General features: G+C 37.3%; 4 protein-coding genes across 8 annotated transcripts; all 4 read left to right on the top strand.

Annotated features, from left to right (window-relative positions):
• Positions 1-1,361: 1,361 nt before the first annotated feature.
• si:dkey-150i13.2 (mitochondrial carnitine/acylcarnitine carrier protein) lies at positions 1,362-10,646 on the top strand. 3 transcript variants are annotated; one of them, XM_017698287.2, is made up of 10 exons: positions 1,362-1,469; positions 1,565-1,691; positions 5,166-5,258; positions 5,590-5,717; positions 6,616-6,706; positions 7,325-7,442; positions 8,076-8,148; positions 8,266-8,375; positions 9,448-9,569; positions 9,896-10,646. In XM_017698287.2, exons 2-10 carry the CDS (start codon positions 1,578-1,580, stop codon positions 9,956-9,958), a joined length of 912 nt encoding a protein of 303 aa, XP_017553776.1. In that variant the 5' UTR covers positions 1,362-1,469; positions 1,565-1,577; the 3' UTR covers positions 9,959-10,646. The 3 variants fall into 3 exon arrangements, 2 of the variants coding, with proteins under 2 accessions (XP_017553776.1, XP_017553775.1); XR_005130745.1 differs by adding an exon at positions 8,462-8,493 and having other exon boundaries at positions 1,372-1,691; XM_017698286.2 differs by having other exon boundaries at positions 1,377-1,691.
• Positions 10,647-11,025: 379 nt separating this feature from the next.
• On the top strand, positions 11,026-19,684 carry taz (tafazzin). Of its 2 annotated transcripts, XM_017698284.2 has the most exons (11): positions 11,026-11,144; positions 12,690-12,826; positions 12,905-13,033; positions 13,834-13,879; positions 14,169-14,254; positions 14,826-14,906; positions 14,985-15,026; positions 15,307-15,369; positions 15,920-15,972; positions 16,073-16,150; positions 17,119-19,684. In XM_017698284.2, the coding sequence occupies exons 2-11, from the start codon at positions 12,718-12,720 to the stop codon at positions 17,218-17,220; spliced, it is 789 nt and encodes a 262-aa protein (XP_017553773.1). In that variant the 5' UTR covers positions 11,026-11,144; positions 12,690-12,717; the 3' UTR covers positions 17,221-19,684. The 2 variants fall into 2 exon arrangements, with proteins under 2 accessions (XP_017553773.1, XP_017553774.1); XM_017698285.2 differs by lacking the exon at positions 11,026-11,144 and having other exon boundaries at positions 12,699-12,826; positions 13,797-13,879.
• A 1,472-nt stretch (positions 19,685-21,156) lies between these two features.
• On the top strand, positions 21,157-32,764 carry atp6ap1a (ATPase H+ transporting accessory protein 1a). Its single transcript, XM_017698283.2, has 10 exons — positions 21,157-21,333; positions 23,178-23,304; positions 23,982-24,056; positions 25,471-25,661; positions 26,376-26,416; positions 26,603-26,688; positions 27,288-27,550; positions 28,169-28,219; positions 28,307-28,544; positions 30,731-32,764. Exons 1-10 carry the CDS (start codon positions 21,167-21,169, stop codon positions 30,938-30,940), a joined length of 1,449 nt encoding a protein of 482 aa, XP_017553772.2. The 5' UTR covers positions 21,157-21,166; the 3' UTR covers positions 30,941-32,764.
• Positions 32,765-43,787: 11,023 nt separating this feature from the next.
• On the top strand, positions 43,788-48,750 carry LOC108427746 (dual specificity protein phosphatase 7-like). Of its 2 annotated transcripts, none has more exons than XM_017698193.2 (3): positions 43,788-44,364; positions 45,823-46,251; positions 48,127-48,750. In XM_017698193.2, exons 1-3 carry the CDS (start codon positions 44,022-44,024, stop codon positions 48,426-48,428), a joined length of 1,074 nt encoding a protein of 357 aa, XP_017553682.1. In that variant the 5' UTR covers positions 43,788-44,021; the 3' UTR covers positions 48,429-48,750. The 2 variants fall into 2 exon arrangements, with proteins under 2 accessions (XP_017553682.1, XP_037397051.1); XM_037541154.1 differs by having other exon boundaries at positions 45,823-46,174; positions 48,127-48,183.
• The last annotated feature ends 13,350 nt before the right edge of the window (positions 48,751-62,100 follow it).

The raw sequence follows: 62,100 nt of genomic DNA, 5'->3' as shown, positions 1-62,100 counted from the left end.
CACTCCGCTGCTGCGGCTGCCTGGAGACCTGAGCATGAACCTTTCACCTGCTGGACTCACCACTAAAGCTCCAAGCAAGATAAAAATAAAGGTTATTTATGTGTTTGTATTAGGTTATTTGTTAGCATTCGTATCATAATGGTACTAATGATGGTTAAGAGTATTATTATTGTTGTTCATGTTGTTATAGCAATAATAATGGTGATATTTATTATTATTGTTGTTGTTGTTGTTGTTGTTGTTGTTTTTGTTGTTGTTGTTATAGGCCTCCTCATTTTTTGCACTATTTTATGCATTTTACATTCTGGCATGTTCTTTACCTTATATTATTATTTTTACTATAACATTTGTTTATCATTTAGTTTGTGTTTTTCAGTTTTGTTATAGTTATTTTTAGTATTAAGTGGATATTAAGAATGTCTTTGTATAGTTATTGATGTTATAAAATATCTATCTATCTATCTATCTATCTATCTATCTATCTATCTATCTATCTATCTATCTATCTATTTATCTATCTATCTTGTTAGTTAGCTATCTTTTTCATTCTGAAATTAAGACTTTCTACATCCTATGCAAGGATTCCTTGAAATAGTTGTGTTAGTGTTACAAATTATTTCTAGTTTATATTCTTAGTCTTCTTAGTATTATTATTGTTGTTGATGTTGTTGTAGTTGCTTGGTTTCGATGTATTATAATAATATAATAATATTATTATTAATAATAATAATAATGATAATGTTAGTTGTAGTCATAATTCAGGCCTCTTCTTTTTTCTTACTAACTATCTGTTCTTTTAATTTTTATTTTGAAATAGTCTTCTGCACTTGATCCAGTTGCTATCAAAACACTGTTCTAAACTATGTTTAATGATTATTTTGTAACCAGTGTGATCAGATGTATCTTTTGTCTATTTACTTGTCTGAATAAAGAAAAAAAACTTTGACTATACTTCCATGTTTCCTGCTTGCTGTCTTCATAAGCTTCTGCCAACATTTGTCTTTTTCCCCGACCAGCCTTCATGCACGTGTCGCGCTTACAACCTGTCAGTCAACAGAATACAGCACCGCGGACAGCGCGCGCACGTGTCACGATTAATTAGCGCTCTTAAGCTGCGCAGTTCATTTAAACATGCGGCGCTGTGACTTAACAACTTACATCAAAGCTGAATGGCGTTGCCGGTGGCAACGCGTCCGTTGAACCCCTAATTACACACACCAGCTTAGAGAAATCGCTCCTGTCTAAACGTCTCGCTCACGCAAGCCTCGTGTTTGATTATCACACCTGCGGCGGTTATGGATCATTGCTGTTTGAGGTGCAGTTCATATGCTGACCGATAGAGGGCACTGACGGCAAGACGTCTCAAGGCATTAAGTTCTTGGCACTGGATCTTCAGAGCTTAGCAGGATGAGGTTAGAAGTCCTGGAGCAGATTTGCACAGAGAGGAAAAGAAGACAGGCGCATTAAGGGCGAGTATCAGCAGGAGGCGTGACTTTCAGTGCCTTTTGTGGAGAACTTCCTTCTAAGGAAAGGAGTAGTAAACAAGCGCTTCTCCGTCCTGTAGAGAAGAGCACGCCATGGGAGACGCAGCAGCGCTGAACAGACGGGTCTCTCCACTCAAGAACTTCGTGGCAGGTGGAGTTGGTGGAGCTTGTCTTCTGTTCGCCGGACACCCGCTCGACACAATAAAGGTGAAAGTTACTTGTGAGAATGGCTTGTAAGTTACGTGTAACCGTTACAAGTGAATTTATGGCTCTCCAGAACTGGAGAGAGCCAGTTCTGATGGTTCCAGTCCAGTTGGCTTATAAAGCTGGTGATTAGTGGTGATTATGGATTGGTTTTACCTGGAAGTTCCAGGAACAGTCCAGTTGAATCAGTTTAAAACCACCACGAGCCGTTAGTGAGCCATTTCAGTACTTCCTTCAGAAACGGGTGAAGGGGAAGTTCACCGAATTTTCAAAATTTCTGCATAATTAGATTAATTAAATGAGGTGGCGATGTTAACCTGGTGTTGCAGTGTCTACAGCACAATCATTGCCTATTCATCATGAATCGTTTATTTATTTCACAACAGTTGCTCTGAAAACTCATTTTTGAGTTTGCTCAAGGTTTGCTCATAAACCTATGCTGCAGGCACCAATAACCATTTAGGGTCGTAACTTCCTGTGGTGTAGCTTTTAGAGGCATTAAAAGAGAACTCCACCAAGTTTTCAGAATTTCTACATAGGGAAATATTTAAGATGTGAATAGAGTCACTCAGTGTGAAATTGTTCTAGAGAAACTTACTGAGTCAAAATTGTTCACAGTGGTGGTGACAGGAACCAAACATCTGAAATGTGTAATGCCCCTAATAGCTTCCTCACTGAATGTAGTTACACAAAATGATCAGGAATACACTGTCTGATGCCTGGGACACTGTTTTAGGATAGTTTTGTGGTAAAGTCTTTGACCTAAAATGTCTTGTGTATCCATTTATTTTCATCCACTCATGGCAGATAGGCACATGCAGGGTGCTGTGAGGTCTCAAAGAAACCTTCTATTTCAGATTTTCCACAGTGTCACTAGCATCAACATTCCATATAAAAACGTATATGTGTAGGTTCACTGGTGGTGACCCCCATCACCACCACTGTAAAGAAATCTGAACCATTTCACATCAAACCTCTGAATGACTTTGTTTGCACCTTGCTGCAGTTGCCCTTAGATGCTATTATTGATGGAACATTGTTAATGGGTTCTAGGTGCCTTAATCTACTGGAGCCAGTTTGAAATTTCCATAGGGAGGCCCACCAACAGAAATGACTGGAAGACCACTGACTTAAAATACAGTACTGTACGAAAGGCTTAGACAGACACACACACACATTTTCTAAGCCGCTTCTCCCTCAGGGTCGCAGGGGGGTGTGGGTGGGGTGTGGGGGGGTGCTGGAGCCTATCCCAGTGGTCATCGGGCGGAGGCAGGATACACCCTGGACAGGTCACCAGTCCATTGCAGGGCAGTGTTAGGCACCCAAGACACATTTTCAAAATCTATTTATTTGTGTAGTATGTGTTTATTTGCTGAGAAAAGTTGTAATATTTGAATAAACAAAATGTATAGAATATTCATTAATAATGATTATATATATATATATATATATAATCATTATTAATGAATATTCTATACATTTTGTTTATTCAAATATATATATATATATATATATATATATATATATATAGTTTTGTTTATTCAAATATATATATAGTTTAACGATTTTCAAATGGTTAGAGGAAGCCCAGTATTATATACTATATATAGTTTAAATAGACTAAATCTCACCGAACAGACCACAGTGATTCTATGTTGGTCAGTGTTTTACATACTGCACTGCACTCCAGTTAATCAGAGCCTCTTTCTGCTCTTTTTGTGAGAAAACATGCGGCTGGCCAGTGTTTCTGAAGTAGTAATGATGTTTACTGTGTGCTCAACACGTTGTGATGTGACAAAGGTTATCGTGCTGGTGATGAATTTCATCACTTTGACCTTTAAGCAGCTTTTATTAATGTGTTACTTGTATTCAAGTTTGACTCAACACAAGCCAGTTGATCGTTTTCCCTCTTTCTTTCTTTCTTTCTTTCTTTCTTTCTTTCTTTCTTTCTTTCTTTCTTTCTTTCTTCTGCTAAATTTTTTCATTCATTCTGCTTCTCCTCATTCAATCATTCTTTCTTTCTTTTTGATTGTTGCCTCCCTTTTTTGTCTCTTTTTTGGTCTTAATGATTGGCCTGTCTTTTTTCATTCTTAATTGTTTTCACTTTTTTCTTTTAAAATTTCCACGAAAACAAAAGTCCCCGGAAGACAAAAGTCTTGAAATATATTAATAAGCTTGGTTTCACAAGTTGTTTTCATCTCCTGTAAATATCAGCACAGTCTGTTAATGGAGGTTATGATGCATCCATAGAATCACTGGTTTCTGTAGTCTGTGGTTTAAAAATTTGTGTGGTAAAACATTGAGTCTACTAATACAAGTGTTCCACCCTTTCACTTGACCATAAGCTCTAGGGTGAAATCTTAATCCTCCATCAGGGTGTCCCAGGTAACCCTGAGATTAATTGAAAGAATAAACGCCTGCAAAACACTGGCGTTTCATTAAATTTATTAAATTAAGCTTTCACAGTTATTTATGTATCAGCAGTAAGAGGCTCGTGAGCGAGGTACTCTTGGACTGGCTGCAGTGTTAGTTTTCTTGCAGTGCTATAGAGAAAACAATTTCTATCAATCACCATATTCTGTATTTCTCTTGATATTTGTGTGATTTTGTGTTTATAATTGACTATAAGACAGTCATGATCATTTTCCAAACCCGTTTTGTCCGGAACTAAATAGGCTGTTTTTGTTACTTAAGGCTGATACAAGTAAATGACCTCAGTTGTGATTGGCTGCCCTGTGTTGTGCCTCTTTCAAAAAGCATTCCAGGCTGAAACACTCTGAATGATTTCAGCGTGTTGGGCAGGGCTAAACTGCTGTAGGATGGTTAGGCAGAAACATATCCAAGCTTTTGTTTTTGTGACATCACAAAACAGTGAATTCAAATGGGTCCGGTTTTGTAACCTAGAGTCAATACATGGACTAAATAGACTTTGAGATTTTAGCAGTATTTAATTCTACATCAAGCTAAACAAATGAAAGGAAATACAGTTTTCTATGATATGGGCCCTTTAAGCTAATCAACCTCAAAATAAACTCAAGAGAGTCCAGGTAAAATTAGATAAATGTGTTGGTGCTTTAGAGGCAAGTTTTTTATTAACTTGCCTCTTTTCTATTACCATCCCATGCCAGACCGCATTTAGTGTACTGTAGCCTGTGCTTTCTGTTCCAATAACCACTGAAATGCACACAAACAAACTTTATTAGTATTTTTGTGCCTGTTGTAACTTTCTGGCTTTCTGGGACAACACTGTTGCTTTCTTGAACTGAGCACATGCAATCCTCTCCCTGGAGGCTCTCTGCTTATCAGTCTAGCCATATTTACTCTGTGTTTGCGAGATCATGCTTTATCTGTGTTCACATTGACACTTTGTGTAGTCAGTTTGCAGTGTGCTCCAGCAGTTTACAGTTGCCCCTCACTTTTCTCACACAAACATACATTAGAAGCTGCATCTCTATATGTGTTTTAATTCCCTCACAGGTTCGCCTTCAGACGCAGCCCAAAGCCTCCTGCAGCCAGTATGTGTTATACACCGGAACATACGACTGCTTCCGCAAGACAGTGTCCAGAGAGGTCAGACTTCACTGCACTGTGCTCTATGCTCTTTACAGTTAATCAGGGAATTTGTTGACAATGCTGGCTGTGATAGTTGGCTTGGCATTTTTCTTCCTTTCCTTCTGACTTTCTTCATTTATGTCTCTCCGATTTTCTTCGTTTGTTTGTTATTTATTTTTTATTTATTTATGATTCCCTTCCTTTTTCTTTCTTTCTTTCTTTCTTTCTTTCTTTCTTTCTTTCTTTCTTTCTTTCTTTCTTTCTTTCTTTCTTTCCACAACACCTTCTATTACTTCTCATACCCCTTTTTGATCTATTTCTCCTGTATTTCTGCACTCGTTTGTCTCAGGGAGTGCTGGGTCTATATAAAGGAATGGGAGCTCCGATGGCTACAGTTGCTCCGATGATGGCGATCAGCTTCTTCGGTTTTGGGCTTGGGAAGCAGCTGCTGCAGAGTGATCCAGCAGCTCCACACACGTCAGTATTAAAGGGAAGCAGGGGCTTCAGAAGACTGACCCCTCCAAGACCCACTGTGTTAAACTCCTTCAACTCTACAGGACCTGCAAGAGGTCTGGATTTTGAGGCACACCTACCTTGTATCTACCATTATTGGTCATTTTTCCCCTCACCACCATGCATATAATATTTGGTCAGCAGTGGCTCTGTGGTGGTCCCTTTCCATTAGTAAACAGGGTAGAAGGGGCTGATCCTTTATACAGCAACAGATGGACTACAGTCTATAACTAGACAGCTACAAAGTTTACAAATAGGGCAGGCTTTTCAGATAAAATGACCAGTGAGTGTGGATACAGTGTAGGTGTTTCTAATAAACTGGTTATGATAAAAATACTAAGATTAGTAGCTGAATGATATAATAGTTAACCACTTAAAACCCAGGCTTATTACATACTAAGGCTTATTATTCAGTAACTATAGGGACTTCACTGCAAACTGGCTGAGCTTTTATAGAAGTGTGTCAAAAGTTTTGGACCTGCTGTCGGGCCTTGGCCATTTATGGGGTTAACATCTGTAGTTTAAGGTGCTAAAATGTCCTACTAGAGGACTGTCTGTGCCCTTTTTTAAGCAAATGTATTACTTGTAATACTTTGGAATTCATATTCCCTCTGGGAGCTAATGGGTTTACAGTGTCACAGCAATGCAGAACAGTGTTTTCCTTTACTTAGTCAACGCTAACAGCAGGTGGACAGATGCTGTGTCAATGCATATAAACAAATAGCAGGAATATGGACAATTCTAAAAATAACTGTCCATATGGCCCTCCTTTCATATCATTGTGCTCCGCTTTACACGCCCCTTTCTCCACTGCATTCTGCACAGCTCTCACGCTTCCCCTCTGTCTCTCTCTCTCTATCAGGCACTCTCAGATCTACCTGGCTGGGATGTTAGCGGGGGTCTTCACGACTGTGATTGTAGCTCCAGCAGAGAGAATCAAGTGTCTTCTTCAGGCAAGGAAACACTAGAGAGGGACAAATCAATTCTGCTGGCCACTTCTAAATGCTGATGTTCTCTATCAGGTTTAGATTTAGATTTTGAGGCATTCAGGGTGTCCAAGAGGTTAGTTAATTAGGAGGTCCTGGACACCCCAGGACCCATAGAATATAAAATGTGCCACAACTGTTACACAGGCTGCAATTTATGTTTATTTTCCTTCAGTATGGTTAATTTAACTAGTAAGCAGTAATTGTGCATTATAATGCGAGTCATCTGTAGATGTGTTTACTTATTTTCACTTAGAAACATATGTAAGTTGACGAGAGGTGCACAAACTTTTCCAGATGACTGTACCAGATGTGACTAGTGATTTAAACAGTAGTGGAATACAGATGCTTACAACAATACACCACACTGTTTATGCATTTTTACATTTGAAAATAGCCAGATTGTCTGTTTTACAGATAGAGTTGATTGTAAGTTTTCAAAATTGATGCTCCTTCAGATCAGTGCATGTTTACACCCCTAACATTACTGATAGTGTTAATGATAGTGATTTTTTTCAGCATACATCCTCGTGTGTTTCTCTTTTTGCGTGTACTCACTTCTCTCTCTCTGTGTTACTGATGTAGGTGCAGTCCACCACCGGCCAATTAAAGTATGCCGGGCCTGTAAACTGCGCAGTGAGGCTGTACAGGGAACAGGGGATTCGTAGTGTTTATAAAGGGACTGTCCTCACTCTTATCAGAGGTGTGTGTGTTCAGACATCATAGAAAAGGCAGACTGGGGGCAGTCGTGGGCTGGAGGTTAGGGATCTGGCCCTGTGACCGGAAGCTTGCCGGTTCGATCTCCAGGGCCGACAGTCCATGACTGAGGTGTCCTTGAGCAAGACACCTAACCCCCAACTGCTCCCCGGGTGCCATGGATAGGGCTGCCCACTGCTCCGGGCAAGTGTGCTCACTGCCCCCCAGTGTGTGTGTTCACTAGTGTGCATGTGGTGTTTCACTTCACAGATGGGTTAAATGCGGAGGTGGAATTTCCCCAGTTGTGGGATCAAAAAAGTATCACTTAACTTAACTTAAAAACAGGGCTAACATGCAGGACCAAGGTTTGGATTAAAAGATTTTTTTTTACATTCAGATGTTCACATATATACATAATATGTACATAATATATAAAAATGAGTGTCTTGTGATCTATTCCGTACTCTGTGTCCTTTGATAGTGAGCATGCACAGAACAGTTTAAAGTTCTACATCAGCCTGATTTCTCAATCTTTATTGCATCACTGTAATACATTGTACCAGAACACTATCGACTGATTTGTGTTGCAGTCTGAATGTGGTGATAAAGCACATTTGGCTTTATTCTCTTATCTCTGTAGATGTGCCTTCCAGCGGTCTGTACTTTTTAACCTATGAGTACCTGAAAAGTGTCCTGACTCCTGAGGGTCAAAGGTGAGAGTCAGCTCGTCTTTAACTCATTGTGAAATAAACGCACACTTTATCACCGCTGAGTATTCTTTTCTTTTGGCTCTCCCCCATACCCTCACCCACACCTGCCCACACATACAGCGTTCACGAACTCAGTACGCCAAGAATTCTCTTGGCTGGTGGCACTGCTGGTATTTTGAACTGGGTGATTGCTCTTCCTCCTGATGTTCTCAAGTCCAACTTTCAAACAGGTAAATTCAAAACATTATTACTTTACTACAGCAGAGGATTCCAGTTCCAATCCAGTCCTTATTTTGCTCTATTCCACCTTTACCAGCATGGACATGCATGCCCAGACCTGCTCTACAGGCAAGTTTAAAAGGGGAATTTTGCTGATTTGTATTTATTTTTTTATTTCTGCCTGGTTAAACTGCTGAGATGTAAACAAAGTCATAATAATTTCTGTTCAGTGGTGGTGATAGGAACCAGGCGCACAACAACTCAAATATAGCCATTTTATTTACTACCCAAAACAACCAGTGAACCTTGTCTTTTGAGTTTGTATATGTAATGGTGATAATAATAAAACACTGGCAGATCAGGAAAAATAAGTTCTATTGGGTACTATTTTGCTTTATAATGCCCTGCATGTACCTCACCAGTATGAAAAAATGACATATTAGGACAAAACGTTATCTCAAAATATCAGGCAATAGAGCTTGTTAGCCAGCAGTGAGAACAAGTCTGATGTGATAAGTCACTCCGATTGACTTTGTTTACATCTTAACATTTTAATAATGCAAATATTTTTTAAAAATGGGTGGAGTTCCCCTTTAATGAGTTAAAGGGGATGAAGTTTCTGAATGTAGCTTTGTATCTCTACATACACTTGTCTAAGGTTTTCTGAGATTATTAATGGACAATATAAATTAAACTGATTGCTAATATTCAATAATTCATCTGGCTCGGGTCTGTTTTGAGGTGGCTCGGGTGTGTTTTGAGGTGGAAAAGAACACTGGCTAGGAAACTCCAAAGGAGTACTTTAATGCTGCGGAGAAAAATAACTGATGCATTTTATGTAGCCATTTTCAGTGATGTTTGATTTTCATTCTCATCAATGCCTTTGTAACTCACTTTACACGTGGCTGTTAATGATACTAGTACATCATGTACTGTTCCATAATGCAATAGTGATTGTCCAACACTGCCCACTAGTGGTAAAACTATACTATTACATACACAAGCACCAGCAACAAATTGAAGTCCCTTGATGAAATGAAATCAACCTCAGTAACAACAGGAACATCTGTATTTCTCCTGCAGCTGCTGATGGACACTACAAAGGCTTAGTGGATGTTTTAAGAACACTGATACGGGAAGAAGGAGCCAAGGCTCTTTACAAAGGCTTAAGTGCAGTCATGCTACGGGCCTTTCCTGCTAATGCGGTAGGACATTCATCTCACCACACAGACAATTCATCTATGCCAACAGTTCCTAATATGTTCATGTAATATTAATTAAGTCAATTAGTATTAATAGAATTATTCTGTAGTAATTGATTATTTTGTAGCTTTAGGCTTCAAAGTCATTTGTTATAATTAGTTCTTCACGTTCCACTTTTTAACTAAATAGGTATGCTAACTGCCACAGTTAACCAAGCTCATTTTTTTCTCCTGTAAAATGGTGAAGTGATCTCAGAAAAATAATACTTTGTTGAGTTTTTTTTTTTTTTGCTTGTGGGCTCGTCCTCATGTTTTCCTTCTGTTTTCAGGCTTGTTTTCTAGGTTTTGAATTAGCTCTAAAGTCCTTGAACTGGCTGGCTCCAAACTGGTGACCACCATGCTTGTGGTGACTCCGCTGCTGATCACGTTTGGCACAGGAGGGAGTTTTATATGATCCAAAGATGGCTTTTTAAGTGACCTCTCCACTCAGATCCAGCATCGGTGGCTCTCCACAACCCTTTTAAACCCTCATTTTGTTACAAAAAGCCTAATTTCTATAGAGTGTGTGGCTAATTTCACCCAAAAAATGAATAACCATCAAGCAACTTTAGCAATATTGCTAGCAGCTGGAACTGCTAGCTTAATATTCATTATTTTGAGTGTAAAGTTTTTTTATGATAAGAGCAACGTATCATGTCTTCGAGTTATTTGACATGCTTACCCTTTTTATGGAATCATACACACATTGTAACTAATTGTGCAGTTGGCCACATCTGTAATAACATTTAAAAATGTATGTAATTCATTTATAATTATTTTGAGTGAAATAATCTTCTATGACATGAGAAATAGACTATATCTTCTGGTTATTTGATAAATAATTTCTTTAGAATATTTATTTTAATTGAAGACAAATTACTCACCAGGATAAATACCATAACACAAACATGTGCTCTGACCTCAGTGCCACTAAAAATCTACAAAAAAATGATGTTTGCAGTTTGTGTTCATAAGTTGACCTTCATACACTTGTGGAAAATAATTGTAAATAAATATGTTGTGTTATTGTTATCTTTCTAATGTGTGTGTGAGAGTACATTATTAGTAACTATGTTCAATTTAAAGTATAGGAATTATAAATTATTTTATAATGTTTATCTTTTTTAATAAATACATTGATGATTTTTTTTAAATCTTAAATTTATGTTGATGTGAAGTTTTCTTGCTTCTCTTTCATTAGTACAGCTAGAATACGCGTTAAAAGTAAGATAACATCCTAAGAGGGGGAATGTTGGTGAATGTCCTTTGGCTAAAAAAATGACCTAGAATAAATACCATAACGGAAATCAATACTCTGACAGCGGTGTCACTACAAATCTTGGTTTTTGTGGAGTTAACAGTTTAGTTGTTCACAATTTGACCTTCATACGGGCTTAGACAGCCTTGCCTTGTGTCCATTTTCTAGCCAAAGAAAAAATCACGAACGAACTACATTTCCCATAATGCACCGGTTCAGTGTATTTCTTCCTGTGTCAGCCCGTTTCTTTGCCTGACCCATCAGCTGACGGGGCAGAGAAGGTGAGAGCGTTTTTATCTGAATTTAAAGTCACATTTCAAGGACTTCTGTATGTACAGCTACCCTTAAGTACGGTACCAAGGTGAAACTATGTGAAAATAGTTTGGGTAACCCATATTTAGCCTACAAACCATGTGCCATGTGCTGTGTTTGGCTGGCATGTCCACTGTTTCAAGACCCAGAAACTTTTCCCGAGGTTTCCTGGCTCGTCTTTACTCACCAGCTATAGTTACATTAAACATTAAGCAGCGTTAATTTGAGTCTTCCTTCATACTGAACCTCACCTGGGCCTGTTTATGAGTCTAAAACTAAAACTGCCTGGTTTGCTCAGTTTCATTCATTGCTGTAACTCCGGTTTGAACGTGTGGCTGCTTTCAAAATTGTTATTTGCTAGGAACGCTTCACAAATGTGAAAAAAATATGAAATCTAGGCTGTGATGGTGAAAAAAGAACCCAGTTTCGTGCGGATTTTGCTTGTGTTTGAGAGAATGCAGAAACAACTTCGCGCATTTCACAGTTCTTGTCCTCGCAAAAGTTTCTAATACTTAAAGTCACATCAAGGGCCATTTAGGCACGTAAATGGCCCTCATCTTACATTTTATTTGTCCTCTGAGGTCTACCTATGTTGTTTGTGTCGTTTTGAGTACTAAAATCTCTGCTATTTAATTTACATGACTATTTCCTAACCTCACTTTTCCACTTTTCCCCTAAGAATTAAACTGGCTGATCAGCCATAATGTTAAAAACTTCTTATATTTACACTTATTGTCCATTTTATCAGCTGCGCTTACCATAAAGGTGCTCTTTGTAGTTCTACAGTTACAGACTGTAGTCCATCTTTTCTCTGCATACTTTGTTAGGCCCCTGTCACCTTGTTCTTCAGTGCTCCCCACAGAGCAGGTACTATTTGGGTGGTGAATCATTCACAGCACTGCAGTAGCACTGACATGGTGGTGGCGGCGTGTTGGTGTGTGTTGTGTTGGTACATGTTGATCAGACACAGCAGTGCTGCTGCAGGTTTTAAACACCTCATTGTCTCTGCTGGACCACTGATTTGATTCGATTCGATTGAATTCAGCTTTGCCATTATACGTATAAGGGGGAACAGTATAGCGAAATATGTTTGGACTACTTCTTTGATTCATAAACATTAAGACAGGGACATGGGTGCACATGTACTGTTGAATGACACAATATGTATATATATATATATATATATATATATATATATATATATATATACACAAAATAAGTATAAAAAAGGCATATGAAGGAGTAGAGGATGACACGCGCAAACTGTGCAGCAACAGATGAGCTATTATCTCTGACTTTTCATCAGGCTAACAAGGTAGGAGTGTCTAATAGAGTGGATCATGAGAGGACACAGTGTTTAAAAACTGAAAAGCATGTGAAAACCAGTAGAGGCCTGGAAATTCCTGAATGGGGCTGGCATTTCTAGTGTTAGTCAGACACAGTTGAACTGTAATGAATTTCATTATGTTTATTTTAAATGTCATTTTAACTAATTTTCTGTCATTTACATGTAGTCTGAATGAGTGCTGTGGTGCACTTGTAATGCCCCTGGAGGTGAAATGGCCATTTCCACAGTGCCCCCGCCTGGGCTGGAGGATATCCAGCTCGCTGGTGATGGGCATGGTGGGCTCGTACAGCTACCTATGGACCAGTAAGTTAAACTTCTTCCTCTTTAATGGGGTCTCTTTAATATTATGAGAACTTCTTCACATGACCTTCCACTCTGTAGAGTACGTGAACTCGTTAACAGTTCACAACCACAACGTTTTGTTGGACTTGGTTGATGAACGGCCTCAGGACACGCCCCTTATCACTGTATCCAATCACCAGTCCTGCATGGATGACCCGCACATCTGGGGTAGGTAGAGTCTTATTGAGAGTCTCAGTTAAAGTATATTTCGTGGCTGTCATATCAAAACCTTAACACTTTTTTGTAATACTTTTATGACTACACCAGCTGCTCTTTACATTGTCTAAACATTTCATTAAAAAATGGACCAATAGATATGGTCCTCAATCATTTGGATTAACCATATCTAATCAGATTAATGGGGCAGCACGGTGGCGTGGTGGGTAGCGCTGTCGCCTCTCTGTGTGGAGTTTGCATGTTCTCCCCGTGTCTGCGTGGGTTTCCTCTCACAGTCCAAAGACATGCAGTCAGGCCAATTGGACATGCTAAATCGCCCCTAGGTGTGAGTGTGAGTGACTGTGTCTGTCTGTCTGTCTGACTGGCGACCTGTCCAGAGTGTATCCTGCCTTCCACCCGAAGAATGCTGGGATAGGCTCCAGCACCCCCTGCGACCCTGACAGAGAAGCAGCTCAGAAAATGGATGGATGGATGGATAATCAGATTAACTTATATTAAAGACAGGAATGTTGCTTTCTTCCTCGTAGAGGAGAGCTGTGAGGTTTTGATAGGACAGTGGCTATAGGCCTCATGATTTTATGCTGGTGCCTCTTAATAATCACATTTACTCAGATTCTCTGATTGTTACTTCATTGTTTTTAAGAGATACTTTTTATATATTGAGTGCAAATGCACCTAAAGGTATTTTTTTTACCCAAATGTAACAGATCAGACTTTAATCCACATAATAGGCCAAATGAACTGTGTTTTACAGCTGTATATACAGAACAGTCAAATATTACTTTCTTCAGGGGTGTTGAAACTTCGGCAGCTATGGAACTGGAAAAGAATGAGGTGGTGAGTATAGAGTTAAACTCGCAGTAAACTGCAGATTTGATGCTCCATTTATTAAATGTTTATATTAAGAATTTTTTTTATAGCTACTGTACTTAAAAAATATATTTACAATAAATAATTTAATAGGTTCTTATTGTGTGTATTAATGTTTATTGCACATCATTTTGGACCATGTTCACAATGAAAGGACCAGCTGGTATTTTTGAACATATATTGACAATATATTTGTATCTTATTTTGCTAGAAGGCTTATCAGTTAAGCCTTATTATTATTATTTTTTCTCTGCAGGACTCCTGCAGCCTCAGACATTTGCTTCACAAGGGAAATCCACTCACGGTTTTTCAGTAGAGGAAAATGTGTGCCTGTAGTTCGGGGTACGCTCTCTTGTTCTGCCTACAGCTTTAGCTTCGCAGGTCTAGGGCATATTTAAATTGTATTCAAATAGCATGAAGAAGTTAAAAGTTCATTATATAAAAGTCAGTGACTGACATATATCACATTGTCTGTTTCACATTCATAAAACACTATACAAGTAGGACAAACAAACTGTCAAACTATATTATCATTTTCAAGTGCCTTTAATTAAGTATTTCATCCAAAATTTATAATATTTAATGTTGCATATACTGAGAGCAAAATCTGTCCAAGCACACTAAACAAAACAGGTGACCATTAAATATGTCTATGACTGTGGAACTGAAAATGTCACTTGAAAAGTGAGTTGATCCTTAAAAACTTTATGACCAGCATAATTCCAGCTTGTGCAGCTAGAAAGTGCTTAAGCAGCTAATGAATCAGTCTGAACCGTTTAATTCTAGAAACTGAAAGTATAGATTGAGTGTAATACTATTTTACATGATCATAGACCATCACATGAAATACATAAATTTGTTGTTGTTGTTGTTCTTCTTCTTCTTCTTATTGTTATTGTTATTATTGTTTTAGGTGATGGAGTGTATCAGAGAGGAATGGACTTCCTCGTGGAGAGACTCAATCAGGGGGACTGGGTACACATATTTCCAGAAGGTGAGCAGAGGGGAAAAAGCACGTTTGCTGTTCACATCAAATGTTGTTTCACAGTCTGATACATTTCCTCTTTTTCAGGAAAAGTGAACATGACAGAAGAGTTCATCAGGTTAAAATGGGGTAAGGCCTTACAGTGTGTGTGTGTGTGTGTGTGTGTGTATATATATATATATATATATATATATATATATATATATATATATATATATATATATATATACACACACACACACACACATATATATATATATATATATATATATATATATATATATATATATATATATATATATACACACACACACACATATATATATATATATATATATATATATATATATACACACACACAGATTTCATACGACTAGAATATGATTTTCATGTTTTTGCTGTCTGGCAGGAGTTGGCCGGTTGATTGCAGAATGCTCCCTTCACCCAATAATTTTACCTCTGTGGCATGTGGGTAAGTACTGATAAGCTAGCTCTGGATAATAATAATAATAATAATAATAATAATAATAATAATGATGATGTAAATGAGCAATGCATCTGTTTGGTATGAAAAAGAAAAATCAAGACCGTGTTATAAGACAAACAAAAGAGATTTTATCAATTCCAAGCGATAAGCTTCTACAGTCAGTACTGTTGATTGACACCTTTAAATCAGTAGACATCAATTTATAGGCATCCTTTTGTAGTTGGTGACAAACCCATTTAAGAAATGCCAGGTCTACCTAGTTTGGAAAAAATAAATGCTATTTAAAATTTTGTAGCTATTGAATCCTGTGGTGAACAGATATCTTTTGCCTTATGCACATTTTCCCTTGAATTCCCTTGAGTTCTCTGAATTTTGATGTTGATGAGTCTAACAGTTGCCAGTCTTATGAAGCATGGTGCATTTTTACGCTGTTTTACCCATTGTTACTATATCATATTTCACTACAGGACATGTGCTTTTCTGTCATATACATATTTGTATTAGTGATACTCATAATGATGAATTTTTTCCTCAGGTTTGAATGATGTACTTCCAAATAAACCACCCTACATCCCTCGGGCAGGAAAGGTAATCACAGACCTCTGTAGGTCTGATATAAAGTTCACCAAAAATAACAACACCCAAAGAAAGATGTAGTGTTTTGAATGTGACTTGTCTTTTTTTGCAGAGAATAACTGTCTTGGTTGGAAAGCCCTTCACAGTTAAGCACTTGGTTGAAGCCCTGAGAGCAGAAAACAGAAGTCCGGTAAGGCTTGTGTGTCCATGATGCATGTATTTGATGTTTCGATTTTCTGCCGTTTGCTGACAAGATGCATCAAGCCCAATGCACCAAATAAAGGATATTCAATGTAATGAGTAACAGGAGGAACAACCAAACAAATTAAAAATACATTAATGAGAGAATGACATATGGGCTAACATCAAATCAGCTTGTTACTATTCCGTTTTATCTTAAGTCAAGTGGTCTTTCTAGTCATTCTTTAATATAACTTGTATACATTGGAATGAAACGTCAGGTCTTACAGCGCATTACACAGGACTACATGGAGTAAAGATACACAACCATGTGAAGAGAGTGCAGAATATACAGTAAATGCACCTGAAAATAAATTTACAGAACATAAATACAGATGTTAAATATAGGCAGGACAGCTAAACTCATATATATATATATATATATATATATATATATATATATATATATATATATATATATATATATATATATATATATATAAAAGCTTGGCTTGGCGCATTGACAAATGTGAGTGCAAACACTGCAGCATTAAGATAACTGAAGAATCTAAAGTGCAACTATATTGTGATGGTAAAAGGGTGTGTGATTAGTCTTTGGCTGATGATGGAAAGCCTCTAGATGAGTACAGTTGGATGTTGGAAGTAGACTTTTTATATATATATATATATATATTTGATTTTAACCTCTATAATATTTCTTTAGTACTGTCTTATAATTATCTATATATGTGTGTGGTGTTGCATAGGAAACAAGTAATTATCCACATTTATTGTAAGACTTTTTCATAAAGTATGCATTGTTCTCAGAAAAATATATTGTGATGTAATAAATTGTGATAACAGTAGCTTACTATTGTATAGGCCATCCTTATTCTGAATGCAAGTCTTGTTTACAGAAGGTGATATTTCAGCACTGCTGTTCTTAAAGTTGAACTATGCTTCTGTTCTTAACGCCAGATGGAAATGAGGAAAGCAGTGACAGATTTCATTCAGGGTGAGTTTCGCAGTTTGAAATCCCAGGCAGAAGCTCTTCATCAGAGGATGCAGGCAGGGCGGTGATCTACACATCAGGAGCCTTTTGCCTCAGGGGAAATGCTGGATGTGATCTGAAAGACAAAATACATAAACCTGCTTCAGCAGGCAGCCAGTGGGCCAGAGTGTGTTACGGCGCTTCCAGTCAAAGAAGTGTGGAGTGGATTCATTGACATTAATGGATCACTCCTGGTCCCTTCTGATCGATGCTTCATCCGTCCAGGATCTGTGTTAGTGACAAACAAGTTGGAAATTCCTCTGTTTTTGTCATGATGGGAATCATTTTCTAGATTTTGTGGTGGCCTGAGAGAAATTTCTAGTGCATAAACCGTTCCTTAGATTAATTTTAGATCTTTTAAATGCTAATCTCCCAATATTGAAATGTAATTATTGCACGAAGATGCATCTGCAGCTTGTCTGCAATCTGAACTGTTAATTTTTGAATTGCTGTGTTGCAACAATTTTTTCTGATATGAATATCTTAAAGGGTCCATATAATGGAAAACTGTTTTTTTCCTTTTTAAAATAAATATATAAAGTTTCAAAACATACCATTCACTCCTCAGTCCGTACAGTCCATTTTGAACGGTCTCTTTTGAAATTGCTGTTTTTGTGATGTCACAGAATCCAAGACACCTATAGCTTCCTGTTCAGCCTATGACATTTTTTCCCACCCTTTCGTGTTGCCATTGTAAGGAGTACTTCAACCCTGACTGCTTTTTAAATGAGGCACATAACTTATAACTTACATATGTCGGTACCAAAAACAGCCTGTTTAATTCTAAAAGATAAAGATGCTGTAAAATTGAATTATGACTGTTTTTGGTACAAAAAACCTATACAGACCTTTTACATGGACCAGATGGGTAAATATTAAATGCAAGAAAATATAGGATATGGGCCCTTTAAGAGTGGCAGCATTTTTTTAAAGAATATAAATCATGACTATGTAAATGATTTTGAGAGAGATATAAAATGTATTTAGAAGTAGCTTTGCACACTTATTTCACTTTAAATAAAAATGCTATACTTGATTTTAGCATTGACATGATTTTAGAGAAAGCGAAACGGTTTACTCAAATTATATTTTCATAAATTTTTCATATCTGTTCAGAATTTCATTGAACGTGAGATCTATTCCAGTTGGACTTTATAGCTTTTGGTATTTGGAAGGGTTTTAAAAATGGATTTAGCTGTAGTGTTTATTGGCAGCTGAATGTGAATGATTTTTTTCTCCCTTCTGCTGTCTTCTGTGATCATATCTTAATTATGTGGTTATGTGTTATTACTTCCTCTGTCTCGGATGCCTTGTCTGCTTTTCTGTATTTTCATACCTTTTCGTTGACCATCTAGTACAGTCATGTTTCTGTATCAACCTGTGAAAAACTGCCTTACTGAACCTCACTGAACCACACTGAACCACCACACGTCTCCCTGTATGCCAGTAAAAACAAAGAAGGGCAAAACTGTTTCATGCTGTAATGTTTTTTTAGGACGCTGCAAGTGTTCTTGTCTTGTGGAATGCCAATTATAGCAAATCCAGCATTGTTCAAAATGTAAATGCATTCAATGTTCTATGCAACAGCTTTCTGTCCACACCTTTTATGGAATTAAAAAAAGATGATATGATCAAAAGATCCACATGTTAAGAGACCAGAGTTATTAGAATTCAAGAATTTGTGGCCAAATGTAGGTTTGGATTAATCATGTGGCCTCTATCATGGTAACATCCCAAATGGCATAAATGCAGCCTACATGGGACACTTTAGAGGAAGGACACTTCAAACTAGCATCACTCCAAATCAGTGTTGGAAGAACAAAACACCTCAGCAGACCTTTAGACACAAGATAAGAGAACGCTGCAAGGACCAACCAGTGGACACTTTGCTTAATTTGGCAAAAAGGGCTCAAATTGAATAAAAGCTCCTTTTCCTGATCTGGTATGATGTGCTACTTGCTAGCCATGCAAGCCAATATTTCATTCAACTATTTGAACACAGCCAAACTCTAGCAAAAAAATGTGTTTTTTTTTTTTTTGTTTTTTTTCCGACACCACTCAAACACTATATCATTTAATTGTGCTAGACTACTAGACGACTGGAGTTACATTAGCCAATCTTCTTATGAGAATGTACTTGCCCTGAGTGTAAGAATGACTTCAAAGGGAAATCTGTTGAGTTTTTATTGTTCACCATACCTAATCAGTCAGAATTGTTCACAGTGTGCTGACAGGAACCAAACATCTGAAGTGCCTTTATTGCCTTGAAAACTACAGAAGCAGGTTTGTGATATGATTTTAAATGAATTCATGGTGGAGTGTTTTTTTTTCTTTTCAGATTTTACCATCATTAACATTATGTATAAAGACTCAGTACGTGTAGGTTCACTGTTCATTCTGGATAGCAAATAAAATGGATACATTTGCAAGGAAGAGGGTGGGGCAGCTGCTATGGTGTGTGTTTAATAAAGTGAACATGTTGATTATGGGTAACTGCTCTACAGCATTTATTCATTTGGGTTTTCCTCTCAGAACTCTTATTATGAAGTTGGGGCTGTGTTCTGTTAGGTTAGGAAGTACTGGTAGAGTACTAGGCTACATCCAGAAAACTTTTGCAACTGCTCCCGTCCTCCCCCTCCCTTCCTACTGTTCCTCTCCTGCCCTGGAAGATCGAGGAGACAAGAGGAGCTGGAGGAAAGGAGAGAAGGAGTAGAAACTGGGGAAATGGGACGGCTGACTCCTTTTGACGTAATTAAAGTTGATGTCGATTACTGAGGAAACGAGCCACAATCACGATGCTAACTTGAAAGTACGGCCTAAGCAGCTAAACAGAGCCTGTGTATGAACTACAGCAGTGTCTACAGTGATGTCACTAAAATCTGTAAGGAGGAAGCAAGACGTAGCGAGAATTAGAGCAAACTGTCAGACAAAACTCTCTTTATGCATGGCATGGCTGTGGCCAACTACAGCTCTTCAATAAAGCATAAATAAATAAATAATGACTGGTACATCAGCCGTACTTTCTTTAATGGTGGTAAACACTGAACTTAAACTTGATTTGAATGTAGTGAAGACTACACTCCCCCCTTGTTCAAATTTTCCCGTTTCTCCTTGAATTCTGCAATTCTGCAGCAGTTACATTCTGGTGCTACACCATTTAGGGTGGAACAGGAAAATTCCAACAAGAAGCTGGCAAATAAGAAGCTATCTTTAGCTTCGCGCAAGAACAGGGTGCTAATCCATTATGAATATTTGCACAGATTAAGGAAAGCTACCTGCGATACTTAGAATTAACAGTCATCGTGAAACAATTAGTTTAACTACTACATCAAGTTAGAATCCCCTGTTTAGGCCATTAAGCCTAATACAAAACCAGACACCAGCCAAAACCAGGCACATAAATATTATATTATCACAATGTGTGTGGATCGCTGCCTTATATAATCCTATAGCACTTTCTGAGTGCAATATTCCTGAAGTAGTACTATTTTGACACTAACTTTTTTTAAAACAAAAACAAAACTGCTGCTCTGTAGTGGCTCTGAATGCAGTGCAGCATCGATGTTGACCGCCCCAAAATGCATGTGTATGTACGTCTGTGACCCGACCGAAGTACCCTAGTTACTAGTGCACAGATAACAAGCACAACGATGGGAACGCAGCCGAGAGAAGGGCAGGAAGGGCAGGACCTCGGTAGTGAGTAGGGCGTAGGGTGTAGGGTGTAGTGAGTAGTGAGTAGGGTGTAGTGAGTAGGGTGTAGTAGTGAGTAGGGCGTAGGGTGTAGTGAGTAGGGTGTAGTGAGTAGGGTGTAGTGAGTAGAGTGTAGTGAGTAGGGTGTAGGGTGTAGTGAGTAGGGTGTAGGGTGTAGTGAGTAGGGTGTAGTGAGTAGAGTGTAGGGTGTAGTGAGTAGTGAGTAGAGTGTAGTGAGTAGGGTGTAGGGTGTAGTGAGTAGGGTGTAGGGACCACCCGTTCTGAATGAAACGCGTCACGTCACGGACAGCTCCCGAGCTGAAGATGCTGAAGATGGCCGCGGTGAGGATGGCTGTTGGCCGCTTGGCTGCTACTTTGATCCTTTTACTCAGTATCTTCGCTTCTGGGCGATGCAACGAGCACGTTCCCCTGCTGATGTGGTCCAGTTCTGGGTAATTATTTCCTGGCATAAATGTTGCTCATGTTTATTGTGCTACATTTTAGGGTCCCCGTATTCGTTCGGGTCAAGCTATCCGGTTACGTTAAACTAGCTAACCTAGCTAAGCTAAACTCTGCTAGCGACCGCTAACTTCTCTTAATTTTCCGCGTCGTTGTAGATAAAACCCTTTAAATCATTCCCATAATTATTTACAGACTCTATTTATGTTGAAGTAGTGACACAAATACTGCCCCTCGTGAGTTGTATTCCAACATACCAGAGGAGGACGAGACAGAAGTTCCACCTTAAATAGTGCAGTTACTATTACACCATTTAAGGTGGAACGGAAAATTCAGACATGAAGCTGGCGAATATGAAAGTGACTTCAGCTTTGTCGAAACGTTTCGAAACTGGCAAGGCTGCTAACCTAGTGATAACAGCAGCTTTTTAATAGTCTTATTATTATTTCGCATATTTAGCTAGCTGGTGAGCTAGCTGGGTTAGGTTGTCTGTTTCAGCATGCGGGTTAGCGTTACATGTTTTCACACGGCTGTAGGTCCCTTTTCCCTCACTGAGTGAAAAGAAACGCAGGAACTCCAGTCAAAAGCTCGTAAGCTGCCTTCATTTAAGACAAAAACAGTGGAGACTAAAGAGATTAAAAGGGTCATTCCGCCGATTTTTCTAAACGGCTGCATAATTCTGTGCTTTAGATGTAAACGATGTCATTCAGGGTGGTTTGGTGTGAAACGGGTCATTATAGAGAAACTCAGACTCAGATTTCTTTATAGTGGTGGTGAACCTTCACATGCCTTCTGAGTTTTATATGCGATGTTGACAATGTCCAAATAGTGTTTAATCCGAAGAAAAACAGGACTATTTAGCCTTAGAACACGCTTCACGTATCCCTCCACCATGAATAGATTAACATAAATTAACATGTCTTACACCAAAATCGATTACAAAAACTACAGTAAATAAAACCCTAACTGAATTTTCAGGACAACTTTATTCAATAACTTGATGTGAGGGAGCTTTTAGAGGCAGACGGCTCAGACGTCTGACTCCTATCACCACCACTGTGAACAATTCTGACTCTGTAAGTTTCTCTAGAGTAAAGTATTTCACACCAAACCACTCTGAGCGACTTTGTTTTATCTTAACTGTTTAGTTAAGATAACATGCAAACTCCACACAGAGAGGACTCGGGTGACCGGGTCCTCTCTGTGTGGCATCTGCATGTTCTCCCCGTGTCTGCGTGGGTTTCCTCCGGGTTCTCCGGTTTCCTCCCACAGTCCACAGACATGCAGTCCGGCCAATTGGACGTGCTAAATTGCCCCTAGGTGTGAGTGATTGTGTGTGTCTGTCTGTCTGTCTGCCCTGCGATGGACTGGCGACCTGTCCAGGGTGTATCCTGCCTTCTGCCCGGCTCCAGCACCCCCCTCCCCCACACCCCCCGCGACCCTGAGGGAGAAGCAGCTTAGAAAATGGATGGATGTTTACATATGCAGAAATTTAGAAAAATCGAAGTAACCGCCTTTAAGACATTAAGCTTACAATTGTAGTAGTAGTTTCATCATACAATTCACATTTAGGTTCACAGCTGGCTAAATCTCTTACTGTTCAGAGTGTGAACTGTGTATTTTGAATGGTGGTAAAGTAACAAGTTGAAATGTGTTTCTATGCTATTCATTTTCCTTTTGTGGTGTTGTTACTCATGTTTGTATTAGAAAAGCCTGTTTGCTATGTGAGCCATTAGAGAGCATTTGTCCTTGACTTTATGCCATTTAAATGTTTTCCCACTCTTATTGCTGAATAGTTTAGATATGTGAAGAATATGGTGAACGTTTTCCTCTCTAGGTTTCAAGTGGCCCCTCAGAATGCCCCAGCTGCAGGTCACATTATGTCCAGCAAACAGCTTCACTCCTACCTGACTACAGCGCTCAGCTCTGCGCCTCATAACGTACTGCTCTTCCTTCAGGACAAGGTCAGCTTTACTACCATCTCACACCTACACACGTGGTTGAATTAAGATGTCAAGTTGGGCCGTGCTGTTAGCATCTTGCTTGTTAAATTTACCTTCAGTTAAAGCTGTGCAGGAATTTAAGACAGTACATTCATTGTCTTGAGGATTGTATCACTTGGGTGCAACTGGAGAGGTGCTAAATTTCACACTCCTAATCCATCTCATTTGTGATTGTTCATAGTAAGGATGTAAGGGCATCAAAGTTGTATATCATGGTGTCCCTGACCAAAATGATTTTTAATCTAGTCACTGAATTCTTAAAATATAAAAAAAAAAAATTCTGTACTAATAGATAATTTTGCCACTGGTTCCATAGTGGGGTTTTATTGTACACATTGTTTAACACAAAAAAAATGAACTACACTTGAAATAAGTATGAAATGATCACCAGCACTTCTGCTGTTTATGATCATGCAATTTTAGACTGTTAAAAGTTAGATTTCTTAAGTGAAGGACTCAAAGCTCTAAATGCTTGATGGACCTTAAATCACCATGTATAAATGAGATGTTCAGCTGTGATAAACAGGGTTAACTGAATGATCTCTCTCTCTCTCTCTCTCTCTCTCTCTCTCTCTCTCTCTCTCTCTCTCTCTCTCTCTCTCTCTCTCTCTCTCTCTCTCTCTCTCTCTCTCTCTCAGCTAAGTGTTGATGATTTCACCATGTATGCTGGTGTTTTTGGGAACAAACAGGACAGTGCCTTCCCTAACCTGGAGGTAAGGGGTGGAATCTCCAACACAGGCCACATTGCTTACTTGACTTTGTCTTTTTTTTATTTTTTTTTATCCATACATCTGCTTGCATTTGATCTGATTTGTAGCCTATGACATAAGTGCTGCCACAAGTTTTGTGTATTTGTACACATACAGTTTATGACATCAAAGTCTTGGCTCCTTTCTTTAATTACCTAGTTAAATAACACAAAAATGCCCAACCTATACAGTTGTATACAAAAGTTTGAATACTCCTGGGTCAGTTTACATGTACTATTGATTTAAAAAAAAGTTTTTAAGGAAAATAAGTTAACACATCCTCTACAAGTAAAATTGTAGCTGCAGCATGTTCTTTTGATTTTGGTACACAGTTTATTTGCTGAGTTTAACATATTGGAAAGAAATAAAATATAAAATGTTATAATATAATATTAATATAATAATATTTGCATTGACTGTGCAGAAATAGAAGACTGATACTTACACTTCAGTCAACAGAATCAAAAAAATATCACTGGGGCACCCAAACTTTTTCATATGCCTGTATGTTGTGTTCCAAGCTGGAATGTGTTAGTAAAATTCAAACTGATTAGTTTGCTGTGATTAAGACATTTTTCCTGAATGTATGTTCACTGTTGAAAGGTAAATATGAGTTTCTTAAGATGGTACTAAGGAGGACTAAGATCCATTTTTTTCTATTTTTCCTTTTTTTTTTTTTTTTTTTTTTTTTTTTTTTTTTTTTTTTTTAACATGTTGTTTTGCCTTTTCAACCTCCTATATTCTGCTCTCACTAGTAGGATGGATAGGTAGCAAGAAGCTAGCTGGCTAACTTTACAGTAATAAGACAGACATCGAGTTGAAGCCTGTAAATAAATCGCTACTTAAAAATAGAGACATACAAAGTAAGTAATGTTATGTACATGCCTGTTATGAGCTAAAATGTCTGTATTTACTCTCAGTGTAAACATGATTAAAACATTTAAAGTAAAGTACGTTATTAGCATGGATAATTGGTGTAATGTTAGACTGTGAACAGGGTCATCTTACAAGTGTCCCTGCTGTTAATGTGGACTGCGGGCTGGGGGCTGGGCAGTAGTTGTTTTATCATAGTGCTGACTCAACATTGTGATGTCTGTCAGCAATCAACGATGACCGCATCATCTGTCAGTCCGTCCCAACAAACTTATGGGTACATGCCTAAATTTTAGCATTACAACCTTACATTTACATCCCAAAATTTTATTGTTATTGTTGATATTATTGTTATTATTATTATTATTATTATTATTATTATTATTATTATTATTATTATTATTATTGACCCATTGAAATCAAAGAAGGCCCAGTATCCAGACTAGTTTTTGAGTGCACTATAGTTGCTCTAGGTCTTTACAAACTATGTCTGTTCTGTCACCAGGCAGCTCTGCAGTTGTCCTCCTCTCTGCTGTTGCCATCTGTGTCCTCCTCGGCCAGTGCTGCACTTCCTGCGCTCATCCAGGAGCAGCTGGACACAGCTCCCCTCTACATGGACCCAGAGACGCTTGCCCAGCTGCGGCTAAACGCCTCTCTACCGGCCTTGCTCGTTTTCCGCCTCCCCTACAGCTCTGGGTCAGTGTCCAGCACTCGCTTAGTAGCCGTCTCACTGATGAGTGGCATTTTTTTACACCAGTTTTTGTGTATGTATCATTAATGGAGCATAATCAAGTAAGAGGCCGTGATGTGTATCAGGTTAGAGAACTGACTAAAATCTTTTTACAGTAGTTTACAATATAACATGTTTCCTATCATAACTAAATGTTGAAGCCTCCATCCAAACCAGAAAACTAAGAAGAATTAGATTCATTTTCCAGTTTATTAGGAACCCTTACGTTAGATTTACCGGCCACTTTAAATCTCTGCCTTAATTGGTCCACTTTATAGGTGTACAATAACAAACTGTGATCTGCACAGTTTATTAGCCCTTTTGTAGCTCATTCATCATGGTTAGTTTCTTACGAAGGACTGCTGTTGACCAGCTATTATTTGGGTGGTAGACCATTTTCAGCACAGCAGAGACAATATCTACAAAAAACATCCAGCCAGGAGCAGCTCTGTGACCACAGATTAAGTGCTGGAGGATAATCCAAACCTCTTAACTGTACACCAGCAAGGTGGAGTTATAAGAGACAAAAACAAATGATCTGTGTAAAACCTCTGTATATCTAAAGAAAAGCTGCCTTTGGTGTAACAAAATGATTAGGCGGTAAAACAGTTTGTTGTAAGAACTGTTTCTGATGAAGTCAGTTGTTTTGGTGCTAAACTGACTCACTCTCTCTCTGATAGGGCTGATATGATGTCTGCAAAAGAGGTGCTCAGTGGTAACGGTGAGTGTGATACACAGTGTTGTGTTCTACTTGTGTAAAGATTTTTCCAAAGAAAAACTAAATGCTATGCCATATTTGAGAGGCTTGTAATACTCGGATGACATGTCCATATTTGGTTCATTTGACAAATCGCAATATACAGTTTTTCCACAAAGAAAAACACTTTTTTTAAAAAATGTGTTCCAGATGAGGTGATTGGTCAGGTGTTGAATATCATGAAAGGCCAGTCTGTCCCTTATACAGCCGTGTACACAGCTCTTCGGCCATCGCGGGTAAGCGGAAGCATATGTTCATGCCCAAGTAAACCTGCTATGAACAATGTTTTAAATGACTGGGTTGGCAACATGATACATAGTTGTATCATTAGTGTTATTTATTATTCCTTTACTGTAGTGTCCTTGCAATTGTGCCTCGTGTGCTGCTGCAACAAAACATCTGAGATCAATAAAGGGATGTAGCAAAACAAAGGAGTGTACGAAATGATATTGTGTTGTGAGTTTAGGGCTATTAATGTATGTGACATTTTCAGCCACTTAGTTTTGCTGTATTGATAAACATATTGGATTGGAGACAGTATTTTGTACTGAAAATATATGAATTATGATTTTTGTAAATTGTTACAATCTAGCAAATATAATTTAACCTACTCTAATTTTATGTAAAATGACCTCAAGGGTTCTTTTTTCAATTCATCGTTCGCCTTCTTAGCTTCTTTGAAGGGAAAGGGAAAAGGTAAAGGCAGAGAATTGCTAGAAAATATCATCGCCGTTTTAACAAAACCTTGGATTTCGACAAAAAAGATACAAAAGGTTTGGATCTGATGGTGACAATATGTTAAAGTAACCCATACGTCCCTCCTGCTTTTTGGCAGGTGATTGAGGAGCCATCTCTGGCAGTGCATTCTGTGGGGGCGCGCTCCCTGCTGCAGTCCCGGCGGGGGGACTCTCCTGCTCCGTATCCTCCTGTGGAGTTTAAGGAGCGCGGCTCCACTTGCATCCTGATGTGGGCCGATAAACTGACGGTGAGCCAGTTGCGCTCAGGCAAGTGGGAGAGGCATGACCTTGCTCCCAAAACCTTCGGGGAAGGGGTCTTTTCTAAACTGGAAGGCTCCTACTGTAACGAGACGCATTCCAGGTACGTTGAAATGAGCAAGTACAAGTCAGCAAACGTTAGTGACATATGGAAGAAACTCTGAGTCTCACTCTCATGGTAATGATGGCCTTTAGTTTTGTGTTTTTAGCCTTTAGCATATCAGCCTGCTAGCTGGGCCTGTGTGTCCACTAGCCCCACCTTCAGTTCAATGTTGTAAAATAAATAAAAATTTTATTCAATGTTTTATTTAATTTATCTTAAATTTTGGAAACAAGGAGTTTTTAAATTATAAATAAAAAACTATCTACAAAATACACAAACTTTGACAGCTTATCTGTCTCTAGATTTAATCATCATTTGTTGAAATATATGGCATTCTGCGTATTTATTTTTATGTTCTTTGTGTCTCATTTTATACATTTCTATGCTATAAATAATTTTAAATGTTTTGTATTGTTTTAAACATGGGTTTAAACATCTGAAAAATAATTATAAGCTTCTAATAGAAGTGTATGGAAGCGCAGAAAAGGGAAAATATGAAGTAGTAAATGTTTTGGTCAGCTTTCAAGATGATTTTGCTTTATAAAGATCTTTTCCTACGCCAAAAAAAAAATCTTCAATCTCAGTCCAAATATGTGTTTTGTTCTTTTATTTTTCCAGGCTGGTCTTGAATTATGAGAATGTCTTGAGCTACCGGTCTTTCAAACTCATGTAAGTAATTATTTAAAATCCTCACAATAAATCCCAGTCTACTGTATGCACTCCCAGCAGCATGCTGTAGCTATGCTGTCTCTGCAGCTTTGTCATGAGTCAGCGGCACTACAAGGTGTCGGCCCGCCGCTGGTTCACAATGGACAGGGTGCTGCTGGAGTATGACGGCAAAAAGGCTTCCTTTAATGCTAGCCTCAGCATCTACGCTCCTGTTGAGTACTCGTACCGGTGCGACTCTGTCTCCAGCTTCCGCTACCCCCAGCTCACACCTCACTCAGCCAAGGACAATGCAAATGAGTGGCGGATCTCCTTTGATGACTTCCAGGTACATTTTTCAACTAGACACACTAGTCAATCAAGTATCATAGGTAATAAAATATTCCTGAATTTTTAGTTAGTAGGTCTGTAGTGAACAATCAGCAAAGTCAGTGATACAAAGTCATGGGCACTACAGGAACTACTGGGTCTATATTGTTTTTTTGTTGCACAATGATTTAGGAAATTACTTGTTGCACACATGAGCTGTGTGCCAAAAGCTAGACATTGGTCTGCGGGTTGCATTTCTCAATAAAACTACCTTACCCTTCTATTCAAATAAATTGCACAGAATAATTAAAATAAATATGTCTCTACAGGGAACACAACTAAATATGGTATTTTTCTATAGATTTTTTTGTCAGTGCTCTCAATGTTAGTATATTTACACAAACAAGGACTTGCAGCACATAAATAAATGGCTTTGTATGCGTTAATATCCTTAGGAAATGCAATATTTTCATAGCTATGCAGATCACATGCAGTCACACATCTTTATTCCTTCTGAAAATCAAGACTTACAGAATTAGACTGTATTGCCAAAAGCATTCGCTCGTCTAGCTTCACACGCATATGAGCTTGAGTGACATCCCATTCTTAATCCATAGGGTTTAATATGATGTCGTCCCACCCTTTACAGCTATAACAGCTTTAACTCTTCTGAGACGGCTTTCCACAAGGGTTAGGAGTGTTCCAATTCATCCTAAAGGTGTTCTGTTGGTTTGAGGTCAGGGCAGTCATTTTGGAACAGGAAGGGGCCATCCCCAAACTTTTCCACAAAGTTGGGAGCATGAAATTGTCCAAAATCTCTTGGTCTGCTGAAGCATTAAGAGTTCCTTTCACTGAAACTAAGGGGATGAGCCCAACACCTGAAAAACAACCCCACACCATAATCCCCCCTCCACCAAACATTACACTTGGCACAATGCAGTCAGACAAGTACCATTCTCTGGGACACTGCCAAACCCAGACTAGTCCATCAGCTGGCCAGACGGAGACACGTGATTAGTCACTCCAGAGAACACATCTCCACTACTCTAGAGTTCAGTGGCGGCGCTTTACACCACTGCATTCGACGCTTTGCATTGTACTTGGTGAAGTAAGCCTTGGAAATTTCATGACTTGTTGCACAGGTGGCATCCTATCACGGTACCATGCTGGAATTCACTGAGCTCCTGAGAGTGACCCATTCTTCATAAATGTTTGTAGAACCAGTCTGAATGCCTAGATGTTTGGTTTTATACATCTGTGGCCATGGAGATGCTTAGATCACCTAAATTCAATTATTTGGATGGGTGAGTGAATACTTTTGGCAATATAGTGTACCAACTACTCAATCTAGAAAAAACTAAAACACTCATACTTAGTAATGAATTTCAGAGAAAGCCGTTTTCTGAGAAGCTAGGCTCTTTTGCTTCATATGCCAAACATGAAGTACAGTACCTGGGAATAACTATTATTTGAGAAATACTGCTGAAGTTCAGCCTTTTCTTTTCAAAATGACGCAGAGACGTATACAAATGACACTGATTACTATAAAGTTAAGATATCAATCCATCCTCTAAAACTTGTACAAAATGCAGCAACATGAATCCTAACAGCAGAAAAGGAAAGCTCGTGTCAGCTAAAATCTCTTTTACTAAAGTTTGTAAAGCTCTAAATGGCCTTAAAGCACTCGCTTACCTCACAGAATGTCTATTTATGTTCCAGTATGTGATCTTGGATGTGCAGGTACTGGCAGTCAAGCTCTGCACACATCTTAAAATGTATCTCTCTACCTATTAATTAAATGCATAGCTTTCTTTTTATATTTGTTTTTAATTTGATTTATGTCAAATGGATACTCTTTTCATTTATTTTATTTTTTTCTTAAATAGCAGTTGCCACACAGTGCCTGTAATACAACAAAATATCTCAACTTTTATTTATTCTATTACTGTTAATGTTTATAACCAGTCTTTAAAAAACTTTGTGCTGCCACGAGAATCTAAAGTGCTCTATAAATAAATCTATAAAAATAATCATAATAATAATAATATTTAGTATTATTATTATTTAGTATTAGTATTATTTGTGACATGTATAACATGCAGTATATTAATGCCAGATGTGAACATAGTCATAGAGTACATTGTGAGGACTTGCAGCTTGTCTGTTTATTACTCTTCTTCATATTCCCTTTTTTGTTATCCATAGATCCAAGGCTTTAATGTGACAGGGAAGGACTTTTCATACGCGAGTGACTGTGCAGGGTTCTTCACTCCGGGCATCTGGATGGGGTTGCTCACATCCCTGCTGATGGTACTGGTGCTGACCTATGGTCTGCACATGATCATGCAGCTGCATACCATGGACCGCTTTGATGACCCTAAAGGCCCTGCCATCTCCGTCCCCCAGACGGAATGATGAGGAAAATAATCTATGTTTCATCCTAAAACCCTCCCACATTCCCTTATGCTGTTTGCCAGGGTCAGCTTCATTGATGACCATGTGGTCTTTGACCAAGTGTGTCTGCATGGTACTCTACTTCATCGTAAGAATGAATAGTAGCTTCACTCATCCAGGTACAAACATCTGTTTGTTTTTGTGGTTTTCTTTGTGTATTTATTACTTTAATTTTCTTGGCTGCATTTTGATTGTGTTACTGGTATAAATGTGTTTACATTTTCACTCGAAGGATATATGTTTGTCCTAAAGGCAAATGCAGAAGCAAGAGATTAATTTGTTTAATTTTTTCCATTCAGCCTCATTTTCTTTCTTTTTTGCATTCCTGAATGAGGAAAATTTGAAAAATAGACATTGTGTTTTATACTTGAATCCTATAAATTGAAAGAAGCTAAGTAGCTAAGAACAAATCAGTACTTGTAGTGCACAGCTTTGTTTTTTGTGTTCTAAACGCACTTGAATCTGTTCATGAAGAAACTAATTATTAAAGGGCCCATATCGTGGAAAATATTACTTTTCCATTTGGTGCATTGTGTAAATGATGTTTCAAAACATACCTTTCATTCCCCAGTCAGTACAGATCATCTTTGGAAAATCAGCTGCAAATATAGCCTGTTTTGAATGAAGGGTTTTGTGATGTCACAAAAAATGACATATTTACCCACACATGCTACATCCATATACAATTCTGTTGAAAAATATTGAGTTTGGGAAATGGTCGTGTAAAAATGAATCTGCTTTAGGTACATAAACTGACATAACTGTCATGAATTGATATCTGAGGGGGAAAAATGAAGGAGATGGCCCTTTTAACTAATGGTCAAGTGCAGGAACAACAACAACAATTAATTGTCCATTGCATGTGCACTACAAGACATAGTCTAGTCAGCGTGCTACCACTAGAGGTCAGTAGTTATCATTGGGAAGAGTGATGCTCCTTTGTGTTATTGGTTGTGTGCTTTCAAGACACTTAAGATACATTAAATGTGGAACTGGAGAAAGGGATCAATGTTGTTAGCATAAGCAAAGGGATGTATTTTGTGTCATTTTGTGCACTAAACGCTCAGTGTCTGCCTAACAAATAGGAGAGATTTTATTTGTTAGATATTTGTCTGAAAACTTCATATTTTGCGTTGATTAAACGCATAATGAACACTTCGTTCAAGTGGAGCAGTTTGAATAATTGTACATATGACTAGATGAACATATTGCTGTTATTAGGTAGATGAAATCTTATTTATTTGTGGCATGTGTGCATTTGTGGAGTTATGAGAATTGACAGATGTTTGAGTATAAGCTATACACGGGGTTTACTCAGAAGAGTTACCGAGTGCATTTGGGACAAGTTGTATGCACTAAACATGGGTAGGAATTAATAATCTGAAGATGCAGATCTGATTGAATTCTGTATTATGTGAATGAACCCAGTCTGTTGTGTGCTGCAGTGCTGAAGCACCAATGCTTAGTCAGACTTTACATTCTGGTACTTATGTGATGTTCTTTTCAAAGGGAAGCAGAACAAGCTTTTTGAGTTTTTTCACTGAAACTATTACTGTGAATTTTCATGTGTTCACATAGCTTCATTACTAACGTACTGGGAAGCATAAAAGATATTTGGTTTATATGAAATAAAAGATATTTAGTATAATGCTACTCTTATACTAAATATCTGATATAATATGGAAATGCACAGCAAATTTGCCCACTACAAATAATAATGACGCATTAAAGTACTCTTGAATGTTGTGTGAATTATTTCAATGTGAAATAAAAATATATAGAAAATATTCTAAAATCTGTGCTGCGTCTTTTAATATTTATGTTGCAAAATTGACACTTATGATGTAAATCATATAAAAGAAAAGTTTTTGATCATGGGTCAGAATGCTGTAAGAGATGAGCAGTATGGCCAAAATATGAAGGTACTTTGATATTTTCTCTGTATATGATTGACATTACGATATTAACTCTTATTTGTAATGTACATCTGCTGGTGCTGCTACAGATGCCGATAGATAAACATTTATAAAAAGTAGAAACTGGAACTAGATCCATCTAGACTAGCAGAGAAACATTTATTTTTGTAGATTTAACTGGTCAAATCTAAATATCTGTCCGATGGCAATATTTTATTGTGAAGCTGATATGATTCCATTAACATTCTGCATCCCTAAAACGGTGAATACTATGATTTGTGTTCAGTGTTAGTGCAGTTCAGTTAGATCTAGTATGTAAACTTTGTTAAATTCAAAATGAAATTGTTCTCTCCCATCTGTATGATCCATATGCAGATTGGGCTGCAAAAACGGCTCATTTTAAATGAGTTGTTCTGTGATATCACGAAAACAAATACATTTACATGATAGATTTTAAAGTTCTGCTGCTAGTTCTAAATGACCTAGCATTGTAGCATCTGTTTATGTTCCAGCATGTGATCTTAGATCTGCAGATACTGGCCTTCTGAAAACACCTTCTATAAAACACACAAAACATGGAGAGGCCTCGTTCTGTTATGCTTCTAAACTGTGGAACTCAGTTCCACCTTCTGTTAGGCTCACTTTTAAGAGGCATCTAAAACGTATCTTTAACTTAGCATTTACTTAAAACTCTACGTCCCTTATTTAAATTTCATTTGGTCGGTGTAATTTTCTTATATGACTCTAACTTAATACCTATAGTTTCTGTATTACTGTCAAGCTTTATCTCCTGCCTGTAAAGCATTTTGAGCTGCCACCAGCAGAAAAGATGCTATATAAATAAAAATTATTATTATCTTTATTATTATCTGAATTTTAAGGTTGTGAAATGATCATGTAATAATGAATTATAACTGTTTTTGGTACATAAACAATCAGAAACATTGCGATTTGACTTCTGAGAAAAACAAAATACAAGAAAAATGTAGGGTATCGGCCCTTCCTCAGTATATCACAGGTATCGTCAGTGCTGGAAGACCAGTGAACCTGTAAACATCAACATCTAAACAACAGTAACTGCATAGTAACAGCAGCTGATTGGATGTCAGTCCATTATACAAGTCGTTGTAGACTTTTTCTATCGTGCTGCTGTTGTGCAGGTGCATTTTGTCATACAGTGTCAAAAACTTGCTTGCACACTTCAGAAATACTAAATATGGTGATACATATTGTATATTATAAAGATGTCTTTAGGTATTGTGATGTTATGTTTTTGCCACGTCGCCCACCCCTATTTGACAGTATCATTTTTACTTATTCAGTTATTCAGTCATTCATGTATTTCTATATTGATTTCTGTATTCATTTGTGGATCTAATGATCGTCTCTATCATGGCCAGAGGTTTTTCAGAGCACAACATGGACACATGTCAGGACTCTCTCTGCCTGGTTGCTAAGGAACCACCAGCCAATCAGATGTGTCACAACGTGTCACATGTGTTCAGCCTTTGCTTTGGCAGTGCGCTCAACTGGGACTACAGTGATGCAATGGCTGTCATTCAGAGTGTCAGTGGCAGAAGGGAAAAATCAGGCTCTTCGTCCTCAGAGAGATCTCAGTGTTACCATCATTAATATCAGTAAATATAATAGCCTGTTTCTGCATGTATACTCAAAATGCCTTTGTATGTGTGTCTCATTTTACAGATACTCGTAGGTAATGTTAATTTTTAGACCTGTTAATATTTTTGGGTGTTTATTGTTAAACTTTACATAGAAACAATAACAGTATATATATATATATATATATATATATATATATATATATATATATATATATATATATATATATATATATATATATATAGTACTGTGCAAAAGTTGCAGCAGTGAGTTTATCACAATATACATAGAATAAAGTCATATTCATAATTCAAATAAACATGAAAACAATAAAAAGTAACAAGAATTTCTTGGGTCCATATTTTTCCTTGACACCTTCACAACCTCAATTACATCATGAGCACAATTTAATGAAGCACTGATTGGTCAAACCAGGAGTTGCTTTTTAACTGCATATAATACTGGGCTTCCTCGAGGAGAGGCTTGAAGATGGTTAAACACACTAACATCCAGAAAATCACTCATCCATACAATCTCTATTATATATTTATCATTTTAAATATATTTAAATATATAACATTGTATATTATACATTTTGTTTATTCAATATTAACACGTTTCTCAGCAAATAAACATATTACACAAATAAATAGATTTTGAAAATGAGACTTTCACACAGTACTGTATATACTAATTAATGGGAGAGAAGGATTCCGATCTGTATTAAGACTGTATTAAGTTGATGCACAGATAAGGTATGCATAATTCAAGCAACATCAGTCCAATGACTCATGCCTAATCAATAAGCTGTGGTTTATTTTATGTGTGATGTTATGCATGAAGGGAAATTCCACTAGTTTTTCAAAATGTTTCCATATTTAAGTTATTAAGATGTGAACAATGTCATTTAGAGCGGTTTGATGTGAAATGTTTCATTGTAGAGGCTCAGATTTCTTTGCAGTAGTGGTGATAGGATTCGGGGGTCACAACGTCTACAGCACAAATATAGACATCTTACTATGCAAAGCCACCTGTGAACCTACACGAGTTTTATAGGTAATGTTGATGATGGTAAAATAATCATAAATCTGAAAAAATGTGTGTTCTCTTGCCTCACACTACCCTGCATGTACCTCTCCACCATGAAAAAGGGTCTCAGACATAACGTAGCTGATTCATAACCATTTCATGCAAAAATCTGCAATGTAGCATTTAGAGCCTCTTAACTCTTCGGAGGTCTGGTTCCTGTTACCACCCCTATCATTTTAAAGGGCTTATATCATGACTACCCCAGTTTATCTTGCCTTTTTGGACCTAAATATAGTATCTAAACAAAGCACACCATTATTTCCCAATCCATATGGCATTTTTATGTAAAATAAGCTGCAAAAGCAGTAGTTTAGCCCTGCCCATCCCATTGAAGTTGTAAGGAGTGTTTCAGCCTGGGCTGATTATTGAATAGAGGGCAGCCAGTCAGAATGGAGATCAATTTTTCTCAAGGCAATGTAACAAAAACACCCTGTTTAATTCTAAGGGATACTAAGAGGTTAGAAAATGATCCCGTAAAAATAAACGACAAAATACATGAAAAATCTAGTATAAGTATAACTTTAAACAACACATCTGTCTGCATTCATCTCTTTCCTAAAGCATTTGGCTAAATCTCTTTCATGCTTTCTTTTGTTCTAAGGTCACAGAGTGTTAAACAAAGATAAGGTGGGAACATATCCCCTGAGAACTTTTCTTGAGACAGACTAAACATACAGACTGAGCGTTTAATCTCAAGCAACGATTAGATGACTTAACAGAATGTTTTACCAATGCTGATGTTCTTGAATGATTTCCATTCATTGCTTATTTCCACAGTCTTGGATTGCTGAGAAACTCTTCTATGAACTAAGCCTTCTCCATTTGTTCAGTAAATGTAATGGTAATACATTTCAATTGAAATGTACGTTAATATGCTAGTTCAGTCGGCCATAAAGTGTGTTATGCTTGTTTCTTTAATGCCATGCCAGGCATGATATTGGGCCTTACAGGAATATTAGCCATCACACCATCTGGTGGTGATGTAGGGAAACAAAATGCTAAAAAAACCAAGGTTTCTCAATGTCAGACAACCACTGCACTATGTTGTGACAATGTAGTTGATTTAACACTATTCTTTGCACCGCAGTATAATTCCCAGGCTTTTTACATGGGGGGGGGCTTTCATTTATTCATTTTCTAAGTGAAAATATGTGAACATCCTCTACAGAAAGGAAAATTCTAACCATAGGTCCTTATGTAGTTCAGATCTGTCTGTCTATCTATTTATCTACCTACCTACCTACCATACATACACTCACCAGCAACTTTATTAGGTACACCTTGCTAGTAAAAGGTTGGACTCCTTTTCACCTTCAGAACTGCCTTAATTCTTTGTGACATGCTTTCAACAAGGTGTTGGAAACATTCCTCAGAGATTTTGGTTGGTTATTTGAGTTACTGTTGCCTTTCAATCATCTCGAACCAGTCTGCCCATTCTCCTCTGACCTCTCACATCAACAAGGCATTTTTGTCCACACAACTGCCGCCCACTGGATATTTTCTTTTTTAGACCGTTCTCTGTAAACCCTAGAGATGGTTGTGCGTTAAAATCCCAGTAGATCAGCAGTTTCTGAAATACTCAGACCAGCCCGTCTGGCACCAACAACCACACCACATTCAAAGTCACTTAAATCACCTTTCTTGCCCATTCTGATGCTCGGTTTGCACTTCAGCAAGTTGTCTTGACCACCTCTACATGCCTAAATGCATTGAGTTGCGGTCATGTGATTGGCTGATTAGCTATGCGTTTTAACAAGCAACTGAACCTGAATGTACCTAATAAAGTGGCCGGTGAGTGTACATGCATACATGCATAGTTACTTACATACGTAATAGGTTAAATGGTGCTATTGTGTCAATAATGCATTTCGGCCCATGGTTGCTTTATTGCAATATTCAAAATTGCCTCAAATTTGTGTATGTAGTTTAATTATTTGTTGTCATTTTTAAATCACTAAATGCAAGGAGTTCAGAAAAATGAAAGAAAAAAATATCAGCTCAAACGTTTTATTTTTGGCACGCTATTAAATTCAGAATTGAACTTTTTTTCCACCACAACGCTGTGATGCAGTTTATACTGTGAACTGTTGGGAGCTGTAGTTTTAGTGGCTTTGTCAGACACTGGCATACAGAGAGTGCTTTAAATTCAATTTTCTAACAGAAGGTTTCAGAAGGTTAAACTAAGTAGACGTTGTGCAATGAAGAAATGCTGGAGTGTCATATTTAAGTGTCTTCCCTGTACAGAATATGCTATCTTATTTTTTAACTTAGAAGCTCAAAACAACGTAATTTGACTGGGGATCTTCAAACTTATGAAGCATATGACTAAAATACACTGTTGTATGAACTTCATTTGATTAGGCCACACACACTCTCGCATATACAGACATTATAGGGTACACAAACAAAAAAAAAAACAATGTTGATTGAACAAAATTGAAGCATTTCAGTTTAATTTATTTGGCGTTCACTGAGGTGAATTCTAAATAGGATTGACATGAATAGGTTTTATATACAGAAAAATATTGACATTAATTCTTACAGACAACATAATTCATTATTTAATGCTGACTTACTTTAGTGATTATTACATGTCAGTCCATAAAGAACCCTTTTTGGTGCCTTTATTTTCAAGCATGTAAGAGGCTTTTATCCACTGCTGACCTCCTTAAGGGAAAGACTTCTCTTACATGTTAATCCAAAGTATCCTAAATATAATTTACCATTGTATGCAAAAGTTTGATCACCTCTGGTCAAATGACATGCTCTGCTAACTTCCTAATTGAAAATGAGTTAACACATCCTCTACAGAGAACATACTATATGGCACTTGTCTGCAAACCTCTTCTATTTATTTGCTGAGTTTATATTGGAAAATTAACTTATTTTCACTTAGAAAATAAACAAAACATCTCATTTGACCCAACCTTTACATATGACTATATAGTATATTAAAAGGCCTAACCCTGCTCTAACATGACTCCTCAAAACACACTAATGCATATTCAGTTCTTCATTGCTGCAGAAGCAAAGGGCTAATATTTGGCCTCTTTCACTTTTTCTATTTTTTTTTTCTAATCTTTTTCTTTAGATTTCTTTGGATTGGTCCTTATGGGGACCAGTCAAATATCCACACAAGGTGAAAATCTTCAGGATCTTCATGTTTTCGTCCCTACAAAGAGCTAAACACTCCTACAGTCACCTACACGCTCTCATTGCTGTGCAGCTACACATTACTATCTGGTGCTGTGGGTGTGATGCGCTGCCTGTGGCTAGAAAACAGTAGTGGTGCTTTCCGGTTTCACTCCACTCTAATCCTCCCAGTGCGCCACATCTGTGTCTCCACTCACGTGCAGCAGCAGATGATACATACTCCACTGCTCGCACGCTCACACTCTGCTCACTGAAGCCGTCCGTCACTCTTCCAGTAATCTGCTGAACAGTGATGAAGCTGTTAATGAAGTTCATAACATGAACAATTTGCAGTCGCAAGCATAACATTTAATTGTACAGGCTGTACAGTAAATGCAGCTAAATGTATAAAAATGACATGCCAACAGCATCTGCTTCATCTTGTCAGGTTTAACAGGCTGTGAAAAGGCTCCAACAGTCCCCCCACCCCCAAAGAAGATCTTCATGCTGGGACAGTTGGCTGTGATCACGAAGGCAGATATAGTGCTGCTTCTGTTTTTGTCATCCTGCTTTCTAGAAACATCTTTATCTGTGATGTCCTGCTCACAGGATGACTGAATTATAGGTGCTCTTTTCATGACAAGATGTTTAAGTAATGTTTCAGATTTGACCAAGTCTGAATGCAGATACAGTGGAATACAGTAGAAATGACATTTATCGTTATGGTTAAAAGGAAAATGAACAGTGAACACAGCCAATAGATAGATAGATAGATAGATAGATAGATAGATAGATAGATAGATAGATAGACAGACAGACAGACAGACAGATAGATAGATAGATAGATAGATAGATAGATAGATAGATAGATAGATAGATAGATAGATAGATAGATAGACAAACAGACAAATAGACAGACAGACAGACAGACAGACAGATAGATAGATAGATAGATAGATAGATAGATAGATAGATAGATAGATAGATAGATAGATAGATAGATAGATAGATAGACAGACAGACACACAGACAGACACATAGATAGATAGACAGACAGACAGACAGACAGACAGACAGATAGGTAGATAGATAGATAGATAGATAGATAGATAGATAGATAGATAGATAGATAGATAGATAGATAGATAGATAGATAGATAGACATAAATAGACAAACACACAAATAGACAGACAGACAGACAGACAGACAGATAGACAGACAGATAGATAGATAGATAGATAGATAGATAGATAGATAGATAGATAGATAGATAGATAGATAGATAGATAGATAGACAAATAGACAGACACACAGACAGACAGACAGACAGACAGACAGACAGACAGACAGACAGATAGATAGATAGATAGATAGATAGATAGATAGATAGATAGATAGATAGATAGATAGATAGATAGATAGACTGAATAACATGTTTTAAAGAATGCACGGCCCTACAGTACATCAGCTGCTTTCTGAGTGTCAGCTACGGCTACATTATACATTTTTAATCTGTCAATCAAAAGCCCCAAGGAAACGTATAATGAGAGGAAGTATAATGAAAGCAGTATAATGGCATCATCAAAGGGAATATGGAACCCGTATGGATCACGTAAGACAATTATTTTTCTTCTTCTAATGTACTGTGAAGGAACATATGTTAGGAAACCTGAGCCTTTGTTTCATGGTCTAGAGATAGAGAAGTTGGACTGAGCAGAACCCCAGGAGGTGAAACGAAAGGTGTGCAGGACTGATCTCTCAGCTGAATCTGATCCGTGTCCTGAGCAGATCCTTCAGCACTTTTTTTTTTGCAAAACGGTGAAACATTTATGAACAGAAAAGAGACTCGTATGTCTCCCCTCTTTCATATTATTTCATCATACACTGAGGTTCACTCATATTTATATTTATAGTTTTATTTGAAGAGACTGTCGGGTCAGTACAGGTTAACACTTTTGGGATAAGCTGGTGAAGCAGTGTGGAAATATGTAGTTAGAGTGCTTGAAAAAGTGCTCTATTGTTACCTCTCATACTTCTTCTTCTTCTTCCACACTATTCTGCGATTAATACAACCCAAACCGCTTAACGTACAGATTCCGTTCAAACTGCATTTCGAAGGCCTCGGTGCTGTGACTTGTATTATGTATTTTTGGAGTTGATCAGATTGGTAGTTTTTAATAAAAATTAAGTTTAAATATTGAAAACCTCCCATAAGAATGAATGGCAGAATGTTCAGAACTTCAAATTCTAACTGATGTCAATGATGTCACAGCAGGCCACTCAGTCTCACAGACAGAGCTGTCATAGAGGAATCTGCTTTAAAATCCTTAAACTTTCACCTAGAAACTCCATTTCAGTTTTACATGGTAGAGAAACATGTCCTTTCTGAAACCTCGAAATATCTCATAATTTTATTAATTAGCTTCAGAGTTATGAGCATTTGTTTGGCACTAGCATTTGTTTGGCCCCATTCACTCCCATGTAAAATTCTCAAAATCAGAATCTGCTTATTTCAAGATTTTCTATGTGTTTAACTTGTCATAACTCAGACATTTTCTTCTCAATACACACAACATTACACCAACATAATCCTCAAGGGGTCTTATCTCACACCATCTATCCGGTTAAGTGATAGATTAAACATTTCCCAAGTTATGACTGTTTGTTCAGAAGGTGCAAATCGGACTCAAACAAGGCTTCTCCACTAAGAGCTGCATAATAACAGAGTGACAGTTAATTTGAATGACTCTCTGCCCTCAAACACATACATCTCTCCCTCTCACACACACCACACAGACACATAGCTAAGGAGGTGTTGTTCACCTACACAGAAATACACACAAACACTCACACACTTGCAGCTCTTTTCAAGCACTCTTGCAGTTCCTTCAGGAAATGCACATCTAGTGTTTATTGTTATCATTATTATTATGCTATATTGTTCTTTATCCATTGTTTGCTTTATCCACTATAAAATTAATGTTCAACTGCAAATAAGTAAAAATGTCTTATCTGATTTATTCTTTTAATCAGTGATTAGGAGAGTAAATACTAGTCAGTGTGGGTGAACACAAGTGTTCAGTATTAACCTTTACGGCCATTCTAAACTAACAATACACTTTAATCAAGCTACCATACCTCTTAACAACCATAGCACCTAATGTTAAAATGGGTACTAGCTAAAACAAACGTTATACTAAATGCTAATAATAACATTAATGAATTAGTATTTCTAAAAATGTAAGAAGTAGTTTAAAATGTGGAAATTTGTACATTTTCTACTATAAATAGTTCTACATAGTAACAAAAACATAAACTATTGGTGTTACACAGAAATGGTTATTTAAAGAATCATACACAACAGGCTGTCCAGTTAAACCATGCGAAGAACTACTAATGTTTTCAAAAGTTTCTTTGATCTGTCATGGTTCTCTGTTTAACCACTGTCTTTACTAAAAACCCTTGATGTACCACTTTTAAGGACGTACCTTCCCTCTTTTCAGCCTTGAAAGCTCATAGTAATATTTATAATACCAACAATAAAATTAATTAAGTAGTATTAGTAAAAAAGACTAAATTAAAAAAATATTCAAAAGTATTACTAAAAATGTTAAAATACTCTGTAGTATAATGTACTCTATATAGCATCATAACTAAGCTTATGACATGTAACCACAGCAGAACTTCCTTTGGTGCTAAATAGAATTTTACATAACAGGTTCCTCATGACAGAGAAGAACCCTATAACCACCAAAAGAACCATTTATGTTTTAATTTTGGCATGGCTCTATATCCATTGCCTTTGCTAAACCTTTGAAGAACCACTTTTTAAGGGTGAACCCTGCCTTATAACAGCCTATAGTATAAGCTATATAAGCTAATAGTAATACTAAATTAAATGTTAGCTAGTGCTAAAAGAGCTAAAATTCAAGTTAATTGCAAACAATATTACATTTGAAAAATAAGTATGTCCCCTCTTGGCAAAAAGTGTTTTATATAGCAACAAAAATGACTCTTTTTAGGTGCTGTAAATACAGAAATATATTTAAAAAGGGTTTTAAAAGAACAATAAACAAGGTGTTCCATCATGGTGGAGAAACAAACAATTTTCAAATGATTCTTTCAGTTGTCACAGTTCTATAACAGTTGCCTTTACTAAAGAACCTTCATTTGTCAACCATTGGTTTTTCTTCTCAGCAACATTTGAAGAGCCACTGTGTTAAAGGTGCGCTGAAGTAATACAACTAAAGCTTTTGTTGTGCTTTGATACTTTTCTATGCTCTTAAAAAAGATGGTTCTTCAACGTTTCTTTAGTAAAGAAAATTGCTCTATATAGAACCATGAGTACTCCAAGAAGAATTCTTTGCATCATGAGATGGTTCTTCAGATTGATGGAGAATGTGCTGTGGATGGTTCTATATAACCTTTCTGCAAAGGGTTCTATATAGCACCAAAAAGGGTTCTTCTATTGTTACTATGTCAAGCTTTTTTTTGTTTCTATAAAGAGCCCTTTTTCCAAAAGGTACTATGTAAAACCATGTACAGCACATTCTCCATCATGATGAAAAGCCCTCCCACACAGTGCAAAGCACCCATCACACAAAGGGTTCATGGTGCTATATAGAACCGTTTTCTGTACTAAAGAACCCTCGAAGAACCATCTTCTTATAAGACGAAAAATAAATAGCTCACTTTCAGACTCCAAAACAATGGACGTCTAGAGAGGCCATAAGGTAGTTATAATTTTCTGGATTATTTTCTTGAGATAACAAGGTAGTTATCTTGTTATCATGAGATAACAAAAGAGGTTATCTTGCAATAAGGAGTTAATTATCTTGTTTTCTGAAGACAACAAAGTTGCTATCTCAAGATCACAAGATAATTGTCTCGTTACCTCAAGATAACATTCCAGAAAATTGTAGCAGCAGCTCATGGCCTCTCCAGACTTCCATACAAAACTAAAGCAAATGCAATGTGTTTGGTGTAGATGTTAACCCCTCCCACTGGCCTCATGTGTCTGTGCTGTTTAACGTGGTGGCTGAAAGCTGGTTTGTGTGCTGTGCATTTAAGCTGAACTTCACTGTGTGGGACACTTTCATTAAAACTATCAGACCAACAGTAATGACGTGATATCCACAACGAGTGAGTGCTCTCGTTTTTAGAGGTCTAATTTTGCAACTACGGCGCTTTGTAAAGCGTTATTGAGTATGTAAATCGTAAACAACACTCCAAACCACCACACGAGGATGATCTGCGAGCTTTTGGAAACGTCTAGCCCTCAGTGATGGCCAGCAAAAGCGCGGAATGGCTGCAGATGGAGCTGGACTCCGGTTCCTTGCTCTTGTTGGACTGTCGACCCCACAGACACTACCAGTCAGCCCGGATAGAGACAGCCATCAGCCTGGCCATCCCCGGGATCCTGCTGAAGAGGTTCAGGAAGGGGAACTTACCCATCCGAGCTGTGATCCCGAATAAAGAGGACAGGGAGAAGTTCCTGAGGCGCTGCAGGACAGACACCGTGCTTCTGTATGATGAGTCCAGCGTGGAGCTCAACCATAGCGGCTCTCTGCTCGCTGTGGTCCTCCAGAAGCTCTGGGATGACGGATGTAAGGCGTTTTTCCTCGAAGGTAACCTACCACTCATTCACTGTTAGTTACTCTCTCTGTAGGCGTCAGCTTTTGCTCCTCAGCCTGAACTTCACAACTCTAAACTAGTTTTTACTAGAGTTTACTTTACTTAAAGGGGAACTCCATCGTTTTTTCAGAATTTCTGCACAGTTTCAGTCACTGGGTTGTAAACAAAGTCATTCATAGTGGTTTGGTGTGAAGGGTTGCGTTCTAGAGAAACTTAGCAAGGCAGAGTTGTTCACATTGAAGGCGATGGGAACCAGACCCTGAAAAGTTTAATGCCTCTGAAATATGCCTTTTGATGAAATAGTTATGGATATGTTGACAATATTTTTGTAATGGTTTAGAGGTGTATATGTAAACTTGTGTATATATATATATATGTGTGTGTGTGTGTGTGTGTGTGTGTGTGTATATATATATATATATATATATATACACACACACACATATAAAATCATTCATAGTGGAGAGGTGCATGCAGGCTGTTGGAAGGTAAATATAGTCCCCAGAGAAAACTTGGAAACTCAGAAAAACACATGTAGGTGCAGTAGTCTTTAGTCATATAGTAAATAAAATGAATATAAATTTTTTCTTTGTTAAAGGAATCATTTAGTTGAAACTGCCCAGCTGGTTGCAGGTTGAGAAAAGACTTCGGATCATGTATTGTAAATGTATTTACTTTACATTCAACAAAATATGTGGTCTATAACATTCCCTTAACTTTTCCCTCACCTTAAACTTAATAACTCTAAATATAACCTCTCTCAAGCTCATTTTAACCTCAGCCCAAAACCGAAACGTCACCCATATCAACCTCATGTTATGTTTGGTAAAAGTTTGGTTGGATGGTTCGCTGTATGTGTTTAAAGCTGCACTATGAAAGATTATTGCTCAAATTGAAATAAGCCGGTCAAAGGGAAAAAAACAACAGGTCAAAATATATTGTGTGTGCACTATAAAGCTTGACATAGTAATTTAGAAGTCAGAGGTCTCAGATCAGACCATATCACGAGTCTTACTTGTTAACGTCACATGCACAGTCTCAAAAAGAAGGTTCGGCTCAATGTTTAGGTTACACAGGTAAAATCAACACTAATGAAGATATGATAACAAAAGTAGATGATTCGCTGACATCCTTCAAAGACACGTCCTTCACCAAGTTTAAACAGGGTTCTCTTTGAGTACTCTTTCAATGCACTCACAATTATCAGATTCATCTGCTTGGGGAAGGGTCCAAAGCACAACCTGCGTTACATGCAATTACATGCCTACACTACAGAGGTCTACAAATCCCCAAAACCTACATAGTGCAGCTTTATGTCTGTAACATCCTATTTAATGTCACTACTTTAATCCTAATTCTGACTTTAATCCTAATCATTAACCTAATGCTATTAAGAATCAGTTCATCATTTTTGAGAATCTGTTGTCATTTTTCATTGTTCTTTTGTGTAGGAGGCTTTGTCAAGTTCCAGACAGAGTATCCCGAGCATTGTGAAACATTTCTGCACACTTCCACTGCTGACTCTTCTCCGCCACTGCCAGTGCTCGGACTCGGCGGCCTCTGTCTCAGTTCGGACGGTTCTGATGGAGAATCGGATCGAGACCCATGCAGTTCCACTGAGTTTGAGGACAGCCCCTTGTCCAGCAACAAGCCGGCCTTTCCAGTCCAGATCCTCCCCTACCTTTACCTGGGCTGTGCCAAAGACGCAGCCAACCTGGATGTGCTTGCCCAACACAACATCAAGTACATTCTGAATGTGACCCCCAATCTGCCCAATGTGTTTGAGCAGGATAGCAATTTCAGGTACAAACAAATCCCCATAGCAGACCACTGGAGTCAAAATCTGTGCCAGTTTTTTCCAGAGGCTATATCTTTCATTGGTAAGCAACATTCATCTTCTACATCATATGTCTGCTTGTTCCTTTCCTGTTGTGTGGGAACATGAGCCACTTTCTTGCCTGATTTCTGTATATTATCCGTTGACTGTGAAAGGCTGTGATATCACCTTTTTCTAATTTGACAAGCTGTTTATAAGAAATGAAAACAATCATGCCATGCTCATTACATTAGTGTCAAGGTGTCTGTGATACGCCATTGTGCTTGTGCTACTGAAGTTGCACGTGTTGAAGCTACTATAGCTAAAAATGAGACAACCCTGCAAAAATGGAAGACTGATCTTGATCTTTTATCAGATAATGACACCTTTGCTGACTTTTGCCCCAAAACTATATCATTGAAGTCAGTCTCTGATAACCATATAGCACTGTCAGAATGGCATAAGGAGATTTTTGTTTTTATGCTGATAGAATACCTAATATCCATGGTTTAAAGGGGACTTCCACTATGTTTTATTTCTAAATAATGCAGGCCTTGCCATGTAAACAGAGTCATTCAGAGTGGTTTGATGTGAAGTGATTCATTGTGGAGGAAATTACACGTGATGGTGAAATATTCATAAATCTACAAAAAATGTGTTTGGGAAATATTTTGCCATAAATGGAATGAAGTAAATGGATTAAAAAGCCAGATTAAAAATGTAAATGGATTAAAAAGCCAGAATTTTCCACAAAGCTATTTTAAAATAATGCAATTGGAGCTTTGGAGCTTTCAGAGGCTATACACTCTTCAGACATCTGGTTCCTATCACCACAACTGTGAGCAATTCTGGCTTGGTAAGTTTCTCTAGAACAGAACATTTTACACCAAATCACTTTGAATTACTTTGTTTACAACTCAACAATTTAATTATGCAGATTTTGTTGAAAAAATGGTGGAATTCCCTTTTGAAATCAGCCAGTGGTATGATGTCTGGGCCCCTTTATTTGATTACATGGGATAATATACATTTTCTAGCACAGCTTGAAGCATTTTTCTTTGTCAGTGAAAGTTGTCAGTGTCTGTAATTGCTGAGGTTTAATGGTAGGGTGAAGAGGGATGGGGGGATATAAGTGAAAGACTGCCATGCATCAAGTGCTCTGTTGTCATGTTTTTGTTTGAAAGCATTATACCAAACGAACATTTATTCCTGTAATTGCATATTTAAGCCTCTATACATTAATGTTACATTTCTCTGTAATGCTAATTTAGGGAGTTTTATATTGTTCTACATTTTTCCATTGCAGATATGTGTATATATCAGCATTGCCAGATATGTTCATGCAAAATATTGGATATCAGCATTGGCCCAGAATTCCCAGTCTAGAAACAACTTGGGAGTGCAGTCCCAAATGTGTCAATATAGAATGTAACATGTATATGCAATTCAGTACATAACTAAGTGTGTAGTTCACTATGTAGTTATGTAATTAAATTTTAATAGGATACAGTAATGAAAGTAATGAATCTTCAAAGGGTTAAACATGTGAATGTGTAGACAGGTATTTACCCAGGCTGCTAACAAAGCGTCACCGTTCAGCTTCTGGGAATGCAAATAGGTCTTTAGTGGAAAAAATGAATACACATGTTAAGCTGTGTGATTTCTGTATGTGGGTGGTTAGTGAAGTGGAACTGTCAGGCAAAGGGGGATGTTGTTCTCATGACTGTGTGTTTTATGCAACAGATCTGACAGCACAGTCTGACTGATTGAAAGTGTTCAGTGCAGTGTTGGAGGCTTAATTGCTTTCCTTTATTTTCTTTACTTTCCAACACTGTTATATTAAAGCAATAACACACTCAAGGTTGTGTGTTAATCGTGATGATAAACTCTGTCTTATGTTCTATTGGTTAAGTATCAAGTTCTTTCTTTTGACTTTCAGATGAAGCTCGGTCCAAGCAGTGTGGCGTGTTGGTGCACTGTCTGGCAGGAATCAGCCGCTCTGTGACCGTCACTGTGGCGTACCTCATGCAGAAGCTCAACCTACCCCTTAACGATGCCTATGACTTTGTCAAACGGAAGAAATCCAGCATCTCCCCGAATTTCAACTTCATGGGGCAGCTATTAGACTTTGAGAGGACACTCAGAGTAAGTAGCCCGTTTGAGGGTCAGCAGTCCAGTGGACAGTTCTACTTCAGTGCACCGACTTCTGACGTTTTCCAGCTGGACAGACTAGATAACTGAAAGCGATGGTGGATGCCTTCATGAATGGTGCTGTTATTTCCAATTGTATTAGTAGCAGATTAATCTCCTGATTATTCTGGTGATTAATCGAAGAATCAGGACCAAAAAAAGACTTTACTGGACAGTAACAAACTATGCATGGCCTTTCGTAGATTCCAAAGTACAAAAAAAACAGGAGGCCTTAAAATACCTAATATGTATACAGTCATGTGCAGTATAATTTCATGATTTGAGAACTTAATTGTGGCATTTTTCTGCACATTTTAGTGAACAATTTCTACTGTTTTGTTGAATTTAACATAATATGTGCCATAATGTTTGGACAGGCTACATTTTATGTTTTTTTTTTGCTTCCAATATGTTCAATTAAGCAAATGTACAGTAGTTGTGCATTAAAATGTGCAGAAAAATGCTTATAAATAGGCATGGAGCCATTTCATACTGTATGAGGGATCAGAAGGAGAATTTAAAATACACATTATCATCACACCACAGTTTTTTTTAATGAATTATAAAGTTTAATAAAGTAATTGACAGTCTCATCATGACATTAATAAAGGGCTCAGAACATTAGACTCAAGGTATTATATTATTCACATTTAACCTTAATCCCGTAATTCCAGGATTACTCTGCCTATTTTAGAGAACATGTCATCACAAACTAGCTGTGCTGGTATGTGCCAAATCGACTAATCTAAATGAATGGTAAGATATTATGAGGGAATACCAATAAAATGCAAGCCATAACAAGTGTCAACCATATTCTGAAAGGCTGTGCATTAGTCATTACTTCAGCAGCTTACAGTGCATGCGTTTGAATAAATTCTACATTTTATGTAGCATTTAAGGTCACGTTTTTAAGACTGTATACAGTTGCACATCACAGTTACCTCATCAGGAACAGATGGATCTTTTTCTTCGAACCAAAAACCTTTTTCATGGTGTTGTTGTATTGAAAAGTGTGGCTCCGTATAAAGATCTTGTAGTGATTGATAGAAACAGAAGGCTTTTTTTCTTCAAAATAGCAGGATTTATATACGTATTTGTTTATGTTTTATGATCATAGATTTATGTTTACGTAAAGTGAAATGATCACCATAGTCACAGCATCTGTCTGTGTGAGCAAAAGTCTCAACCAGCTAGCCAACTAAGCCAATATATTAGACTATAACTGTATTTACGGTTAACTTGTGCTTTACCACACTGGAAAAACTGTAACTTGTATATATCAACACAATTATTTGCCACAGATAAGTGACTGACAATAATTGTGTTAATGTAATTGTTTTTATTGATGTGGAAATGATTTACACATTTGAGTCAAGTAGATTCAAACTATCGTCACTGTCATATCAAAACCTCATCACTTGTGATTCGAAACTATTTTATTACACAATTTAAAAAACATCAGATACCCTTTACATTGTGAAAACATCCGGTTCTGAATGGGTTGAAAGAAATAGTTCACAGTTATTAAGAATTTTTTTTTCATGCAGTACTAAAAAAAAGCAATTTTACAGTTTTAGACATACCTCAGTCATGCATTTTTTTAAATAATATTGATGGATTTTTTTATGGAAATGTTTGAAAATGTGTCTTAAATGTATTTTTACAGTGGCAATTATACACAATTTTCTGATATCCCATAGCTATGGCCATATTTGTTGAGAGGTGTTTCTCACAGTAAGGGGTTCTTAACCCTCCCCTTTCATCCATCTTTGCTCACTTGCAGCTCAACACAAGAGCCAACAGTGTCCTGGTTTATCTGATGACAGAGTTACAGGGTAAAGTATTTCATTTGATAACAGTCTGTCTCCTCTCTACTGGTAAAATGACCACTAGAAGGTAGTAGAAAAAAGCCAATGTTTTTTCTTCTCCTATAAAGTTACCATTTACAGCAAATAGATGTATTGCCTACAACTTATAAAGACAGTGTTTTCAAAATTACGGGTGACTGTCGACTACAGATGCTCCCCAATCCACATGCCAGTCATGATGCCACCTGGTGCCTTCAATGTATTTCCCTATGTCAGGTTTTTCAAGAGCTTTGTTTGAATAATTCGTTTGCTCTTAAGACATAATAATAAAGGCTTCATAAGACAGAAATGCAGTGTGAATATCCCTGAACGGTGCTACAGAAAAGTCCCTCTGTGTTGGCTGTGTGGGTGCACTGAATTGTGTTATCTCTCCATATTCAGCCTAAACACTTCTCAGCATGGAAGTGATTTCTGTTTACGCTTCAAGTCTCGCTGTTTCCAGCCTCACTTCCAAACCAAGCTTAAAATCAGAGCATTCACTCATAAGATTCAAATTAGACTCCCTTCCAAGTTCACTGCATGTTTTTGCACTTTTCTCTGAAAAATTAAACATGTTGGATGGCTTATTTTGGTTGATGATCAAAGGGGGCAGCTGAATTTTTTAACCTTTGTACATCAGGTGAACTAAAATAACTAACCCCCCCAGTCATTTTTTTCACCTAACTTACAAGAGGCTGTTCCTTTGGGATCGAAGCTGGTATAGCATGATAATTGTTAGCCACCTAGCTTTTTTCACCTGGTTCCACGAAAGGTTAAGAGAAAAAATAGGCGTCAAACTGGTCAAAGCTGGTGCTCCATGCTAACTGTTAGCCAGTTAGTGTTTTAGTTCAGGAATAGGAAAAAAATTGTGAAGGAGGATATTTTTTAAGTGTTTGATAGCTAATGATGCTAATGATGTTAATGATGCTAGAAACATTTTTGGCATGTTACACTAGCAGAAAAAATAAAGTGGAACGTAGGCTTAGGTTCGCGTTTTCTTATTTCTGCTTATGGCTCCTGTAATATGGCCAGAGAGTGCCTTACAAAAAAGAAACCAATGTACCAATTTATGTTCTTATGAGTAGGTTATGGGGACGTCAGGTGGTTGTGACAAACATGAAATGTTAGAGATGGAGAAATGTCAAACAATATAGCTGTCTGCAGGAAATGATTATTGAAAGCACTAAAAGTCAATATGACGTTTACCTCATGGAATATTTTTAGGATCTGTAAATATGTTTACATTTCAATTTCTTACAAACTACAGAACTGATATTAGTTTCAAAGTAGTTATTGAATAATAAATGTTAGGATTAATAACTTAAACTAAGCCAATGGTTAGCTTTCACTTACAGTGCATGCTTACAGACTCGAGTGAGCTTGAATGGTTTTGTGCACTCGAATAATTCCCACTCCTGATATAGGTGTGGCTCGCTTTACTCTACGTGCTGTGTGGCCCCTTTGGCTTCCTGTTGCTCTGAGTCTGACATCTGTAAAGCCATATGGCCGATCGTGATCGCTTAAACCACGAACAGCCCACTTCCCTCCGAAGCCACCAACTCACTCCTCAGCTCCCACGAGACTCAGAGCCACAAACAAAAATATCCCCCAGGGTAATTTTAAGGTGACTGTTGGTTGAAAGATACTTTTTCCATCAGTAAAGTCAGTAAAGTAAGTACAGTCATGTTTGATGTGTGAAAATTGCTTCTTTAGTTTTGCACTGGAGCTATGAGGCTAACAAGTAAAGATTGCTGGGGGGAGGGGACAACATCGAAGGCTATACCCTACATATAATACCACCACACATAAATGTTGCTGATTTCATACATAAAACTAGGTCAACAAACGACAGTTACCATATTTTGTATGATGACTAATGCTTTAAATGTCAACATTAAATTCAGGAATTATAAATATGAACACTTATTAGCATAGATAGATAATAATAATAATGAGTTGCTGTTAGGTTACCTGCTTCATTAAGTGCTGTTGCACACTGATGCAGACTTTTTTAGCACAGAACAGTGTGCATGCCATACATTTTTCGCTTATTCAGCCATCCTCTGTTGTAGCTAAAATGACAAGTGGTCGAGTTAACAGCATAGTCCTTAGATGATAAAGGCCATTATTGAATTTCAAGAAATTAAGAATTTTTTAATTCTTTATCTTCTAGATGATGCATATTGCTTTGCAGGTAACATGACTCCACGTTTAAAAAAATAAAGCAGTAGCATAAAGTTTGGCATTGGCTTATACATTATGTCCTTCTTCCTCTGTGAGTTTGTTGGCTGCTTACAAAGCAATAAATCCAATTATTGCCGGGCTCATGGAGACCTGGAGGTTTCACATCTATTTACTCAAAAGCATGCGGACACACTGAACAAATTACATACAATCAGATTTTCTTATCATATTATTAAATGCCTGTAAACAGACTCAGTGTAACATTATTAGTGTGGCAGATTTAATGGAAAATATATTTAATATTATAAGCACTATGTATTTGTTTGACAGCCATCCTACTCCAAAAAAATCTGCAAAAATAATTTTCCATAAAGTCGAAAAGTTATCCATCCTATATCTATAAATATGTTCACAAATATTTATAGCTAAAACAGCTGTAACAGCCTTTTTTGAAACCCATACTTTGCCTGTTTTTGTAGATAACAATGTCATGGATTGTGAGAGGTTTTTTTTTTCACCAAAATATCACTGAAAGCTTTTTCAGAGACCACAGTACTTTAGATTCATGATAAAATTGCAAATACACCTTCAAATTCTGGTGGGATATTGGAGCTATAATTAAAAAAAATACAGTACTATGCAGCACTAAAAATAGATTTTACATTCACACCTCTAATTGGCAAGAGTAGCACACAACAGAAGATTCATGTGAGGAGTCACTCTTGCATCTTTCCAGACAAACAGCAGAGTGACTGCAGGGCTTTACTCAGTTGTTTTGCTGGCAGTGCACATTTGAAACCCTCCTAGGTCAAATTCTAGCCGGAGGCATTTTCCTGTCTCTCACATTTCCCATAAGATTTTCCTCTTTCTTTTTGTACAAATATGTATATATACATGAAATGGACCTGCATTGTTAGTATTGCTTGAATCTGCATTGCTTTGCCCTTATGTTAATCATCAAATGGCCCTGATGTACATGGATCATTCTACCAAGCTGGTTCAAACTCAGAGTTGAAAATACATGCCTGACTTCTAACTAACCTGGATTTTAGACTAAAATTATTTTGCAGACCTTAGTGACCTTATATCATAATTATGTTTATTTTAATAAAATAAATGACTGAACATTCCATTCCATAGTCACTGCCCAAACAATCATAACACTACCGATACTTATGAACCTAATGTTTCAGTAGTGACTGTTTTGATAGTGATCATTTCAGCTCAAAACACTTGATCTTTAGCACATGACCAGCAAAAAACGATTTTGATAATGATATGAAAATGTGGGACAGAATATTTTGAATAAACTTTTTTAAACTAAATTTTTATATTATATAATAAAAAGTATTATTTTCACAAGTTGAAATTAATGGGACAGCCAATTAATTGGGACAGCCAATTGAAACAATCCTATAAATGATGATTTTGTATATATTTAGCTAATTACTGTTTCTATGTTATACAACCCCAATTCCAATGAAGATGGGACATAAATGAAATGAAAATGAAAACATAAATGAAAACGGAATACGATGATTTGGAAATCCTTTTCAACTTATATTCAATTGAATACACTACAAAGACAAGATATTTAATGTTCAATCGTTCAATTTATTGTTTTTTTTTGCAAATATTCACTCATTTTGAATTTGATGCCTGCAACACATTCCAAAGAACTTGGCACAGGTGCAACAAAAGACTGGGAAAGTTGAGGAATGCTCAAAAAACACCTGTTTGGAACATTCCACAGGTGAACAGGTTAATTGGAAACAGGTGAGTGTCATGATTGGGTATAAAGGGAGCATCCCTGGAAGGCTCAGTCATTCACAAGCAAGGATGGGGCGAGGTTCACCACTTTGTGAACAACTGCATGAGCAAATAGTCCAACAGTTTAAGAACAATGTTTCTCATCATGCAGTTGCGAGGAATTTAGAGATTTCATCATCTACAGTCCATAATATCATCAAAAGATTCAGAGAATCTGGAGAAATCTCTGCAAATAAGCGGCAAGGCAGAAAACCAACACTGAATGGCCGTGACCTTTGATCCCTCAGGCGGCACTGCATTAAAAACCGACATCATTCTGTAACAGATATTACCACATGGGCTCAGGAACACTTTAGAAAACCATCGTCAGTGAACACAGTTCGTCGCTCTGTCTACAAGTGCAAGTTAAAACTCTGCCATGCAAAGTGAAAGCCATATATCAACACCACCCAGAAACGCCGCCGGCTTCTCTGGGCCTGAGCTCATCTGAGATGGACTGACGCAAAGTGGAAAAGTGTCCTGTGGTCTGACGAGTCCACATTTCAAATTATTTTTGGAAATCATGGACGTCGTGTCCTCAGGGCCAAAGAGGAAACGGACTGTCTGGATTGTTATCAGCGCAAAGTTCAAAAGCCAGCATCTCTGATGGTGAGGGGGTGTGTTAGTGCCCATGGCATGGGTAACTTGCACATCTGTAATGCTGAAGGGTACGTACAGGTTTTGGAGCAACATATGCTGCCATCCAAGCAACGTCTTTTTCAGGGACGCTTATTTCAGCAAGACAATGCCAAGCCACATGCTGCACGTGTTACAACAGCGTGGCTTCATAGTAAAAGAAGCAAATCATCGTATTCTGTTTTTATTTATGTTTTACACAATGTCCCAACTTCATTGGAATTGGGGTTGTAAGTTTAAATAGATCATAATAGAATCCTTGTAATTACCTAATGTCTGTTTACTTTATAATAAATGTATCATTTTAAAACATGATTTTTATATTCAAAAAGTGATATATATATATATATATATATATATATATATATATATATATATATATATATATATTTTTTTTTTTTTTTTTTTTTTTTTTTTTTTAAATATATATATATATATTTTGATGGTAGGCCTGCTAATTTAGTAGAATAGTCCATGTATGGTATCTTCTAGTATGGTAAAGGCTGAGATGTTGGCTATTTTGTTTGCTCATGGTACAGGTAGCAAGCAACAAAGTGGCTAACAAGGTCGAAAGATAAGTTCCCTAATGTTTCTATGGTTTTCATTTTAAAAGAAATAAAAAGTAGCAATAACATCAATTCTAGTGGAAGAAACCACCACCTAAAGAATACAGAATATTATGTATTCAAAAATTTAATACGATTGACTTAAGCAAGAAACCATTCAAAGCAGTTTGATGAACCATTTTTGTCTATAAAGATCTTTTCAATTAATATTTCTTTAAAGTACCATTTCTATGTAAAAAAAACTTTTTGTGAATGTAGCCTCTTCAACTGTGATATTTTTCATAAATAAAATAAAAAAAACTATTATTGGCTAAAGTAGAGCATAGTTGATTAGGACGTTCTGTTGAGCTGCTAACGAGCAATGGGGGCCGAAAATGCAGGGGGTGAAAACTGAAATAACACAAAACAATAATAGCATATCTTTTGCACAGTGTTAGAAAAAATATGATTCTGCATCATTTCACCTCCAAACCAGGTGGAAATGGCTTTCTATGGCGTTTGCAAAAAGGGGTTAAAGAACCTCTACACAATGCTCCACTTAATTAGCAATATTTTACATGAATCTTTACCTTAAATATGGCTAAATAAGTCTTTTAACAGGAGGATAGTGCTGGTTGTGTGCAAGGGAAGTACTTTGCTTGAAGATATTGAAACAAGACAGACAAGAGAGGTGCAGTCTGGCAGAAAAAAACACTTTGCCTGTTAAAGACAAGCTATGATAAGTTGTCTCAGCTCTGAGTGTAGCAATGTGAAGATTGGAGAAAGCTTCCTGATAATGGTGTGATAACACTATCATGAAAGACTCTTTCAAGAGGAGTGAAATGAGTCTCTTGCTCTTTCTTTTAAAGAATGAGAGTTGTTCTACTTATCATTTAGCACTTCCTCTACAGCACTGATCGAGCTGGATTTTAAGGATATCTTATAAAATAACTTTCAAATGTTTATGTTCTTGACCAAACCACATGAGATATTGCCTTAAGCAACATAAGAAGCATATTACAGCTTACTTTATTCAGGTCTTGCATTACCTTGCTAAGTAGCTGTGATATAATCCACAACACATACACTACTGTGCAAAAGTTAGAGACCACCCTTCATGTATTTCATTTCTAGTAAAAACAGCCATAAAGTACAATTAATTCACTTTCAGTAGATGTTTCTGAAGAGATGAAATATAAAGTAGTCAATTTAACTTAGTAAGACTAAGTCAAAGTGAAAAAAAGCAGGACTTTGCAAAACTACAGCTCAAAAAAGGGCTAAAAGCTAAAGAGAAAATGTGATTCCTTACAACTGTGTAAGACCTGGTAGACACCAAAACTGTCCTTAACAGCACTTAAAGTTTTCATCTTTGAGAGATCTATGAGAAAACAGTTCTGTGCTATGGGTCAGAAAGGACATGTAATTGTGAGGAAGCCCTCACTGAGAAAAGGAAATAGACAAAAAATAAGAAATCAAAGAAAGAAGCTGCTTGTGTTCTCAGAGTCCAAACACAATAAATACTGAAAGATCTGATATTATATGAGCTGTTGAAGCTTCTGTGTATTTTGTGGTTAAATATATGTAATACTGACCATTAATGGCCATTTTGACTGGAAATCAATGAAGGGTGATCTCTGACTTTTGCAAAGTATTGTACACATCCTTATTTTTATGACACTGTAAACTATACTGCCTGTCAAATGTTTGGGGACATTGCCTGCATATAATGCATGAAGCAGTGTAACACTGGGAGTGATGAGGAGGCGGACGCAAATGCTGAGAGAAGCGAGATTTATTGGGGGCAAATCCATTCTCGGAGTCAAAACAGTCCAGGGTCAATGAGCCAACACGTGTGTATCGAGGGACAGACATGACAAAAAGTAAAACGGGAAAAACACAACGGAGGCCAGGATAAACAAACACCAAACAATATAAGCATACAAAGACCAGCAAAACTCACAGGGGAAAACACAGGGCTTAAATGCAGGGAAACAACGAGGGTTAACAATACACAGGTGGACAACACAGTTGAGAACAATCAAGGGTGGAGTCAAGAAACAAGGGGGCAGGACAGGGAAGAATCAAAACAAAGAAAGCACATGGACAAGACCAAAACAAAAGCACATGGAGACCTGGGAGGGGTCAATCGTGACAAGCAGTTACAAGTTAATTTTAATTTCAGGTTGATTTTAATCCGTTTATAAAGCTAGGTGTCCCCAAACATATAGGCAGAATGCATATTTATTTACTCCATCAAACTTTGCTTTGCTAAGTTGCAAAGCATTGGCTATATGGAGGTGTTATCTTGTCCTTGGTCACAGTCATCCTGGTAAGAGAAGCATGAATTATGTCATTACTGATAAAGCACAAACAGCCAAGCCTTTGCCTTGAGGTGCAGCTCAGCGGGAGAAGCTGGAGAACATCTGCTGTAGGCTAAGACTTGTTCACCGCAGTCAGTACATAGCCTTACAATTAGACCATGCCACAGCTGTCTTTGAGCCACTGTTCTGGAAATAGCTAGGAACTGAAATTCACATCATCATTGGCCACACTGTGCAGGTTTTAGCTTTTGAATTTAGTTTTGACTTATGAAGCAAAGCCACCAGAGGTGAAATTGGACCTTGGATCACATGACCAGAGAATGGTGAGAGAATGAAAAAAGAATGTGTTATTGTTCATGTTTGTTATCAATATGGATGGAGCTTTGTTATAATTGTATTTTTAGACATTGAACATTATTGACAGAAACATTTTTCTGGAAGAAACAGCCTTTATATCTTGTGGATGAAAACTAGAGTTTGCAGCCTTATGCGTTTGACAGAATATACAGTCTTATGCTGTTTTCATGTTTTCATTAATCAAGAAGCCAAACTTAGGTGTGAGAAACAGAAACATCTGGGTGGGGAATAAACTTGAACATGACTTTTCCTGAACACTGAACAACCAAAGCGCTTATCACATGTGGTATATACTGGTATCATATAGTACAACTTCTGAAAATGCCGTAACGTCACTTCGCCACTGGCCTATTAGTGTGGTAATATCACATTTATCATCTTAAAATGACAGTAAGGAATTCAGATAGCCAGCTATCTTCTAAATAAAGCTTTTAGCCTGTCATCTTCTTCAAAACAATTTTTACCAGCAGTAATGTTATCTCTCTGCCTGTCTGCTGCATCCACCAACTAATGAAAAACCCCCCAGCATGGCTCTAAAAGTTTCTCTCAAACTTTCCTTCAAAATACATCATCAGAAGGTGGATAAATCAGAAATTCTCATTCTAGAAACCACCACGGTGGCACCGGTGTAAAATGTGAGTATGAAGGCTTACACATGTAGCATTGATTAACTTTAACCAATTTCTTTAACAAGTCACACAGAAGTGCTTCAATCATTAAAGATAATAGTAGCAAGTAAAGATGCCTTGATACCAGAACTCTGACACCAATACCAAGTGTACCATCACAATGCCAACATGATACTGTGGCAAACAATGTTAATAATTGTCATTATCTGGTCACCCAGTGCTTACTGGATCAGAGAAAACATTACATACTGAATGTTATAGCTTGATGAACATTACATACGCTATAGCTTGACTAACATCTATTAACAACTTGTGATGACCCCAACACTGAAACTATCTATACTAATGCTAGCATTATGTATGTTCTGGTGAGGCCGTACAGTGCAGCACTCACAGAGGGATGAATCTCTGATTGGAAATTTTTAGTTGAGTATTTCACCCTTTTGTTTTCAAACAAAAATGAACAGTGAGATAAGAGCAGTATACAAGCCAGCTTTCTTCACAGGGGGTGCTGCAGTCTGTCCTAGCACTCATTTGGCAGAAGTCAGGAAAGACCTTGGATAGGTCACCAGGCTATGACAGGGCAGACAGCCACATTGACATTCACCTAGGGCCAATTTAGCATGTCCAATTCATCTGATTGAATGTCTTTGGACTGTGGGAGGAAACCAGAACACCTAGTGGAAATCCACACAGACATGGGGAGATCACCATACAGAGGGGACCCCAGTCACCCGATCTAGGAATCTAACTCAGGTCTGGTTAAAAACATGTAAATCCAAAAGGAGGTAAATCCATTGTAATAAGCTCAGGAGCTGACAGGTAAGGTCAAAACAGAGAAAAACACAAGAGCCGGGATAAACATAGGAGAAGGTAATATGATTTCATCCTAAAGACAGCCTAAAGAAAGTGAAGCATATATAAGCATTATAATGAGACAATATTAAGAAACAGTACAGATAATAATGAGTAGGAGTTGCCTAAACCACTGTTTTTAGCTAAAAACTAATGAATTTTTCCATTTTTATCAATAACACAATCATACAGTCATACAGAGTCAGAAGTAAGTCTGTTTGAGATTACTTAACAACTTGCTAGGTCAGAAAAACAATAGATTTGAAATATATTTAATTAATATATTCTGTTTTTTCTGTTTAAAATTGATCCAATAAATGTCATTCAAATTGATGTGCAAATGTGTTCCTCAAATATATGCAGAAACATTCTAAACAAGCCTATTTTGTAATAAATCTGCACAGCAGGTAAACATACTGCTTTATTTGCAAATATAAGTCATAAGGAACTGCACTTACATTTACTCTAACTTGTTTAGATAAAGCTGAATGGTTGAAATTGTTTCTTGTGGAGTTTCTTTGTCTTTACTTGTACTATTTTAATATTTTTGAAATATTCCATCCAGAATAGTAAACTGTTTTTACTGGTTATATATATAAATAATAGATACATGTGAATTTACTGTTGTCCTATGCAAGAGAAAACAGAGCAACAGACCAAATATTGTACTCAAAAAATTCAAAATCTACTCTTTAATATGTCAACAACAAAAGAAAATTCTCAAAATGCTACGTTTCCAGTTATGTTTAAGAATATATTGCAATATAAGTAATGTATTTAGATATGATCATGAATATATTACAATCCATTTTTCATATATTTTCTTTATTTATTCAATAATAGAAGTGTGGGATGATTGAGGCATGTAGTTTGTACCATGCTAACTGATGGCTTTAAGATGAAAATTAAGTGATCCTTATTAGTCCCACAACAGGGAAATTTCCCCTCTGCATTTAATCCATCCATGAAGTGAAGCACCACATACCCTCTAGTGTGAAAGTACTAGTGCTAAAACTAAGGAAGCACACTTCAGACACCAAACATGTCTCAACAGACTGATTACATTTGGAGTAAGAGGGAAATAGTAGTAACGATGATGCTGTTTCTGGACCTGGATCAGACTGATTCATTTCTGAATCAGGAAACTCACCTAAGAGTTTCTTAGGGAAACCAAAAGAAGTTCTTCTGTGGCTGTGGCATTGCCCCCATACCAATCTGCAAATGTAGGCAAACAGACTACTGGGTCATGAGTAAGGCAAAGACACATGGAATTCAGAGGAGAGGAGCATAGCTGCCATCTGTTGGAGCTAGAGGCTGGTAGACTGATGGCCAAACTCTCCATCCGGTGCCACGCATGGCGTTCTGTTTTTTTCTTAGTTTTTAGGTTAATGTTGTGGTGAAGCTCACTGAGAAAGTAGAGAGGAAGTCAGAGTGTTGCTAGTCAGAAACATAGACAAAAAAAGAAAAAAGACATCACAGGAGACCTAGAATAAAGCTTGGCTTGAATGTCTATTGCAGTATGATTCAGTATGTATGGGTGAAAATATCACTTAGAAAGGGATTAACAGTACTGAGCAAAAGTCAGAGACCACCCTTTATTATTTCCAGTCAAAATGGCCATTGAGGACAAGTTGTTCATTATCAAAGAAATCTGTGGGGGAAATTTTTCCCTATAAGGGTTCAGTTTTAGAAGTTGGTTGCATTTTCTGCTTCTCACAGTCCTAAACCTAAACCCATTCAGTGATATTGAGGTCTGGATATTTTTGTGAAAACACCAGCAGCTGCTTTGTTTGATGTGTTTGTTTCCTTTTGTCAGTGAGGCTTCTTGACAGCTACACATTCCTTATTTATCAAATATATTTTTGCAATATATGAAAATGGCCCATTTTTGCTGAATGTATTTTTAAAATGCATTTCTTGTTATTCTTTATTATAGTTTTTCAATTGTGTGCAGTTTTAAGAAAGGTTACAGATATGACTAAATATACATGAACTAAATGAATGATACTGCCTGCTAGTAATATAGAAAACAGCACATAAATACACAAAATGTCTTTCACATAAACAAAATATCAAATCATAACTGCATTTTCACAGACTACAACAAATGTAACATTAAGATACTGAAATACAAAATCATTTAAAAAGGAATCTAAAGAGCAAAGTAAAATAAACAGCATTTTGGATGTTTTCAAAGATTTTCAAATGTATTTTATAAATACACCTATTTATTTTTTCTGTGGAACTTTTCTGTATGTAAAATGTCCCTATACATTTAAAACAAATGCATTTTGAAATATATGTGGTTAATATGGCAGTATATTCTGAATAACACATTGGCATAAACTGCAATACATTTGAAATGTATTTCAAATATATAAAAATATACACTCACCAGCCACTTTATTAGGTACACCTGTTCAGTTGCTTGTTAACACCAATAGCTAATCAGCCAATCACATGGCTGTAACTCAAAGCATTTATGCATGTAGAGACAGCTTGCTGAAGTGCAAACCGAGCATCAGAATGGGCAAGAAAGG

Source organism: Pygocentrus nattereri, chromosome 9 (assembly GCF_015220715.1).
Source record: "Pygocentrus nattereri isolate fPygNat1 chromosome 9, fPygNat1.pri, whole genome shotgun sequence".
NCBI classification, from domain to species: Eukaryota; Metazoa; Chordata; class Actinopteri; order Characiformes; family Serrasalmidae; genus Pygocentrus; species Pygocentrus nattereri.
Note: the sequence above shows the minus strand (reverse complement) of the source record. Positions and strands in the feature narration are given on the sequence as shown.

Bases quoted from the DNA above. Each gene is read 5' to 3' on its own strand.
- LOC108427746 (XM_017698193.2), top strand. From the start codon at position 44,022: ATGGCCAGCAAAAGCGCGGAATGGCTGCAGATGGAGCTGGACTCCGGT. The intron at 44,365-45,822 runs GTAACCTACCAC...TCTTTTGTGTAG, and splicing joins TAAGGCGTTTTTCCTCGAAG to GAGGCTTTGTCAAGTTCCAG. The intron at 46,252-48,126 runs GTAAGCAACATT...TTTGACTTTCAG, and splicing joins AGAGGCTATATCTTTCATTG to ATGAAGCTCGGTCCAAGCAG.
- taz (XM_017698284.2), top strand. From the start codon at position 12,718: ATGCCCCTGGAGGTGAAATGGCCATTTCCACAGTGCCCCCGCCTGGGC. The intron at 15,027-15,306 runs GTAAGGCCTTAC...GCTGTCTGGCAG, and splicing joins GTTCATCAGGTTAAAATGGG to GAGTTGGCCGGTTGATTGCA. The intron at 15,973-16,072 runs GTAATCACAGAC...CTTTTTTTGCAG, and splicing joins ACATCCCTCGGGCAGGAAAG to AGAATAACTGTCTTGGTTGG.
- atp6ap1a (XM_017698283.2), top strand. From the start codon at position 21,167: ATGAAACGCGTCACGTCACGGACAGCTCCCGAGCTGAAGATGCTGAAG. The intron at 24,057-25,470 runs GTAAGGGGTGGA...TTCTGTCACCAG, and splicing joins GTGCCTTCCCTAACCTGGAG to GCAGCTCTGCAGTTGTCCTC. The intron at 28,220-28,306 runs GTAAGTAATTAT...CTGTCTCTGCAG, and splicing joins TACCGGTCTTTCAAACTCAT to CTTTGTCATGAGTCAGCGGC.
- si:dkey-150i13.2 (XM_017698287.2), top strand. From the start codon at position 1,578: ATGGGAGACGCAGCAGCGCTGAACAGACGGGTCTCTCCACTCAAGAAC. The intron at 5,259-5,589 runs GTCAGACTTCAC...CGTTTGTCTCAG, and splicing joins GCAAGACAGTGTCCAGAGAG to GGAGTGCTGGGTCTATATAA. The intron at 9,570-9,895 runs GTAGGACATTCA...TTCTGTTTTCAG, and splicing joins GGGCCTTTCCTGCTAATGCG to GCTTGTTTTCTAGGTTTTGA.